Below are 72,089 nucleotides of genomic sequence, written 5' to 3'. Positions count from 1 at the left end.
CAGTGAGACTGCCTCTAAGACTGCCTCCCGGGGGGGGGGCATTGATCCTGGCCCCCCTGGACTGCCTGCCTGCTTGATTGCTCGGTGAAGGCCAATTCCCTTTCTGGCCACCTCCATGCCCTCCCGGGGGGCATTGGGCATTGACCCCCCCCCAGGAGTGTCTGCAATCATCTTTCACAGCATATCAGCCATCCTCCAGTGAGACTGCCTCTAAGCCCTCCCGGGGAGACATTGATCATGGCCCCCCGGGAATGCCTGCTTGCCTCTAAGCCCTCCCGGGGGGGGGGGGCATTGATCCTGGCCCCCCCAGGACTGCCTGGCTGCCTGCTGTGTGAAGGCCAATTCCTTTTTTGGCCACCTCCATGCCCTCCCAGGGGGCGGTAAGTCTATAAACCCCCCGGGAGTGTCTGTATGCAATCTACTTTCACTGCATATCAGCCGTCCTCCAGTGAGACAGCCTCTAAGCCCTCCCGGGGAGGGCATTGATCCTGCCCCCCTCCCAGGACTGCCTGCTTGATTGCTGGGTGAAGGCCAATACCTTTCCCAGCCTTCTCCAAGTCCTCCCGGGGGGGGGGGGGCATTGGGCATTGACCTTCCGGGAGTGTCTGCAATCATCTTTCACAGCATATCAGCCATCCTCCAGTGAGACTGCCTCTAAGCCCTCCCGGGGATACATTGATCATGGCCCACCCCGGGAATGCCTGCTTGCCTCTAAGCCCTCCCGGGAGGCAGTAAGTCCATTAACCCCCCCGGGAGTGTCTGTCTGCAATCATCTTTCACTGCATATCAGCCGTCCTCCAGTGACAGTCTCTAAGCCCTCCCAGGGGGGGGGATTGATCCTGCCCCCCCCCCCCCAGGACTGCCTGCCTGCCTGCTGTGTGAATGCCAATTCCCTTTCTGGCCACCTCCATGCCCTCCCAGGGGGCGGAAAGTCCATTCACCCCCCGGGAGTGTCTGTCTGCAATCATCTTTCACTGCATATCAGCCATCCTCCAGTGAGACAGTCTCTAAGCCCTTCCGGGGGGGGGGGGGGGGCATTGATCCTGCACACCGGTTGTGTACAACCGTCACTCTTTCCATTCCCTCAGGAATGACCGCTTGCCATTTACGTTGCTACATGCTTTCTTTGTCTCTGACTGACTGCTCCTCTGCATCAATGGTGTCTGTTTTCTTTCTCTTCCCTTTGACAACCAATGCCGTCTTGGAAGAAAAGGGATCCTTTGCACACCCAGTGACACCAAGGGAAAGTTCAAAATACTCCAAGAAAGAAACAGCTGCCGGCAATGCCAGATTCAAGGTGATCCACCATGCAGTAGTGCGGCAATACACAGTAGTGAAGCAGACACCCCAGAGAATCTCTGGGTCTAGAGAAGGTCAGGGTATGAATACTCAAAGTAAAATTCACTGTATAGAAAAATTAAATTAACCAACATTGCAAATTTTTATTTCATCTGATAAAATTAATGAAACTAAAAGACTAAATTGGGAGATTGATTACAATTATTTAAAATAAATATGAATAAGTATCACCATGAATGAGGAAGACAAGGAAGCCTTTAAGTGAATTTATGCAGCAGACCTTATATCGGGTTCCACAAAAAAGCAGACAAAAAGATAGCTCTCCAAGGGACGGAGAACAGAACTCAGATTGATAGAATGCAATCAGTTTGCAGACTCTGAACAAGTAAGAACCAGTAGCACCCATCCAGCATAGGATGATGGTTATTCAGGAGGAAAATCTGGGATAAAACAAGAGTTTCTCCCCAAAGGGCCTTACGACTCTTCTCACAGATTCATTCGAGAAAAGAGATGGTACATACTCCGCGGGGTACTCTTAAAGATTCAAAGTCACGCAGCAATCAAGCAGTAGCTCCGTGCATACAAAGGAGGTATAGAGGAAAGTGTGCCCGGGATGGGAAAAAAGAATACAGTGACAGTATAGGTCAGGGATGGGGATGTAAAGCTGGCATGAGAAATAATGTCTGGGGTTAATGGCACTCCATCAAACTGCAGAGGAACGTTCATAAATTGCGGTAAGTTCTGGGTGGGATGGACATACCAAGCCGCCTTGTCTCTCTCCTGGGGAGCCTAAACAAATATTTCAAAGAGGGGAACATGGCCCAGGTAAGAACCAAGCAGGATAAAGTCTCCGTTCCTCATAGATTCATTCGAGAAATGTGACAGATGTCTTTCGCTGATAGATCCAAACGATCCATACTCACCGAGTAATCAAGCAGTAGCTCCGCGTATACAAAGGAGATAAAGAGAGAAGTTTGTTATGGATGGATAGCAGACAGATTGGGGTTCCAGGAGCAGGGAGGGTGGGAAGGGTGCCAGAGTAATTGCAGTGTTTGTTTTTGGGATGGAGATTTGCTTTGCAACACGGTGTAAAGAGTTGGGGTGGGTAGGTAATAGGTAGGTAGGTAAAATATATTGATTAAAGATGAGAGCAAGAGAATAACACAATAAAGAGTACAGAAATAATGTAGCAGCCGTTCTCTGATAAATGCAAGTCCCTCCCTTTTTTAATGGGTTTTCTTTAGGGTTTTTTTGGTGGTTTTTTTTTTGAAAAAATATTATGAGGTAGTTTATGTAAGTTGCTTTGAAGGTATTTCAGGGTTTTTCATTGACCACTCCTTTGTATGAATGCAAAGAGCAGTTGTGGGGATGACAAAAGTATTGAGAGGTGCACCATCCCTCATGAAGAATAATACTATTGTTCCATTTCCAAAAGGAAACGAGTTGGTCTTGAGGAAGTTTGCGGAAACAGTATGGGATCATTCCCCCAGTGCGACTATCTCTAAGCCCTCGGGGGTGGCATCATGCCTTAGCCCCCCCCATGAGTTTCTGCTGGAATTCTTGCCTGCACTTAAGGACAGCGCACCTTTCTGGTCACCTCAATGCCCTAGAAGGGGTGCATATACCCTACAGTGATCTTGCTCTACGGATGCTGCGGGGATCCATATGAGGAGAAAGCCAAAACTGCTTTGGATGTCAAAGGGAAGAGGAAGAAACCTGATGCCAGCGATGCAGAGAAAATGTCATTTAAAGACAAAGGTTACGTCAGTCCATATCCCAGGGAACACCAAGGAATGGAATGTGGCTGGGAGATTCCAAGGAAGTGGATTTCAACTAAAAGGGTGCACATCAGGCCTTGGAAGTGAAGCGCGGGACAAGCTGTATCCTCCCTTCTCTCCTCCCATTCCCTAAGTCTGTACGGTCGCTACCCACGTTAACAGTAGCAGTGGACCACATGAAAGCAAGGGAAAGTTAGAAATACCTCAAGGACAGAACTGCTTCCAGCGCAAAGTGAAGAAAGGAATATGAGCAACGAGGCATACAAGGAGCCCTTCGCAACAAAAACTTGAGACCAGAATGGCCCACCAACACACAGCAGACAACCTGGTAACCCCGTGACTCAACACTAAGGTAAAAGATAGCTGGGAAAGGGCAGCTCACATGTGGAAGAACAAAAGGGTTCAAAGTCACCTTAAGAAGGAAGCAGTTGCACACATAGAGCAGAGAGTTGTGGTTATTCCCGAGGATAGTTTGGGATGAAGTACTGACCTACACTCAGCAGCCAGGCAGACAGTTCCAACCAGACAATTTGTACATCTGTAGAAGACGTCTCACTGAAGATGTCATCCTTCGATGCCACTCAGGAGCACATTACTCACCAGACAAGCTCAGTGATACGTCTGCAAGGAGCAGCAAAACTGCATTTGGGATATTCACACCACAAACAACAGAGAGAGGGAGGAAAAAGTGAATGGTAAGGCACCCCACAAGGACAGCTGTTTTGTAGTGGTGTTTGAGTAATGTGACGCCACAATGTGTGGTAAAAGGGGGCACCCATCCCTCCGAAACGGAAAGAGAAGACTCACAGAACTGCCCTGTAAGAAATCATGAATGAGAACAATTGACTATGTATGCCAGTATTACAGCAAATCTAAATCTCTCTAAATCTCTTCCTCTATGAACGATAGCTGTCCACCTCAGAGCAGACAAACTGACACTCCCACATTACTAAAATACTGGATTGATACCATGGAAAAAGGATAGGGAGGTTTATATGATTCCAACCTACCCACCCCAACACCCGCGCAACCCTTGTAATTGCAAAAAGCTACCCAAATATGCCTAGAACGAAACTCCTGCTGGCCAAGGGAAAGTAAATTGGATCCACCATGGAGGAATGCACGAATACATAAAGCAGTAAAACAGACACACCTCTTATTCCCCCTTGTGTGTTGAGAAGGACAGGGTTTTAAAATTTTTAGCAGAAATCAATTTATGGAAAAACGATATGAACCAACGTTGTGATTATGAATATCAGATAATAACATTAAATAAGCCAATGGTTTAAAGACAGGAGAACATTAGGCGGTTGAAATCGTTCCAGAGAAAGCATAAAGTAACAGGAGGAACAAGGAAAATAAGCTAGCCTTTTGGGAAATGTATGCTGCAGACCTTTAATCGGCCCCAACAACACAGCAGACATACAGAGAACCCTGAAGGAGAGGAAACCTACGGTAAGCTTCAGAGGGAAGAGAGTACACAACTGAAGCACACTCTTGAAAAACTTGGCAGACTCAAAACAAGCAAGAAGCAATAGCACCCATTGAGCAGAGGGTACTGTTTATTCCAGAAGAAACTCTGTGAAAAAAGAACTGGCCTACACAAAGCAGCCAGGCAGACATAACCCTCAGGATATACCATATTACTAACGTGTTAGGAACATAAATTTCACATGAATACTCCTTATTTGTAAAATAAAGAAATTAGGAGGCTACCCAGGTGTTGCACGCATAAGTTGATCTGAGGCAAGCAGAGTAATACCAGATCACAGCATGCGTAACACAGAACTTAGGAATGTACCAAAAGATGGGGAAGAGGATTTAAGATTCCCGAACCAACGATCACCTACTGGTACGGGGGGGGGGGGGGTGCAAATGCATACGTCACTTCTCCCAAGAACTACGGAGACGTTGCCTGCAAAGCTCAATACTGAACTTCTGAATGTACCCAAAGATGGGTTAGAGGATTAAAAAATCCTGAACCAACAAACACCTACTGGTTCTCAGGGGTTGCTGGAGGAATACTATGGGTTCGTTCCTCTAGTGAGACTGTCTCTAAGCCATCCTGGGTGGTATCGAGCCTCAACCACCCCTGAGTTTATGTCTGAATACACCACCTCTCCCGGGCACCACAGAGATGTTGCCTGATAGGCTGAAAAGTGAACCTCTGACTCTACCCAAAGATACAGGGAACAAGGATTACAAACCTCCAAACCAACGAACACCTACTGGTTCACGGGGGGTTGGAGGGGGACGGCAGAGATGCAGTGAAAGAGAAATGCACACATGACAACTGGAAGGGGCCCTGGGAATGACGGCTCCCTTGTTATGAAAGCCCAACGCATACGCCACCTCTCCCGGGCACCGCAGAGACGTTGCCTGCCAGGCTGAAAAGTGAACTTCTGACTCTACCCAAAGATAGGAAACAAGGTTTAGAAACCTCCGAACCAACGAACACCTACTGGTTCACGGGGGGTCGGAGGGGGACAGCACAGATGCAGTGAAAGAGAAATGCACACATGACAACCGGAAGCCGCCCCTGGAATGACGGCTCCCCTGTTATGAAAGCCCAACGCATATGCCATCTCTCCCGGGCACCGCAGAGATGTTGCCTGCCAGGCGGGAAAGTGAACTTCTGACTCTACTCAAAGATAGGGAACAAGGATTAGAAACCTGCGAACCAACAAACACCTACTGGTTCACGGGGGGTTGGAGGGGGACGGCAGAGATGCAGTGAAAGATAAATGCACACATGACAACCGGAAGGGGCCCTGGTTTTTGCAGAAGGCAAATTATCCCTCAGTCAGCAGGTGTAAGCACTTTGAGGTAACATAAAGCAAAGCACACTGGTTTTTGCAGAAGGGCTCGACCCCAAAGAGCCAATTAGCCCGCAGTCAGCAGGTGTAACTACTTTGAGATTAAAAGAAAGCAAAGTTTTGAACGTTTCTGATTGTAAGTAACAGCACTCAAAGGGGAAACCTAATCAACATACGGTGTAGTTTAACCGCAGTAGGAGTGAGGGGTACAGGCCAAAATACCAACTAAAAGGGAACTTAAGGCAAGGCAAGGTAAGGCTAATTTAAGGACCAAAAAAAGGAGGAAAATTGGATTGACCCCAACGGCCAATTAGCCCGCAGTCAGCAGGTGTAACTACTCTGAGATTAAAAGAAAGCAAAGTTTTGAACGTTTCTGATTGTAAGCAACAGCACTCAAAGGGGAAACCTAATCAACATACGGTGTACTTTAACCACAGTAGGAGTGAGGGGCACAGGCCAAAATACCAACTAAAAGGGAACGTAAGGCAAGGCAAGGCTAATTTAAGGACAAAAAAAGGAGGAAAATTGGATTGACCCCAACGGCCAATTAGCCCACAGTCAGCAGGTGTAGCTACTTTGAGATTAAAAGAAAGCAGTCTTTGAACGTTTCTGATTGTAAGTAACAGCACTCAAAGGGGAAACGTAATCAACATACGGAGTACTTTAACCACAGTAGGAGTGAGGGGTACAGGCCAAAATATCAACTAAAAGGGAACATAAGGCAAGGCAAGGCTAATTTAAGGACCAAAAAAAGGAGGAAAATTGGATTGACCCCAACAGCCAATTAGCCCACAGTCAGCAGGTGTAACTACTTTGAGATTAAAAGAAAGCAAAGTCTTTGAACGTTTCTGATTGTAAGTAACAGCACTCAAAGGGGAAACCTAATCAACATACGGTGTACTTTAACCGCAGTAGGAGTGAGGGGTACAGGCCAAAATACCAACTAAAAGGGAACTTAAGGCAAGGCAAGGTAAGGCTAATTTAAGGACCAAAAAAAGGAGGAAAATTGGATTGACCCCAACGGCCAATTAGCCCGCAGTCAGCAGGTGTAACTACTTTGAGATTAAAAGAAAGCAAATCTTTGAACGTTTCTGATTGTAAGCAACAGCACTCAAAGGGGAAACCTAATCAACATACGGTGTACTTTAACCACAGTAGGAGTAAGGGTCACAAGCCAAAATACCAACTAAAAGGGAACGTAAGGCAAGGCAAGGCTAATTTAAGGACAAAAAAAGGAGGAAAATTGGATTGACCCCAACAGCCAATTAGCCCACAGTCAGCAGGTGTAAATACTTTGAGATTAAAAGAAAGCAAAGTCTTTGAACGTTTCTGATTGTAAGTAACAGCACTCAAAGGGGAAACGTAATCAACATATGGAGTACTTTAACCGCAGTAGGAGTGAGGGGTACAGGCCAAAATACCAACTAAAAGGGAACGTAAGGCAAGGCAAGGCTAATTTAAGGACCAAAAAAAGGAGGAAAATTGGATTGACCCCAACGGCCGATTAGCCCGCAGTCAGCAGGTGTAACTACTTAGAGGTAACTGAAAAGCAAAGTACACTTGTTTTTGCAGAAGGGCTGGACCTCAAAGGGCCAATTAGCATGCAGCAAGCAGGTGTAACTACTTTGAGGTAAAAGAAAAGCAAAACACACTGAAATTTGCGGAAGGACTTGTTCCCTTGGGCCAATTAGCCCGCAGTCAGCAGGTGTAACTACTTTGAGGTAAAAGAAAATCAAAGCACACTGGTTTTTGCAGAAGAGCTCGACCCCTAGGGCCAAGTAGCCCGCAGTCAGCAGACTTTATTTTTGGGATGTGGATTTTGATTGTACCTTTGAATATAGTGCCATATGGGGTGAGTTAGTTGTAGTGGGTAGGGTGGTGTTAATCATTGGTGTGGTTGTTGTGTAGGAGATTTGGATTGCACACTGTTGTAAAATGTGTGTGTGTGTGTGGGGGGGGGGAGAGGTAGTTGAAGTGGATTGATTAAAGATGAGATCAATAGTTGTTACTGTGAGAACTCTAAATAGATCCAAAGTAGAGTAGCAGCAGTTTTCAGGTAAATTCAATGACCTCCCTTTTTAAAGGGTTTACTATTTATTTATTTTTTTAAAATTACTTTAAAATTGTTTTTAAGGTAAATTTGGTTCATTGATTGACCGTTCCTTGGATTGCAAGCGAAGTCTGTAAGTTGGGATCCTCGACGTATTGTGTGCTCCACCTTCCCTCAGGAAGGATCCTAATACCACCCGTTTTCTAAATGAACCAATTTGGTGTACAGGAAGACTACTGATGAAGAAATATTCAGCGGGACACAGCTGATAACAGGGCAGTGTAGGTATTTCAAAGGAACTCATTTCCGGTTTTCGAAAACAGAAGGCTATAGTGATCTACGGGACGGTGCTCTCAAAATCAATCTCTGGATAGCCCAAAAGTGGCAGGTTGGCCTTCAGAAAGACCAGCTTTTCCATCACAAGGGGGTCGAGCAAGCTACGTTGGAGAGTGACAACATCTCCTGCCAGGCTGAAGACCCTCTCACTCTACACGCTAGTAGGTGGACAGCTGAGAAACTTGCGTGCGACGTTTGAGAAGTCAGGCCATGCCTTGCTTCGGGAGGACCAGTAAGTCAATTGATCGGTGGAGAAACTCTCCTGAGGCTCCTCAAAGTAATGGTTTACGGAGTACTCGGCCAAGTCTATCTTTGCTGCCTGGGTCGACAAAGATGTTCCTTCCTCTGAAAGAAAAGTGATGCTCTCCTGTATGAAATTTTCCTTGCACCTCCTTTTCTGCCGCACTGCCCTGCCGTCATTCCTTGTTGGTGGCAAGGTGGGGCTATTGGAATCGGCGCTGTCATAACCGTTGGGGTTCTGGGGAGTAACGGCATCAACGATATGCTCTGAGTGTTCCCCCACCCTCTGAGAGTATTCTCCTCTCACAAGCGAGATAAGTTCGGCCTTCCACCTCGGCAAATCTTTGGGGCAGATGGTGTCCTTGATGCAAGGGTCGCAGAGTTCTGCCAAAACATGAGTCTCACTCTCCATCAGCGGGAGGAGACGTTTACGGAGGGCAAAAGTCAACTTTCTGACCACCTCCCGGGCCTGTGGAGTCAGTGGCCCAGTCATAGAATGCAATGTACTGTGTCCACCCAGCATCTCCAAATGCCTCTTCAACCGTAAGATGACAGGGAGCACCTGGCTGAGTAGAGCTTTCTGGCCTGAAAGGGTCTCGGTGGCTATTTTAAATGGTTGTAGGATCTCGATCAGCTGAACGATGGTCATCCACTCCTGGTTGTTGGGGACCAGCTTGTTTATCGGAGCCGCGATTGACAGTGAGATGGCGCAGACTGCCCTCTGTTGCTCCACCATGCGCTCCAACATCTTGGAGGTAGAGTTCCAGTGGGTGGAGACATCCTGCAGTAACCGGTGTTGTGGGAGGCACTCCAGGGTCTGCCTGTCACGCAGCATTTTTGCGGACTTTGTGCTACGGTGGAAGAAGCCCGCGATTCTGCTGCAGCAGTCCATGAGGAGAGTGACGGCGGTGGTGGTGTTGTCTTTGGACCCCTTGAAGCCATCTTTTACACAATTATGCAGCAAGTGCGCCATGCATGTGACGTTTGTGAAGCCCACACTTTCAACCGCCCGGATCATGTTCCTTCCTGCTTCTGTGACCATGAATCCCGAGTTACCACTGGAATGAGTATGCCGCATCCAATCTCTCATCATGTCTCTCAAATACTCAGAGATGGTGTCAGCCCTGTGATCCGTATCTATAACCTCCAGGGACAGGAGGGCCCATCAATGACCCGAGGCGAGGCAACCCTCCGTCTCCCACCAGTGAGCGGTGAGGGACAGATAGGAATGCCCTCCTCCCGTGCTGGACCAAATGTCCGAGGTAAAATGTACATAGATGGGTCGTGTTTTGTTCAGCAGGGTTCTGAGGCATTGCTTGCATCCCTCAAACAAAGTTGGAATGACAGTTCGAGATAAAGTTTTGTGAGTCAGGATGTGGTACTATGGTGCCAGGAGGTGAACAAATCGGTGAAAACCTTCCCGTTCCACCATATGGAAGGGCTGGTGGTCTAGAGCCATCATCTCTACCAGGCGACATGTTATTTCCTTCATGGATGGCGGCTTCAATCCAGATCTCACCCTTGTAACTGGCAGGCCCCAAGCATCGATGGTTTTCTGCATGGGGTCTGTTGGTGAGGTTGGAGTGCTCTGTGTACTGCTGCATGTGCTGCCGCCTTCCACTGCGTCTAACTTTACATTTGGGTGGTGTCTCTTCATGTGCATCCTTAGCCCTGTTGTGGCAAGATGCCTCACATCTTTTCCTCTGCTGAAGCTCACACCACAATGCCTACAAACTGCCAAAGTGGCCTTCTGAGCATGGACATCATAATGATCCCAGAGGAGCGATCTCAGCTTACCCACATGCACTACAGGTATAATGCTTGTGTTTGGAGTGATGGTTTGTGGAAGGGAGTGGGGTTGGTGGTGGTTCCTCTACCTCGCCCTTCAGCATGCAATCCTCCTCTGGATCACTAAGTCCCGAGGTGGAAGCAGAATCCATGTTGTCTTCCTCCCATCCCTCTGACACATCCTCCTCCTCCTCTTCACAACCAGTGGTAGTTTGATCAGAGGTACTTTTTAGAACATCTCGAGCGCAACATTGAGACTTTTGAACAGTTGAAGAAGTTTCTGCCATCTCACAGTTTGAGAAAGCATTTGTGTCTGTTTCAGTAGCCATGTCATTGGTTGAATGTTCCCTCCTTCTCGAGGTGTTCATCATCATTCCCCTGCCTTTCTTATATGGTCGTGATACTCACACTGGGCCCTTGCATCCCGAAGAGCCCGCAGTCAGTGGTTGTAACTGCTTTGAGGTAACAGAAATACAAAGGATACTGTTTTTTGCAGAAGGGATTGACCCCTAGGGCCAATGAGCCCGCAGTCAGTGGTTGTAACTGTTTTGAGGTGACAGAAAAGCAAAGGACACTGTTTTTTGCAGAAGGGCTTGACCCCTAGGGCCAATGAGCCCACAGTCACTGGTTGTAACTGCTTTGAGGTAACAGAAAAGCAAAGGACACTGTTTTTTGCAGAAGGGCTTGAACCCTAGGGCCAATGAGCCCGCAGTCAGTGGTTGTAACTACTTTGAGGTAACAGAAAAGCAAAGGACACTGTTTTTTGCAGAAGGGATTGACCCCTAGGGCCAATGAGCCCGCAGTCAGTGGTTGTAACTTCTTTGAGGTAACAGAAAAGCAAAGGACACTTTTGCAGAAGGGTTTGAACCCTAGGGCCAATGAGCCCGCAGTCACTGGTTGTAACTGCTTTGATGTAACAGAAAACCAAAGCATACTGGTGCTTAAAGAAGGAATTCACCTTCTTGTATTCAAATACAGAGTGTATTCTTGATGATTGCCAGGAAGAAATCCCCTTGGCACAAAAAAGAAAGAATAATAAGTTATAACAATAATAAATAAATAAATAAATAAATAAATAAATAATAAAAGCTATTATTTATTAATAATAAAAGAAAAATAATTCTTTATAAATAATAATAAAAGAAAATATTACTAATTAAAGAAAAACGAATTTAACTAAAAATTCTTTCCCTCCCCACACCCAGACAGGCACAAGCCACAGCCACAGCAAGGGACTTGAAGGCAGACTACAAGCTCCCTGCCCCCAGCCCCCAGCACTCCAAAGCCAGAACAAGAAAACTCCCAGTCGCAAGAAAAGCCCTCCTTCCACCCTTGCTTCCCCGGCTACAATGCTGCCACGCGGAACGCACAGCTGCTTTTAAAGGGCAATGGCCACCCTTAGCTAACCACGCCCCACTACCTGTGTACTCTTGATTGGCTCCCTGCGCTCCCAGCATCCTACCATATTTGACATCACTTCCAAAACTGGCAGAAGTCGTTTCAAAGATGGCGGATGCCGCTTTGATATTGGCAAAACACTTCCTGGTTCTAGAAAGGCCTCAAAATCACTTCTAATTTTTTTAAAAAAATGAATAACAAAATACAAAATTAACAAACGAAACCGCCCAAGCCTAATATATACATGTGTTATAAGGGTTGTTTATTTGTTTGATTGTTTTTCACAATTTTCTCGCTTTCTTCTTCCTCTTCTTTCCTTCTCTCTTTTGGGTACTTTTTCTTTCCTTTCCTTTCCTTTCCTTCCTATTCTCACTATAAGGTCTTCAGGTCCTTTGCTTTTTTGTAGTTGGTGGTTCTCCTTTCCTTTTTCCTCCTTCCCCCTTTGTGGTATTATAAGGTATTTAAGATATTTTATTTTTATATCTTATCCTTCGTGTGTCTTCATGTGTCTTCCTTCTCGATATTTCCCCCCCTTTTCTCGCTTTATATTTCCCCCTGCTTGCTTCACCTTGCGTAGCGTCTATTGCGTCCGTTTCTTCCTGTACTTTCTTTAGCTCTATGCAGCTTTATTTTACCTTAATGGTGTCTTCTTTGTCTTCCCTCTTCTGCCTCAGCCCCTTTTACTGTTTTCTAGCTCTGTGTAGCTTTTCCCCTGTATGCTTTCGCTTTCTCTTTTGTTTTGTCCCGCCTCTCTCTTTCCTTTCCATCCCGTTCTTTCACTGCCTTCCCTTCCCTTCACTTCTGCTTTACTTTCTTTACTTTCTGTGCTGTATTTTGTTTAAGACGCCCGTCTTCATTATTTTGTACCTTATTTTTATATTCTTGGTCTTAATTTAATCTCTGGGCGCTGGACACCGGGGAGGGGGCGCTTCCTCTCTCCTTCACTCCTTCCCCCTTCTCCTCTTCTCTCTCTCTCTCTCTCTCTGCCTCCTCCTCCACCTCCTCCTCTATTCCGTCTCACAATGCTACTATGGTAGCTTTATTTATGTTATCCCTCCGAGTCCCACACAGGTAAGAGTACCTTTACTTACATTTTTTCCTTCTTTTCCATTCTTGGGTTTAAAAATGTGGGTGGCTGACAGTATTTCTGCAGCCCGAAGGCTGCAGCGCGCACACTCTGAGGACTCGCCTTCCTATGGGTGGGGGGGTTTGCCGGGTCTCCAGCTTTCCCTCCCTTGAGGGGGGGGACCACATTCGGACTGTTGGCTTTAATCCCCTACGGATTTGCGGGTACTCCGGCCTCAGCCGGGGTTTTCGGGGGCCCAATGCCCTCCAAGTCCTCGGGAGCTTTGACTAGTGAGAGGGAGCTCTCGCCACCGCCATCCTGCTGCCATTCCTCCCACACCAGAAGTCCTGCAGTGAGTCCTGTTTTGCATCTGTGTGATCTGGTAACCTCAATTCCGCTATGCATAGACCCCACAGGTCTCACTCTGACAACATAGAGGTCACTGTAGCTGGACATTGTCTAGTCACCCTAGACAATATCAAGCAGAGGACCAAGGGGTAGGGCCGATGGTGTTGGGAGACCCACCACGGGAATAAATCGAGGTGAAGTTGGGGGTAGGCTGGCTGGTAGGAAAGCTGTGTGGCCCACACAACTCAGTGGGACAAAGGCGAGGGTAGACAAAATCCCTGGGCTCTATATGCTCTTTTTTTGTGAGCCCAATAGTATAGAAAGCGGCGCCCTCCTAACGTATAGGAAGGGAAGCCGCTTCCATCATGGTGAGGCAGATAGCTGGAAAAGGAGCCAGAAATAGAAAGACCTGGCTGACCTGGCTGAAAGACGAATAACAATGTAAGGTTCATCACTCCAGTGCACCGTCAGCTGCGAAGAGGACGAGCAGAGGTGGTGGGGCTGGGGGGAGGGGTCATCTGTTATGACAGGAACTGAAGGTCCAACTTGGCCAGGGGTTCAAGGGAGCCAACCGGAGGCTGAGACAGGGCGAGATCGAGATTCTTGCATGGGACAGAGGGTCGAGTGATGAAGTTGGTTAATGGAGGGCTTTGGAGTGTCCCGACACAAAAATCGGAGAGGGGAATGGCTGGCCTCGTTGTCATCAGGACTGTGACGTAGGTTCCCGACAATATTTTATAGAGGAAGGGGAAAGCCCTTCCAGCCATAGTGAGCAGAGAGTTGAAGCCATTTGACTGTAGGAGGATCATCAAGAGACCAGATGAAAATACATCAACAACCAGACACTGGAATACATATAGGAGTAAAAACTCCGCATGGATGGGTTGTGTGCCGCCCTCAGGATGGGTCGGAGGGCCGGATGTAGGAGAATCACGGTATTTTTCTTTTCTCCTATTCTTCTTCTTCTTCTTCTTCTTCTTCTTTTTGAGGAGAAGCGTCCCAGAGAAGTATCAGGTATACCTTTAGTCTGGGGATAAGGCAGGCGGTTGTAAAACCTGGCCAGCATATTCTCAAGGTGCGGTAAGTTGATACCGAAGCCTTCAAGAGGAACTTGTAGCTCCAAGGTACATTAAAGGAAAGAAACCGAATGGGAAAAAACTGTCGTAGCCCAGGCGGTGGTCCCACACTGCAGTTTGTTGGGGCCACCCTTGATGTGGAAAAAAATGTCTTTATGAAAGGAAAAGAGCGGATGTGCAGGCATCCAGACATAGCTGATGTGTAGGAATCCAGGCATCAACCAGGAAGATAATATGGTGAGAAGGCCATGACACTCGAGTTATAATCATGCATAGTCCTCGATGGACTGTCACCTTGTCGTGGTGAGGGGGCTTGCGTGTTCCGATGAACCTGTGGGCACAACTGGAGTCGCGCACTCCCAGGAGTGGCCGCGGGGGAGGTTCCAGACCAAGCACAGTCTGAAGACCCAAAGACCTCAACGGCGGAGCAGGTGGAGGATAACATGGTACATGTTACAATGGCTGTGAAGGCGGAAGAAGGCTGCGACAGACTGAGAAGCCACAGACATTGTGTTAAACAACACCACCAGTGGAACCTCACTATGTGAAGATTGTATGTTGTGCACTGACCTCCACACATTAAAAAAAATTCACACAGGTGTCTTCCAAAGAAAAGAAAAGAAAAACAAACCAACAAAAGTCCCATGGGGATCAGTGAGTGGTGACGGGGGCAGGACTGTGAAATCTGGAAGCCCCTAGTCACAGACTGGCACATGGGTGGTAGGTACGGACTCAGTCATTCTACTTCAAGGTCTGAGGCAGTTGAGTAGTTTGGCAGCTGTATCCACGACTGAGCAGCCTTTTGAGGATCCACTCTGCTCACCCTACACGGGGAGAGGGCTAGAAAAGGTGCCCTAAACATAGTCTACCTCTCTTATCCCTGACTGGACTGCCACGTCCAGTGGGGTCACCACCCTGTGGCCAAAAAGGAAAAATGAACTTTGGTACATGGTACTGATAGACAACACTGACAGTGAATGCCCCGAACGCAGAACTGCTATCATTGCAAGGGAGTTGGGATGCTTTAACATCAACATAGCAGCCCTTCAGGAGACCCAGAGAGCAGGAGAGGGACAGCTGAAGGAAGAAAAAGGAGGCTACACCTTCTTCTAGGAGGGACTGCCTGAAGAAGACCAAAGAAAGCACCCACTGGCATCAATGAATGACTCTCAACCCTCTGAATTGGCCTTGCTAAAAACCAAAAGGCAACCATCATAAGCGCCTATGGACCAACACTAGATGCTGATGAAGACATCAAGGAAAATTTTTACTGTCAGCTGGACACCGTCCTATCGGGGATACCTAAGGAGGACAAAATCATTCTCCTGGGGGACTTTAATGCAAGAGTCGGGTGAGACTTCGACCTGTGGCCAGGGACCACAGGAAAAGATGGGGTTGGAAACAACAACTCAAATAGCATCCTGCTTCTCACCAAATGTGCGGAACACAACCTTGTCATCACCAACACACAATTCTGAAAGAAAAACAAGTTCAAGACATCATGGAAGCACCCCCGGTCAAAGCATTGGCACCTCTTAGACTACGTCACATGTGCCAGAGACCGCTGTGATGTGCTCCTCACAAGAGCCATGACAGGTGCTGATGACTGCTGGACAGACCATAGCCTAATCCGATCCATGATTGCTATCAAGATCGCCCTCAAGCGCAAACTCCAAGGAAGAAAGACAATGCACAAAATGAACACCCAAGCCCTTCAGGAGCCCTCCAGATGAGTCCTTCTCCAAACAGCACTCAAGGATCATCTATCCACAGAACACCCAGAAAATGTTGAGGAACATTGGAACAAACTGAAGACCTCCATCATCACAGCCTGCGAAGAAACTATTGGATATCAAATCAAGAAACATCAAGACTGGTTTGATGAAAATGACGAGGTCCGACAGCTAATTGACAAGAAAAGGAAAGCCTTCCAAACATGGCAGAGAGACATCAACTGTGCTGCTAAGAAAAAGATCTACGCCAGTGCAAAAGCTGAGGTCCAAAGAAAGACAAGAGAACTCAAGAACATCTGGTGGACAAAGAAGGCTGGAGAAATCCAACACCTGGCAGATACCCATGATGCTCAGGGATTTTTCAAAGCCACAAAGGTCATCTATGGACCAAGAAACCATGGCATACAACGTCTCCACTCATCAGATGGAACCAAACTCCTGAAGGACCAAAAATCAATTACACTACGTTGGAAAGAACACTACCAAAGTCTCCTGAACCACAGCTCCGAAGAGGTTCTCTCACAAATCCCACAACACTAAACCAGGGATGAGCTTGCAGCACTGCCTAGTTTGGAAGAAGTCAGCAATGCTATCAGTCAACAAAAAAATAAAAAAGCCAGCGGACCTGATGGGATCCCTGCTGAAATCTTTAAAGAGAGAGGACCTGAGCTGACACAACAACTCCACCAGCTCATAGAAAAAGTGTGGGTGACCGAGAAAATCCCAGCAGATTTTCAAGGATGCCACCATCATCACCCTCTTCAAATAGGGGGGGGGGGGAAACAGACTGTGGAAACTATCAAGATATCTCCCTTCTAACCTCCACTGGGAAAATCCTCACAAGAATCCTTGCAAATCACCTTCTACCCCTCTCAGAGGACACCCACCCAGAATCCCAGAATGGCTTCTGCCCCTCCAAAGTAACAGTGGACATGATCTTCACTGCACATCAGCTCCAAGAAAAATGCAGGGAACAAAATCAACCTTTGTACATTAGACCTGGGTAACAATGCAAAAATTTGTTTCTAAAATCGATTTGTATTTGGGGTTTTTTTTTGTTTCGATATTTAAAATAATTACAAAATTTCCCTTTTAAAAAGTTCGATATTTACGAAATTTCGTAAATGGTAAAAAATTGACGAATCGATTTCCGAAACAATAACGAATCGATTCGTTAATGGCGGACGCGACCGCGAAATACGCTAAAAAACCTCCAAAAACTTCTGAAGCTTCCCTCTCCCTCTGTTCTTGACTGTTGGTGTGATATTATAATTTTTTTTTCACTAATTAAACCATAAAACTGGCCCAGACATGTGGAAATAATAACGAAACGACCTCAGAACAATAACGAAATGAATACAATAACAAAATACGAAGCATTTACAAAACGTGTTTAAAAATTCGTTTTTTTAATGATTGCTCCAGAATGGTTCGTTATTGTTTTGTAATTGGAAAAATTAACGAATTATTAACGAATTACGAATTAACGAAACCGCCCAGGCCTACTGTACATATCATTCATAGACCTTGCAAAGGCATTCGACACAGTGAATCGCAGAGCTCTGAGGACCATCCTCAAAAAATTGGGTTCCCAAACAAATTTGTGAACATCCTGAAGCTCCTCCATGATGACATGATGGCAACAGTTTTGGACAACAATGGCTCCCAAAGTGAACCATTTAAGGTGGAATCAGTTGTCAAACAGGGATATGTTATTGCCCCAACTTTATTATCCATCTTCATCTCTATGATACTTCACCTTGTTGATGGGAAGCTTCCCAGTGCAGTGAAATCATCTATCAGACAGATCGCAAGCTGTTTAACCTCAGCAGACTGAAAGCCAAAACCAAGGTTACCACAACATCTGTTATAGAATTCCAGTATGCTGATGACAATGTCGTCTGTGTGCATTCAGAAGAAGCTCTACAAGCCACTCTAAACACCTTCACAGAAGCATAAGAGAAGCTCGGCCTGTCATTGAACATCGAGAAAACCAAAGTACTGTTCCAGCAGACACGAGCCAACCCCTCTCCAATGCCAGCAATACAACTTAATGGTCTAACATTAGAAAATGGTGATCGAGGGACTTCCAGTTAGCAACCATGGCAGCAGGACACGGTTAGCCAGAGCTCCGGCTTCTGGTTACCAACTCGTGTTTTTTTTTTTGAGCCATTGGGTAGAGCCTCCAGCTCCCCTCCCCAGGTGGATTGATACCGGGGGGAATGCATGGGCCCAGTTGGCACCCCACCGAAGGCTCTAAGAATACAGAGAGTTCAAGGCAGCTGGGGTGACCAAGAGTGCATGAACGGCTCCGTGAGAAACAGGCCTTGGCCTGTATTTACTGCCAACCATCGCTAACAAAAATACAAAAGAAGAAGATAACAGAAGAAAGAAGTGTCGTGAAGAGGAACAGTAAGTTCCCAAGGGGAAAATTTAGTTTCCGAAATGGGCAAGGACATGTATACCCGTAGAGAGAAGAAATAAACCCAAGGAAAAAATTAAATATGCAAGACTTAATGTTGTAAAAGAAGGGAAGGCTCCAAGGGTGGTTCTTGGGAAAGTAGTCTCCCCTAAAGAAAAACAAAACAATTAATATAAAACAAACAACAGACCTTCAGTATTCGCTGAAAGGAGGCGGCTCGTGAGAAGTATTACTCCCAAGAAGCAGAAGCAGAAGTTCTACTCCCAAGAAGACTCCCGGGGCGAGCAAGGAGGGAGGAGCCAAGAGAGTGGGAAGAGACGAGTTGAACATCCGGGTCACCCAGAGCAGGATATGATGAGGGAGGAAGAAGGAAAGAGCCAGAGGGCAAACCAGCGGGCAAGAGGCAACGAGGAGAAAAGAGGAGCGGGTAGCATCGGGCGCGGAGCTGTGGCACACCCCCAGGAAGTCAGGCGAGGGCAAGTGCGGTGCCGGGTGCCTGATTGCCTGCGGGGCTGCTGGGCTGTGTCAGCCACCACCCCCAGTTCCAAGCAAGGAGCTGCTCCACCCTCAGGAGAACCCCTCTGACGCCCACCACTGCGCCCGGTTAGCACGGTCAGCCTCATCGAGGGCAAGGCTCTAGCTTTGATGTCTTTGCCGGACTTCCACCCCCCCCCCCCCACCTCCTCCGCCTGCCTTAACGATCCTCCCGATGTGGTGCCCTCTTCGTGGAGGAAAAGAAGAACTGGACGCAACAAGGACCTGGATTAGAAGAGGACAGGAGACGGAGGGAGAGAAACAGGAAGCGACAGGATGGTACGGAAGGCGACGATTGAGATGGGAGAACCAGGGGTGACAGGGAAAAAACTGAAATAATAATAATAAAATAAAATATAAGATATAATTAAATATATATATACAAGCTAAGGGAAAAAGGATAAGGCCAGAAGGGCAAAAGGAGGGCTTAGTAAATAGACATATATTTAGACATATAGACATATATTTTCAAATATACATCTTTACATAGTCACACTACAATCAACAAGTCAGAGCTTACTGAAAATTAAGCTAGATCAAAGAGCTGAGAGAGTAAGTGAGAGTAAGAAAGGATAACATAGGATACTAAGACAAAGATAAAGATATTTTAAGCCCTAAGCAATCCCAAGCCACTCTAAGATATCTAAAGGCCCTACTAGACAGAGATACCTGGAAATAGTATAACAAAATAAATAAGGACAACAAATAACATTAGATAACAATAACAAAACAGAATAATGGCGACACCAAAAACGAAGATAGAGAAGGAGATAAAAGACCCAAAAAGTGTGGGAAGAAGAGGATTGGGACAAGAGGACGTCAACATGAAGGACATTTGGAAAGAGTTACAAAAAATCACAGAAAAAAAATAGAAAACCAGGAAGAAAATAAAAAAGAATTAAAAACAATAAACTAGAGTCAAATTAAACATCAGGCCCAATTGGAATTAATTAGGAACGAACTCAAGGAAGATATAAACCATATAAAAAGTGACCTAACAAAAGCTTTTACAGAAATCAAAGAAATTAAGATTGAAAATAAGAACCTAGGGAAAACGCCAAAAAAATACAAAATAATTTGGAGGAATTAACTAATAAAAATGAAAAACTAGAAAAGGAAATGGAGAGGATCCAAAAAGGTGAACTAGGGTATCTACTAAGGTTAAGAAATTTGCAGGAAGAAACTCAGGAAAATTTAAGAGCAAAGATAATTACTATATTAGCTGTGCAATTAGAGAAACAAGAGGACCTTATGGAAAAAGAAGTAGACTGAACATATATTCAGTCTAATTATGCAAAACAAAACAAAGCGGCTAGAGATGTGATTGTCCGCTTTACGTGAAAATGCATAAGGGATGAAGTACTTAAACAAACTAATAAGAAACCAATAATATATGAAGGAAAAAAATTATAGTCCTAAAAGAAATACTGAAATTAAAATAATTAATACTGGATTAAAAACGAGGACAGAGCCAAAGAATTTTATAAGATGATAAAGAAAGAGAACAACAACGGACACCAAGTACCAACTCCTAAAAAAGGCAAAATGAGGAAACAACCCCAACTAGCCTCTCCTGACAAATAAGAAAATAAAGTGGACCAGGCAATGGCAATGACTGAGGAAACAAATGAAGGAGAAATTGGAGAGGAGGAGGCAGAGGAAGTAAACAAACTAGACAATGAGTGAACAACAATTGAATATCTACTCATTAAACATTAATGGACTTAATTCGCTTGTGACATTAAAAAGAATAAAGAAATAATAAAGGACTTCTTCAGTTTGAATGACACAACTGAGGTAACACCACAAATAATATTGGACACTCTCAAGGTAGTAATGAGAGGATATCTCATTCAACAAAACGCGATAAAGAACAGGCAGAGAAATAAAGAAATTATGGAGATTGAAAAACAGCAGAAAATGAGCAGGTCCTAAAGAGAAATCCAGATAGGCAAACAATAGGGAGAAAGCTAAGCTGGCTGAAAAAAAAGGAAACACCATCTAGAAATAGAGACATTAGAAAAGAAATATAAACAACAGGAGTTTGAAAATGCCAACAAGCCAGGTAAGTGGTTGGCGAGAAAGGTGAGGAAAAAAAAAAGCAGGCACAGCATATAACCAAAATAAAAAAGGAGAAAGGCTCTTAACTAATGATAAGGAGATCAAGGAAGAATTCCAAGAATACTATAAAGTTCTATATACCAAGGATGCCACCCAAGAGAATGAAATAATATAGTATCTAGCACAGCTCAATCTACAAGAAATTACTGAAGCACAAAGAGAGGACTTAAATAGAGAAATCTCAGAGCAGGAAATAGCAGAGGCTATTTCGAGTCTGGCCTCAAACAAAGCCCCAGGACCAGACGGCTATTCTGCGATTTTTTATAAAACAATGAAAGAGGAATTATTACCCTACCTCAAAAAAGTAATGAACTTGGCACTGAATACAGGTATTATACCGGACTCTTGGAAGGAGGCTGAAATTGTGTTGATCAAAAAAGAAAACTCAGACCCGGTAGAAAAACAAAATTACAGACCTATATCTTTATTAAACTCAGATTATAAAATTTATGCAATCATATTGGCAAAAAGATTAAAAAGATTCCTAATGGTCTGGATCGGGGAGGAGCAAGCGGGATTTCTGCCAGGTAGAAGCATCAAAGACAATTTAAGAACAGTAATAGACACCATTGAATATTATGATATTAACATACAAAAGGCTTTGCTTTCTCTCGACGCCGAGAAAGCATTTGACAATTTAAGCTGGAAGTTCATGAAATTTCTACTAGATTAAATAGACATAGGATATTCATTCAAGAATTATAGGTTGCTTACCTGTAACCGTAGTTTCCTGAGTAGTCACCTGTGAATTCGCATATATGGTATCTCTGCGCCTGCACAGTACAGCTTTCGGAACCTTCTAGAAGATAAAATAGACATTTTCGTCCCCGGCTAGCCCTGCCCCCGCCCCCCCCCCTGAGTATATATAGCCCATGGGCGGGGCTAGCCACCAGTTCTCTTCCGCCGCAAAGCAGCAGGAAGGCGGGGCATGACACTCGAGGGGAGGTCGGGCGGGGATGTGCGAATTCACAGGTGATTACTCAGGAAACTACGGTTACAGGTAAGCAACCTATAATTTCCTGTCGTAGTCAACTGTGAATACGCACATATGGTAGACTAGCGAGCTATTAACCCTGGCTGGTGGGCGTCATGCCACCGCAGAGAAGAGGACTGCCCTTCCAAATGAAACATCCCTCTTGGAGGAGACGTCCACTTTGTAGTGGGACACAAAGCTAAGCGGCGTGGACCATGTGGCAGTATGGCAAACTGGGTCCAGCTGCAAGCCCTCATGAAAGCCATAGAAGTGGATAACGACTTCGTGGAATGACCCTTCACAGAAGAGAAAAAGATGGCCCTGCCAAAGAAGTACACCTTTACAACAGTGGGCATCAACCTTGGTGTGCAACATGAAAGCCATAGAAGTGGATGACGCCTTCGTGGAATGACCCTTCACAGAAAAGAAAAAGATGGCCCTGCCAAAGGGTACACCTTTACAACAGTGGGCATCAACCTTGTTGTGCAACATGAAGGCATATGGACTAGGTGAAGCATCTGTTCAACAGAGGTCTTCAGAAAAAAAAACCCTGAGAAGGGCAGTGGAAGTTACCACAGATCCAGCGGGGTGATTCTGAACCTACCCAGGTGAATTGCAACCATTCAACTGGTAAACTGGATAAACCACGACATGATCCAAAGACCATTTTGCAGGAGCACCAGGAGGCCACTGGCATCCTCCTGGTACCTTAGAAACAGCCTAGGACATTTAAAAGAGTCCTGTTGAACTATATAAAAAGGCACAGAGTGTAATGACCGAACCAAAAGGGACGATCTTAGAGAAAACTAGGAATGGAAGGCTATCTTGGGCAGAAAGTCGCATCATAAGACTAACTGTGCCGTCTAACCTTCGCAGGGGTGGTGGACCCATTAGAATGGTCCGCCTCAGGAGACTTATGGATCCAAATGGTTTCCTGATGGCTCTTGGGGATTTTTCCACCTCCTTGGCTAGCGACACTGTCGACGCCCCGGTCTCTGGCTGGAGTAGTGAATTGACCAAGGCAATCGACACCATCGCTCCGGAACGCCCCCTCTCGAGTAACCGAGCTAAACCAGCTTCTTGGTTCACTGAGGAGCTGGCAGCGATGAAGCGAAAGAAGAGGAGGTTAGAATGCGTGTGGCGCCAGAACCCCACCAATCCAGCCCAAACACACCTGAAGGCATTTTTAAGGTCCTACGGTGTGGCAATAGCGGCGGCCCAGAAAACATTCATCACAGCCAATATTGCATCAGCGAAGAATCGTCCAGCGGAGCTTTTCCAAGTTGTCAGAGGCCTGTTAAATCCGCCAAAAAGCGAGGCCTCGGATAACTCGGTGGCTCGCTGTGAAGCATTTGCTCGATCCTTCGCGGATAAAATTGAGCGGATTCGATCAGGTTTTGACGTCACGTTAACGGCAGTCTCTGGGAATGTAACGAGAGCATCTGCTTGTCCAGTTTTATTGGATTCGTTTCAATTGGTTCAGCTTGAGGATGTGGACAGGATCCTTGGAGAGGTGCGACCCACCACATGCATCCTAGACCCCTGCCCTTCCTGGCTGGTCAAGGAAGCCAGAGGGGGTTTGGCAGGGTGGGTGAAGGTGATGGTTAATACCTCCTTACAGGAAGGAAAATTTCCAGCGAGCTTAAAACAAGCTATTATAAAACCGCTGTTGAAGAAACCATCACTGGATCCCACTCAATTCGACAACTGTCGGCCAGTTTCCAATCTCCCCTATTTGGGCAAAATCATGGAATGTGTGGTGGCAACACAACTCCAGGGGTTTCTGGTAGACACTGATTATCTAGACGGGGCACAGTCTGGCTTTAGGCCGGGACATGGAACGGAAACAGCCTTGGTCGCCTTGGTAGATGATCTATGCAGGGAGCTAGACGGGGGAGTGTGTCCCTGTTAGTTCTGCTGGACCTCTCAGCGGCCTTCGATACCGTCGATCACGGTATCCTTCTGGGGCGCCTCATGGACATGGGGCTCGCAGGTACTGCTCTGCAGTGGCTCCGATCCTTCCTTGAGGGACGGACCCAGAAGGTGTCATTGGGTGACACCTGTTCGGCTCCGCAGCCGTTGTTGTGTGGAGTCCCACAGGGTTCAATTCTGTCCCCGATGTTATTTAACATCTACATGAAGCCGCTGGGAGAGATCATTCGGAGTTTTGGACTAAGATGTTATCTCTATGCAAATGACGTCCAAATCTGTCACTCCTTCGCACCTGTCACCAAGGAGGCTGTCCAGACCTTGAACCGGTGTTTAGCTGCTGTATCGGACTGGATGAGAGCTAACAAATTGAAATTGAATCCAGACAAGAAAGAGGTCCTACTGGTCAGTCGTAAGGCCGAACAGGGTATAGGGTTACAGCCTGTGTTAGACAGGGTTACACTCCCCCTGAAGACGCAGGTTCGTAGCTTGGGAGTGATTCTGGACTCATCGCTGAGCCTGGAACCCCAGGTCTCAGCGGTGGCCGGGAGAGCTTTCGCACAATTAAAACTTGTGTGCCAGCTGCGCCCGTACCTTGGGAAGTCAGATCTGGCCACAGTGGTCCATGCTCTTGTCACATCCCGGTTGGATTACTGCAACGCACTCTACGTGGGGTTGCCTTTGAAGACTGCTCAGAAACTTCAACTAGTCCAGCGAGAAGCAGCCAGATTGCTCATCGGAGCGCCGTATAGGGAGCATACCACCCCCCTACTGCGTCAGCTCCACTGGCTGCCGATCCAATTCCGAGCACAATTCACAGTGCTGTTTTTGACCTACAAAACCCTATACGGTTCTGGCCCAGTGTATTTGTCCGAACGGATCTCCCTCTACATCCCACCTCGAAGTTTAAGATCTTCTGGGGAGGCCCTGCTCTCAACCCCGTCACTGTCACAAGTGAGGTTGGCGGGGACGAGGAGCAGGGCCTTCTCGGTGGTGGCCCCCACCTGTGGAACTCACTCCCCGGGGAGATTAGATCGGCGACTTCCCTTCTGGCGTTCAGGAAAAAACTGAAGACCTGGGTTTGGGACCAAGCCTTTGGTCACTCTGGCAACTAAATTAAGGATCTGATGATAGACAAGGACAAATGGAATGGAATGTATATATGGACTCTGAAACCGAGCACGAGATTGTTTTAATATTTTATTATGTACTGATGTTTTAATTTAACTGTTCAATTGCTTTTTGTACTCTGTATTGCTGTCAATTGATTTAGGCATCTAATTGTGCCTCCTCTGTAAGCCGCCCTGAGTCCCCCCCCCCCCCCGGGGTGAGAAGGGCAGGGTATAAGTAAGTGAAATAAATAAATAAATATGCGGCATGATTTTGTCATAGTAAATCGTAATAGGACTCATCTGCCCAAAGCTCACTCATATTACATGCCAAGATAGCATGGAAAACTCCTTCATAAGACACAGCAAAACAATGGTACCAGTAAGCCATTCCCATGAGATAGGACATATCAGTAAGGTCAGGAACCCCAAATTGAAATTGAAAGCACTATCTCCAATCTCGAAGATGGGGCCAAAAGGGCAACAGAACATTCCTATTCCTCAGCTCTCGATGAAATGGACTAACAGAGGTCCAAGAACATGACAGGAGAATCTAGTTTCCTCTTAAAAAGGGCCATGGCCACAATGTAGCATTGAAAGAGGAAGGGTAGATACAACAACTTTGTTGTTTATTTGGTCAGTCGCCTCCAATTCCTTGTGAAACAGAATCAGAAAAAATCAAGGTCGAAACTAGATCAAACTCACTAGGAAGGCAAAAGGCTGAAACCAGGTCCAATTTAAGTGACAGAGCTTAGAAGGCTCTTTGGGCTGTCTCTAAGATAGTCCTCAATGGCTGTGCCAAGGGTAGATGGGTTCAGCCTCCCTGATCAGCCATATCCTTCAAACTGTAATCTAGACGATGTACCTTGGAATGGGGACCTCAACCCTCCTGGGGCATGAGGAGATCTGAGTGATTGGAGAGGTGCATCCGCTCATCCTGGAGCATCTCAGGGAGGAAAGAAGCATGGCTAGCGCAACGAGGATTCAACCTACATTATCCACTTGCAATTTGGGCACCACCCAACTGCGAAGAGAACCAATAGAGACGCAACAGGGAATGGAGGGAATAGGCAAAGAGGAACGCCTCCCTTAAATGGCCCCATGTTTGGTTGTGGGGCTGACTCACACAGAACAAAGGGGATGCACGACCAGATATATCTCCAGATTGTCTTATGGTCTGAAATGGGAGAATGATGCCCAGCCTACATGGTCAGCTAATGTATTCATGGCTTCAGGAGGATATACTAGCACAAGGTGGATCCTTCTGTCGATGCACCAGTTCCTTAGATGAAAGGTAAATATTATAAGCAGAGAGTGTATTTCATCTTACTTGCTTATCAGAATGTGGTGGTGATGTTACCTGTGAGGGCTTGGAATATGTGCCCCGACAGCGATGGTTCGAGTAACATTACGCCCTGTTCACCTCGTAGCTTTTCAAAGGAATTCAATTGTCTGGTGGCCTTCATCCTGGGCCAGGTCCCCTGGGCATCAAGGCCCTTCGAATGTGTACCCCCAAATCCAAAAGAAGGAATCCACAGTTAGAATTCTAGGGATATTCCATGGTCCGAAGGACAAACTGCACAGATGTTGCTTGATGGTCTGACCATCAAAGTGGTTGTGAGGATCATAACCGAGGTAATAAAACAAAGAGAAAAACAGAATAGGGCCCTGCATGAAGTATTGCGGTCATAGTTAAAGTCATATGAGGAAAAACCACATAGACCAGATATGAGAAGGGAGTAGAAGCTTTGATTTAGTTGCCAGTAGTCAGCTATGAATACACAGGTAGCTGTAATGTCACTGAGGTGACTTGGGGAAAGCATGAAAAACCAGTCATGAGACCAAACTGCCGTGCATAAAACACAGTACTGGTCCCCTATGGTGAAGGAAGGAACCTACTGACAAACATCCCTCAAATCAGTTTTGGCAAATGAAGCATCATTAGAGACAGAGAAAGAAGAGTAGAAGCGATATCATCCAAGGCTTGGGAAAAACGGATGTATCAGCTGATGTTTCTTAGGTTCAGGATGGCACATTAGCCACCCTCCCTCTAGGCAGTCAGAAGTAGCTGAAGAAAGTGCAAGAGAAGTGCACTAATTGATACTGGTGGCCAATCAGCCGTCAGTAACAAGGCCTGGGTCTCTCCCCAACAGGTAAAGAAGGCAGGTGACATGAGCTGATAGTCCTTAGCACCAGGCCTCTGGGGTTAACCTCCGCCAGACTGAGGTAAAGGCTGACAGCCCAGATCCAACAACCTGGTCTGCACAGGAGGTTGTCAAAGGAGTGCTCAAAAGCCCAACATGAGAAAGAATATACTAACCCAAGTGAAACACAAGCGGCTAAATAATTTTAGAGCAAAAACGGGCAACAGTGAATGCATTGTCTGTAGATTTAAACAATTCTTCTTCTTCTTCTGCGCATGAGGTAGGACATGGCAGGCAATGCTATCAAACTGGAAATGTAAAGAATGCTGTATGGTACTACTTTGGCAAGCTGCCAGGCCAATGTGGCATCCATTTACAGAATACATAAGGGTAAGACAGCAAAAACCATAATAGAAGAAGCCAATGATTGAGTGCTGAAGATATGGCATATCTAGCTTGAGAAACAACAATAGTAACAGAGGAGATGAGTAAATATATCATTATTCCAATACCCTTGTATACTTTCCAGGGTACTGGAGACTGAGATATCACGGGCAAAATCAACAGCCTGGGAACAATGTCATGTGACATCTCAGGAAGGAAGAGTGCTGTTAATAGCATAAAACAGAATATACTCAGCAGCAATAGCGTTTGAATATATCATGCCTCTTAACAACGGACAGAATAAGAGAAAAGATATATAGTCATATGTATACATTTGAAGACAGTCTTCCCATCCTAAATTTAGGATTGGAGAAAGGTGGTCATGATTAAAGGACCATATTGTCTGCAAGCCTTCTCTAAGTAGAAGAGAAAAACAAGTGGGCTAAGTCCAGCTGCTAGCCTTAACCAGAGAGAGCCCATTACATGATATGAGCACAATGACGACACATATTAACTTTATTTGAACCCTGCCCCCATCTCCTCAAAGGGGCTCAGGCCGGTTCACAGAAGCATTCCAATAAATCTTCAGTTGGCCATCCATGTGTATGGCCTCTGTATCCATGCATAATTGGCCTTCCACACCTCTGAGTCTTGCCAGTATCCAAAAATTGTAGATATGTGGTGCTGCTACTTACCATGGCCCTGAATTCATATCGGATTCTTTAACCGGTGAGGAAAGATGAGCTGGTGCAGTACCGTAAGTGCCCACTAGATGGCCACAGGCGCACGGTATCGAAGGACACTTCCCTGAAAAGCCTGGAGGGAGAATGGTCTAGCACGCACCGGGCTGATGGCAGGGGTGGAAAGGACTCAAAAGCCGGTAGCGAGAGCTCAGTGGCCACCAGGAGGGCCAAGATTGGCGCCCTCCCCTCTCCAGCTGGTGGTGGGCCACTTAATTGCAGGAGCAATTAATTGCAAACTAATTCTACTCAATCCTCGATCCTATGCAACAGCAAATGCCTTCCCCCTGGAGGAAGGCAGAGGAGTCGAGGGAGGCATCTGCACAGACACCAAAAGGAGGATAGTAGCTTGATTGGAGGTAGAAACCCCTGCAGAAGCTGAAAACGAAGAGGCTTCCTGAGCTGCCGCCGTGCTCATCAGTTTAGCAGGCAGATAAAACGCCCTTTGCATCTTCCCCACACGTGGAAGGCATGTAGAGAATTAGGCAGCCCCTGAGAAGGCATCAAGGGAGGAGCGTGGGGAGAAGCGTAGATCTATTGGCCTTGTGGGGATAATTGCCAATAACCCTGCTGCATCGGTCCCAGGCAAATACTCCCCATTTGGAGGAGGAGGAGGAGGAGCGGTGCGAATGTGCAAAACCTTTCCCCCGTGATTTCTCTGGAGAAAAGGAGGGAGAGGAGGGGGCTGACCTGCTCCCTGAAGCTGACCGGTATCGACATGACGTTTTGACGCCCAGCTAGGGCGCTGCAGAAAGGGACTCCCACGCCAACAGCGCAATGATCCCGGGGAGGCGGAGCCAGGAGGGAGGAAAGGCCCCGATACCAGGAGCAGGGCCATCGGCCCTGCATCCATTAGTTATGCTCAATACCGGCAGCTGAAAAATTCATAAGAGAGGGCACGGTAAGTGCCGGTATCGATTATATCCTCGGCGCCTCTTGCAGCCCCGGGGTAGGCTGCGCATGCGAGGGGGGGCGCTCCCCCGGCGTGCTGAGTCTGCAGCTCGAGGGCAGCAGCGTGGGCAGGCTCACTCTCTCCCTCCGAAGCCGATACGGCATACTGCACAGAAATAGAGGCCATAACAGAAGCAGTTCCCGCCCTTTTTGTTGGGTCGACTGCTCCAGAAGCATTTGGCGGCCATTTTGGCGGTCCCTCGCCTTGGCCTTTTCATGGCCCATTTGGTGGTCCCTCGCCTTGGCCTTTTTGCAGCCATGCTGGCGGCCTTTTCACAGTCATTTTGGCAATTTTTGCCTCGGCCTTTTCACAGCCATTTTGGTAGTCCTCCGCCATAGGCTTTTTGCGGACATTTTGTCAGACTTTTGCCTTGGCCCTTTTCACAGCCATTTTGGCAGTTTTTCACCTTGGCTTTTTTGCGGTCATTTTGGCGGTCCTCCGCCTTGGCCTTTATGCTGCCATTTAGGTAGCCTTTCGCCATGGTTTTTTCTTTTGTGGCACTGCCACTTAGCTCTCAGAAAGCACAAAGGATAAGCATTGTCCCCACAGGGAAAAGAAGATGCCAGCTAGCACTTCAGGGGGTCTGAAGGCAAAAGGGCTCCTTGATAGAGAGTGGCTTCGAGCCTAGGCTCATGATCCTTCTTCGTTAGAGGAGTAAACACCTCACACACCAAACAAGGCCACAATAAATGTCCCTCTCAAAGACATATAAATAAACAAACAAATAAATAAATAAACAATAAATTAAAAATATGAGATACTTAGGCAGTTAGCAGTCAGATACAAAAGAAGGCAGTCCAATAAGAGCTAGTCAAGAGCGAAGGTTCAAGAGCTGCTGCTAAAGCGGCGGAAAAGAGAAAAACTGGTGGCTAGCCCTGCCCATGGGCTATATATATATTCGAGGGGGGGCGGGGCTAGCCGGGGACGAAAATGTCTATTTTATCTTCTAGAAGGTTCCAAAAGCTGTACTGCGCAGGTGCAGAGATACCATATGTGCGTATTTACAGTTGACTACGACAGGAAATGCTATATCTACTCAAATCAGACGGCTAGACTGCTAATTAATGACCAACTAACAGAAAAAATAGCGATCATGAAAGGCACTAGGCAGGGGTGTCCCCTCTCCCCATTGTTGTTTATTATGGCATTGGAGACTTTATTAAGATCGATCAGAGAGGATAAAGAGGTCATAGGAATGAAAATTGCAAAACAGGAATTTAAGACAAGGGCATATGGCGATGATGTCATCTGTATTATAGAAGATCCCACTAAAAATATACAAAAGTGGCTAGATAAACTAGATGACTACAATATAGTAGTGGGGTTTAAATTAAATAAAAATAAGACAACAATTCCGAATTTATTTTCTTTAATGTTTCTCAGTAGTATTTCTACTTTCAGCCAATTTGAACAGTATTCTCTTGGATCTTCCATTATGCATATCAGATTGTCTGCGTATGCCCTGTATTTATACCTTTGTCTTCCAACGTGGTGGGTTTTAAAATGAATAAAACGAAGACGAAGATATTAACGAAAAATATGTCAAAAGAAAACCAAAAGATACTGGAAGAAATGTCAGGAATTCAAATCTGTACAAAAATAAAGTACTTAGGAGTCTGGATAATTGCAAAAAACTCTCAATTATTAAAGAATAATTATGAAGCTAAATGGACAGAGATAAAGAAAAAATTGAATAATTGGAAACATTTAAATTTATCAATTTTGGGGAAAATTGCCACAATAAAAATGAATGTCTTACCGAAAATGTTATATCTCTTTCAGAATATACCTATAATTAGAAATAAAAAACTATTCGATAATTGGAACAAGGAAATTTCAAAATTTATCTGGAATGGTAAGAAACCAAGGATCAAATATACAAACATGATAGATCAAAGGAGTAGAGGAAGAATGGGTTTACCTGATTTAAAATTATACTATGAGGCATGTGGACTCTCCTGGGTGAAAGATTGGATTTCACTTAAAAAAGAAAGAATACTAACAATTGAAGGTTTTGACCTGAGATTCGGGTGGCACTTGTACCTGTGGTACAAACAAACATTAATAGAAAAAAAATTAACAACCACTTTATTAGGGCAGCATTAATAAAAATTTGGAATAAATACGAAACGAGAATGTATCTAAAAACTCCACAATGGGCGTCACCACTAGAAGCGAAACAAAGAAGACTGCTAGGATGGACCAATTGGCCGACATATAAAGACGTATTAAGGAAAAAAGATAATGAACTACAATTAAAGACAAGAGAAGAGATAAATACCCAATTCGCAAACTTTCAATACTTACAACTCAAAGAATACTACAACTCAGATAAAAAATTAGGCTTCACGACAAAGGAAGACATATGGGAGCAAATTTTAGGAAAGAAGAAAAATATATAACAATAATCTATACTAGAATGGGCTACCGAAAAAGAAGTAATAAAAGAATGTATGATCAAGTGGGCGAAAAACAAAAAAGATTAGATATACTTATTTGACTGACATGCAAGAAAATTGGTTAAAAAAAATTTATAGGTGGTATATAACGCCACAAAAATTAGGTATAATGTATGATAATGCTAGAAACAAATGCTCGAAGTGCGAACTACAAGTTGGAACTTTTTATCATGCATGGTGGACGTGCCCCATAATCAGCATATATTGGAAAATGATAAAACAAGAATGTGAGAAAATCTTAAAAACAAAGATTCAAATAAAACCAGAATATTTTTTACTGGAAATAATAGACGAAGAACTGGAACTAGATCAGAATAAGGATATCTTGTTTAACTATTGTGTCACAGCGGCAAGAATACTCTTGGCAAAAAAATGGAAGCAGAAAGAAGTAGCCACAAAGGAGGAATGGATAAGCAAGGTGAAGGAAATCAAAGACATGGATAAACTGACCTTCGCATTAAAAGACTCATATGGAAAACCAATGAGAAAAACAGACTGGAAGCCATTTGAGGAATACCTATCAGATGACCAAAACAGGGAAGACAAATAAGAAGAGGAAGGAGTTTTCAGAAAAAGGAAGAAAATAACAAAAAGACGGAACCAGAGAGAAGGAGATTAAGGAAGTTAGAAGACCCTCACCACATCCCCCCCTCCCCTACCGCAGATTCCTTTCCACCCCAGACTCCATATACTCTCCATACCCCATCATTCCAACCAAGTCACACCCCCTTTCCCAACCCAACCTTTCCCTCCAGCCGCTCTCCTCCCCTTAACCCCAACATCCCTCCCAACCTCCCATCCCTTTTTTCTTTTATCTATATATCTGTAAGAATATACATCAATAAAAATTATTTTAAAAAAAATAATAACAACAATTCTTGGAAACTAAAACCTCAGGAGGAACTGGTCCAGAAATATGAAAATCTAACATGGTTAAAATACTTCCAACTATGAAAAATATAAGAAATATAAGAAGACGCTTACTTCTTGGGAGGAGAGCAATGTCCAATCTCGATAAAATAGTAAAGAGTAGAGACATCAGACTGGCAACAAAGATCCGCCTAGTCAAAGCCATGGTATTCCCTGTAGTAACCTACGGATGTGAGAGCTGGACCTTAGGGAAGGCTGAGCGAAGGAAGATCGATGCTTTTGAGCTGTGGTGTTGGAGGAAAGTTCTGAGAGTGCCTTGGACTGCGAGAAGATCCAACCAGTCCATCCTCCAGGAAATAAAGCCCGACTGCTCACTGGAGGGAAAGATACTAGAGACAAAGTTGAAGTACTTTGGCCACATCATGAGGAGACAGGAAAGCCTAGAGAAGACAATGATGCTGGGGAAAGTGGAAGGCAAAAGGAAGAGGGGCCGACCAAGGGCAAGATGGATGGATGGCATCCTTGAAGTGACTGGACTGACCTTGAGGGAGCTGGGGGTGGTAACGGCCGACAGGGAGCTCTGGCGTAGGCTGGTCCATGAGTTCACGAAGAGTCGGAGACGACTGAACGAATGAACAACAAATGAGAAATATTTGAACAAGATGGAAAGATTTGATTTGAAGATAGAGACAACATGGGACAAACTGTTGAAAATAGAAAAGGAAACCATAATAAAGTTATATAATCAATTGTTGATGTGGGAAACGGAAACAGAAGAAATCAAAAACTGCATGGTGCTCTGGGCAAAAAATATGGGGAGAAAGGTAAAAATTTGGAGAAAAAAGCTAAAATATACATACTCAGCAGCTCTTAAGGAGAACTGGCTGAAGACTTTTCATAGATGGTATATAACACCTCAAAAGTTGAGCCTGATGTATAAAAAATGCCAAAACTTATGCTGGAAATGTAAAAAAAACAAGTAGGAACTTATTACCATATGTGGTGGTTGTGCCTCGAGGTGGATAAATACTGGCGAGCCATACAAGGAGAGGCTCCAAAAATACTAAAGAAAAAGATCCCACAGAAGTCGGAATACTTCCTATTAGGCTTGATGGACAAAGATCTAAAGTTGAATAGTAATGAAGACCTGCTTACATATATCTCCACTGCTGCACAGATAACTTTGGCGAAACACTGGAAGGATGAGCACATCCCAAAAATTAAAGAATGGTTAGACAAATTACTAGAAATAAGGGGCATGGATAAGCTAACGTTCTTCCTGAGAAACAGCTCTGGAAGACCAGTGAAGCAGACGGATTGGACTGATTTTACGAAATATGAAAAAAGTAAATTTGAATGTTAAAATGATTGAGACTTAAAAAGGTGAGATACAAATAGGTATGTTATCGGTATGGACGGGTGAAAACTAAAATAGGATATCCCCATGAGGGACACCCTGGAACATTGGATGATGCACTGTTTGGAAACTAAATGGAAGTCTTATGTTTTTAATCTGTGTAGGTATGTGTGTTGCGGTGTGTCTTTTTTTTTTTTTTTTGCTCTTTCTTCCCTCTACTACTTCTCCTTAGTATAGGTATGTAGGGGGACATACTGTGTGTGCTCGTATATGTATGCTTGTAATTTTATAAACGTAATGTACCCCCCAACCTTTCTCCCGATACCCCCCCCCCAACCCTGGCCAACCCCCCCCCCATTGTAATTTATTATAAACCTAATAAAGACTTAAAAACAAAAAGAAAATGTTGATCATTTCCGCTACCTTCGCAGCCACCTCTCCACCAAAGTCAACATTGATACCGAAATACAGCACCGCCTGAGCTCTGCAAGTGCAGCATTTTTTCGAATGAAACAGAGAGTGTTTGAGGACCGGGACATCCGTAGGGATACCAAGGTGCTTGTTTATAAAGCTATTGTCCTCCCAACCCTGCTATATGCCTGTGAAATGCGGACTGTCTACAGGCGTCACATGCAACTCCTGGAACGATTCCATCAGCGCTGCCTCCGGAAAATCCTGCAAATCTCTTGGGAAGACAGGTGGACAAACGTCAGCGTGCTGGAAGAAGCAAAGACCACCAGCATCGAAGCAATGGTCCTCCGCCATCAACTCCACTGGACTGGCCACGTTGTCCGGATGCCCGACCACCGTCTACCAAAGCAGTTACTGTACTCCGAACTCAAGAATGGAAAATGGAATGTTGGTGGACAGGAAAAGAGATTTAAAGATGGGTTCAAAGCCAACCTTAAAAACTCTGGCATAGACACTGAGATCTGGGAAGCCCTGGCCCTTGAGCGCTCCAGCTGGAGGTCAGCTATGACCAGCAGTGCTGCAGAATTTGAAGAGGCACAAATGGAGACTGAAAGAGAGAAACGTGCCAAGAGGAAGGCACATCAAGCCAACCCCGACCGAGACCGCCTCCCACCTGGAAACCAATGCCCTCACTGTGGGAGAAGATGCAGGTCAAGAATAGGGCTCCACAGCCACCTACGAACCCAACCCCAGAACACCGAACTTGGAGTACCATCATCCTTGGACTATGAGGGATCACCTAAGTAAGTAAGTACGCAAATCATGCAATGAGGGATCCGACAGAAAGTAAGCAGGCCAATATATATATATCCCGCATCGGTCAAAAGACCAGAAGGTTGTGTGTAAAAACAGATAAAGATAAGACACTGAGTATTGTCAGAGCAAAAAGAGCACTTGTGAGGCAGTCATGAAGTGCACGTGAAAAAGCCAAAATCCATACCAGGGGAGGTAAGGAAGATAGGACCGTTAATATCCAACATACAGTATTTTAGCAAGGATATAACAGTGCTGCATGCAGTCATGCCAGCCACATGACTCATGAGGTGTCAACGGGCAACGCCGGCTCCTCGACCCAATAATGGAGATGAGCACCACAAACGACTGGACTTGGTATCATGGGAAACCCTTTATCTTTATCCATGATGGGTGTAATCGGACCCAATCATCCATCTATAGGATGAGGTTGTCCCAATCAGGGAAAAACCAATGCCATTATATTGCCCCAGAAGGGGTGGAACCACCAGGGCCACCAAATGGTTGGTGGGCCAGCGTTGTAGCCACAACTAAAGTTGTAGGACTTTGTTCGATCCCACGCTATCCTGTCTGATAGTATACCATACTGCCATGGCATTGCATCTGAAGAGCCAGATGACCATGTGATGAGTCATTGCATTGAGCCCGTGGAGGCCGCGAGAAGCTCAAGGTGGGCCATATGATGGCCTGTTACCCTACTTTACCACCGGTTTGGGATGATCAAGTCCCGGATATGGTATGTGTATCACATTAAAGGTGGAAAGGTCGATCGTTACTGCGATCGATGGTTGATGGGAATGGAACTGGAGACTTCTGAAAGTATCCATCTGTGTCATCCACCAAGACAGAGGTTTGAGTAACAGATCCGGGATCGAGAGGAAAGTCAGTTGTGGCATTGTGCTGTATAGTGACCTGTGACCCTCATTTGGAGTGGTCACAGGCGGGGCCCAGTAGAGGGCGCAACCGTCAACATCAAGGGCAGAAAAGACCCTGATATCATCAGAACTGTCAAGGGTCAAACCCGAAGATGGGTCTAACAGAATGATATCTCATCCTATAGGTTTATAAAAAAAAGTTTTCTGGGGGAAGTGATCTGGGCAAGAGTGATGACCAATAGTCCGAAGAGTTTTATGCCGTTGGAGCCAGATGTGACCTTTGAAGGCAGGGATATGGTTTAGAGGTACCACCGGCGGTACTGAAGGAAGCCTGGTTGACTTAAAGAGGAAAAATACGTTGACCCTTGCGGAAGACCACCACAGTGGTCATGGAGTGTGCCATTGAGATAGCAGCCTGATGGAAGGCCACTGAAGTGGAAACAATAGCCATTGGGGGGGGGGGGGGGAGGTCTGCTTTGAGAGTGAGAGGCACTGAAATCACCATTGAAGTAGGAAGAATAGGCCAAAAATAGTATTTCCCTTGGGAAAAAAGAGTGGTAAAGCCTCATGTGATGTAGAGGAAGGTAAGGATGGACCCCTCTGAACTGTCTTCATGGTGGGAGGGAGAGACCCTCTAGTGTATTGTAGTAGTGCAGGAGTAGGATCAGGTCCCTTCTTTCAATACCTCACAGTATTGAAAGAAGGGACCAAGGAACGTCCCGAGTCGTGAGAGAGACACCCCTTTTAAGCGGACTAGCTCGTCAACTCTTTCATTTGAAAGAAGACAGAGTCAAACAATCAGGACTAACTAACACCTCTCAACAAAGGGTTTTTTTGGGCAGGAAGCAGGCAGGCTTAGAAGCTGCAGGGCTAACCAATGCTAATAAAGGTGGCCAACTGCACCTTTATCGAGCCCTCAGAGGTGTAGGGTGGGGGCGATAGTAGCAGATCCCTAGTGATCGGGTATGACAATGCCTGGTTGGGTGGCCGATACGGACAGGTTAGCACAGTGTCAAGGAAGTGGATAAGACTTGGCCGGTACCAAAAAGGTCAGGCTAGGAATCTGCCCCTTGGGTTCGATGAGGGTTTCTCCTTCGGCTCCTTGGAGAATCCGGTGATTTGACTTGGCTCTTCCTGGTGGCCCGTGATAAAAATCTCCATGTCCTGGAATCAACATGCTAGGCTCTACCAGGGGCAATGTGACTGGCCAGGGAGCAATAATCAAGACAGAGTTTTGATCGAATCCAAATTCCTTTGGTAAGATTGGATTATTAAGGCTGGTGACGGGGCCGAGCTCTGTAGCAAGGTTGTTGTTGTTTTTTTACCAGGAGAAACAATATGCACTGGCAGGGGCCCTGTAGAGGTATTCAATTCTAAGGCCTTTTGAAATCGTGGCTGAAGGAGAGGCAAAGTTAAGGCTGTTAATCTCTCAGCATGTGGAAGTGTGGCAGAAATGAGGAGAGCTGCCATTGGGGTCTGCTGCCAAGTCATCAGGAGCAGTATTGCGGCATTAAACAACCACCAGGAGGTGGTGTAGTGTCAAGAGGTGGCTCAGCCTATCTGTTTAACTTTGCAGGGCGTTTTAGCTCTCCTTTGAGGCAACTTGCCTTTGAGACACCATTTTGTTGAAACCATGTTATATAGGGTTTCAAACTGACAAAAAGGGCCACTCGTAGCACCAGAGAGAAAGAATACTCTCTCGGGAAAAGGTAAGTGAATCGTTGACGGCAGCGTCCCTCTCACAGGAGGTGGGCCGAACATTATTGTCCTCGAGGGAAAAACAGTCCCCTTGAAGGGATGAAGTAGTCTGCCAGGAAGGAAGGCGCTAGAGACAAACAGAGGTGATCAAGAGCATAAGAGGTAACAAAGACATTGGATGAATGGCCATGGCCCTGACCCGGGTGGTTTAGGTTAATAGAGTGGGCGTCGACATCTAATGGGTCTTTTGCTGATTTTTTGAAGGGCAGGTGGACTGAGAGTGGATCATAGCCTCACTCATGCCGTGTTATCAGGCCCCGAAGGGTGAAACTCTTTTTGTCCCCTTCATTATTAGTCATACGCCCTAGTGCCAGAGAATGGAACCCTTCCATGGTCGAGGAGGGCGACTGGAGGATCTCACCGTTTGGGAGGTGGTGGAGCTGGCTTTCACCCGTCTGATAGCCAATGCGGGCAGTAAATGGGAGATGTCTACCGTGCCAATGGCTGGCAATCCCCAGAAATGGAGGCTTGGGCCATTAGAGCTTTTTAAACTCTAATTAGAAGGTACCTCTTTTAGGTTTAAAAGCTTGTTAGATTCAGCCGGGTGCCGATTGAATATCGGGGCGGCAGCGGTCTTCAGCAACAGCCCCTCCCAAGGCAGAGGGGAGGCTGGGATAGGGCACAGTTGTTTGACGAGTCTCCAGCCGGCTAAGCTGAATGGCACCAATTCCGTGAAAGGGACAAAAGATTGCTGGTAAAGCCACCACGTTGATACGAGATGTTGTCTTTATCTTGAAAAAATATGGGTCCTAATCCAACGGACACCATGGCATGACTTGTACGAAGTTCCAAAGTCGCTGCTGCGGCAGAAAAAAGCGCACTGGGGAGCGTACTGCCAGGGGGCCCTTTATATCCTTGGGAGGAGTGGGCAGGCATACCGCCAAAATTCAAAAGTATAGCTTGAGAAGATTCCATTCAGTCCTGCGCAGGCGCAGTAACTCCATATGTGTGTATTCACAGACACCACGAAGAAAAAAATAGATAGAACCATAAACAACCAGTAAAGGGGGCAATAAATTGGCCCATAATTTCTTCTTCTTCTTTGTCAAAAAGAGTCTTTTTTTCCTTTCTTGGGAAAAAAGGGGAGGAACTTCCTTAGTCCCGCCTTCTTTCAAAAAAGGAAGTCCCTTAGCAGGAAACAGGAAGTTACTCGTCACTGGCGGCGCTCATCCCCCGCACTTCCCCCTGATTCTGCAGCTGAGAAGAAGGAAGAAATTAAAAGGAAATGTATTAATATAATATGAATGGATATAATATTAATTAATAGAACAGAAAGAAAATGCGGGGGGGGGGGGGGTGGATCAGATGAAAATAAGCAGGAAATAAATGGGGAAAAATAACAAATAATATAATAAATTGTCTTCACAAATATAACTGGAAAATTGGGGGGGGGGGGAAATAAATAATATACTTAGATGTCGGGAAAAATAAGAAAAATTAAAATAGATAAAATAAAGGGGGGAAACAAATTAAATATAACAAAATAAAGAGGCAACTAACAGAAAATAACCAATAAAATAAAAGAGAAAATAAGAAATATAATAAAATAAATGGGAAAGAAAAACAAAATTAAAAAATAACTAAGAATAAATAACAAAATACAAGGGAAATAAATAAAATGAGGGGGGAAATAACAAAAATGCCAAATATAATAAAATACAGGGGAAAATTACAAATAACAAAATAAGAAAAATAACAAAGATATCAAAAAAGTAAAATTATATTTTCCTTAATTTTGTTATTTTTGGAAAATATTGAAAAATAATTAATATGATAAAATAAAGGTGACATAATAACAAATAAAATAAAAAGAAGGAAAAATAACAAAGGGGAAAAATAAGAATTAAAAAAACACCCAATGAATCTATTATAATAAAATCAAAGGATAAACAACCAATAAAATGAAATGAATAATATCAAAGAATAACGAATAAAATATTAGGAAAAATAATGAAATTATTATTATTTAACTCAACATACAGAGGACTCTGTCTGGAGTTTTGCAAAGGATCTATGAAGATTTTCCTTCTTTAGACATCACTTGCGGAAGTCCCTCGGACTGGACCCTTCTGGCGGATCTAGAACACGCAGAATGAAGGACATGTGTCAAAAGAGGAAGGAAGGAAGGAAGGAGGACCTGATGGCCTTTGAGGAAAATGCAGAATTTAATGAGAAAATATTAGAATTTAATTAGGAAGTGTATTAGAAAGACGAGATAGATGACCTGATAGTCTTTGAGGAAAATATAGAATTTAATCAGGAAAATATTAGAATTTAATTTAAAATTTTAGAATGGAAAAGAAATGAGAAAGAAGAGATAGATGACCTGATAGTTTTTGAGAAAACATAGAATTTAATAAGGAAAAATATTAGAATATATTACATTATAATACTGTAATATTATAGTATCTATATTATATTAATATATTATTGTATTATATTAAAATATATGGTATTAAACTATTAATTTGTGTATTTTTGTGCATTTTGGTGATTTTCCTTTATTTTTCCTCTATTTATTTGCACATTTTATTGCAAATTTTTCTGTATTTATTTCTGTATTTCTTCTCTATTTTCTGTAATTTTTGCATACATTTTCTCTATTTTTCCTTGTGGAATTTTTGGATGTTTTTCTGTATTTATGTCTGTATTATATATATATGACCAATTTCTATATTTTCCCTACTTACAATTTCATATTTTTCTAAATTATTTTTTTCCTAATTTAATTCCCATATTTTTTCCAAATAATCTATATTTTCCCCAAATTTTGTATATTTTTCCTAATTTTCCATATTTTTCCAACTAATGCATATGTGACGATGTGTAATTTTTATTCTTATGGTTATGTGTTGTTTAAACAGTAGGTAATAAATAGTAAGTATGTAGAATTATATTTTGTTAGAGATGGTGGCTGGCTTGACCTGAGTTGCCATAGCAACAGGGGTGGAGCCAACTGTCACCTAGCTGCACGGCTGTTTGGAATAGGCAGTCTGTGACCGTTAGTTACAGAGAAGACTGAAATCTCTGGGTGGAGATTCAGGGAACTAATTTGTGACCAAAAGGGTTACAGGAAAGGATCCGGTAGTGATAAAGCTACAGGGGGTTTTTGATTCTGGGTTAAGAATCAAGGTTTGGCTGGGAGCCAATTCTGTTAAATAAGCCTTTTAGCTTATTTGTTTTATTAGGACAGTTGTCCAGGAAAGATACATCTGCTTACAGAAACCTCTTAAAGTCTGTACCTAAAGTTACTCATGAAACCTTACTATTGTAACCAACTAAGTTTGTGCTTCTAGTGAAGAAATATTGAATCGGTTATATTCTAATAAAACTTCTTTCTGTTCTTTTTACAAGCCTTGCCTCTGTTACCTTTACTTCCCCCTCAATGGACTGTCACTTTGTCGTGGTGAGGGAGCTTGCGTGTTCCGATGAACCTGTAGGCACAACAACTGGAGTTGTGCACTTCCAGGAGTGGCCGCGGGGAAGGTCCCAGACCAAGCACAGACATCAATGGCGGAGCACGCGGAGGACAACATGGTACATGTTACAATGGCTGTGAAGGCGGAAGAAGGCTGCAACAGACTGAGAAGCCACGGTTATTTGTTAAACTACACCACCAGTTGAACCTCACTCTGTGAAGACTGTGTGTTGATCAGTTGTGCACTGACCTCCACACATTAAAAAAACTCACGCACAGGCGTCTGCCAAAGAAAATAAAAACAAACCAACCAAAGTCCCATGGCGATCAGCGAGTGGCGACGGGGGCAGGACTGTGTCACAGACTGACACATGGGCGGTGGGTACAGACTCAGTCATTCTACCTCAAGGTCCAAGGCAGTTGAGTAGTTCGGCAGCTGTATCCGCAACTGAGAAGCCCTTTTGAGGACCCACTCTGCTCACCCCACATCGTGAGGGGGCTAGAAAAGGTGCCCTAAACATAGTCTGCCTCTCTTATCCCTGACTGGACTGCCGCGTCCAGTGGGGTCACCACCCTGCGGCCAAAAAAGAAAAATGAACTTTGGTACATGGAATGTACGGACACTGATGGACAACACTGACAGTGAGTGCCCCGAACGCAGAACTGCCATCATTGCAAGGGAGCTGGGATGCTTTAACATCGACACAGAAGCCCTTCAGGAGACCTTGAAAGCAGGAGAGGGACAGCTGAAGGAAGACAAAGGAGGCTACACCTTCTTCTGGAAGGGACTGCCCGAAGAAGACCAAAGAATGCACAGAGTTGGCTTTGCTATCAGAAATGATCTGGTGAAACATCTGACTGAAGCACCCACTGGCATCAATGAACGACTCTCAACCCTCCGAATTGATCTTGCCAAAAACCAACGGGCAACCATCATAAGTGCCTATGCATCAACTCTAGATGCTGATGAAGACATCAAGGAGAAACTCTACTGTCAGCTGGACACCGTCCTATCGAGGATACCTAAGGAGGACAAAATCATCCTCCTGGGGGACTTTAATGCAAGAGTCGGGCGAGACTTCAACCTGTGGCCAGGGACCATTGGAAAAGACGGGGTTGGAAACAGCAACTCAAACGGCATCCTGCTTCTCACCAAATGTGCGGAACACAACCTTGTCATCACCAACACACTCTTCCGCCAGAAAAACAAGTTCAAGACATCATGGAAGCACCCCCGGTCAAAGGATTGGCACTTCTTAGACTATGTAATCACATGTGCCAGAGACCGCCATGACGTGCTCCTCACAAGAGCCATGACAGGTGCTGATGACTGCTGGACTGATCAAAGGGTGATCCAATCCACGATGGCTATCAAGATCGCCCCCAAGCGCAGACTCCAAGGAAGAAAGACAAGGCGCAAAATGAACACCCAAGTCCTTCAGGAGCCCTCCAAACAAGCCCATCTCCAAACATCACTCAAGAACCATCTACCCACAGAACACCCGAAGGAACACTGGAACAATCTGAAGACCTCCACCATCACAGCCTGCGAAGAAAGTATTGGATATCAAACCAAGAAACATCAAGACTGGTTTGACGAAAATGACATCAAGATCCAACAGCTAATTGACAAGAAAAGGAAAGCCTTTGAAACATGGCAGAGAAACATCAACTGTGCTGCTAAGAAAAATATCTACGCCAGCGCAAAAGCTGAGGTCCAAAGAAGGACAAGAGAACTCAAGAACATCTGGTGGACAAAGAAGGCTGAAGAAATCCAACACCTGGCAGATATCCATGATGCTCAGGGATTCTTCAAAGCCACAAAGGTCATCTATGGACAAAGAAACCATGGCATACAGCCTCTACGCTCATCAGATGGAACCAAACTCCTGAAGGACCAAAGATCAATTGCACTAAGTTGGAAAGAACACTACCAAAGCCTCCTGAACCACAGCTCCAATGTGGCCGAAGAGGTTCTCTCACAAATCCCGCAACAACAAACCAGGGATGAGCTTGCAGCACTGCCTAGTTTGGAAGAAGTTAGCAATGCCATCAGCCAACAAAAAAATAAGAAAGCCAGCGGACCTGATGGGATCCCTGCTGAAATCTTTAAAGAGGGAGGTCCTGAGCTGACATACCAACTCCACCAGCTCAAAGAAAAAATGTGGGTGACCGAGAAAATCCCACCAGATTTCAAGGATGCCACCATCATCACCCTCTTCAAAAAAGGGGAAAGAACAGACTGCGGAAACTATCGAGGTATCTCCCTTCTAACATCAGCTGGGAAAATCCTCGCAAGAATCCTTGCAAACCGCCTTCTGCCCCTCTCAGAAGATATCCTTCCAGAATCCCAGAACAGCTTCCACCCCTCCAGAAGAACCATGGACATGATTTTCACTGCACGACAGCTCCAAGAAAAATGCAGGGAACAAAATCAACCTCTGTACCTGGCATTCATTGACCTTGCAAAGGTATTCGACACAGTGAATCGCAGCACTCTCTGGACCATCCTCCAAAAAATCGGTGCCCTAACAAATTTGTGAACATCCTGCGGCTCCTCCATGATGACATGATGGCAACAGTTTTGGACAGCAGTGGCTCCCAAAGTGACCCATTTAAAGAGGAATCCAGTGTCAAATAGGGATGTGTTATTGCCCCAACTCTATTCTCCATCTTCATTGCTATGATACTTCATTTTGTTGATGGGAAGCTTCCCACCGGAGTGGAAATCATCTATCGGATAGATGGCAAGCTATTCAACCTCAGCAGACTGAAAGCGAAAACCAAGGTTACCACAACATCTGTTAGAGAATTCCAGTATGCTGATGACGACGTCGTCTGTGCGCATTCAGAAGAAGATCTACAAGCCACTCTAAACACCTTTGCAGAAGCATATGAGAAGCTCGGCCTGTCATTGAACATTGAAAAAACCAAGGTCCTGTTCCAGCAGACACCAACCAACCCCTCTCCAATGCCAGTGATACAGCTTAATGGTGTAACATTAGAAAATGTTGATCATTTCCGCTACCTTGGCAGTCACCTCTCCACCAAAGTCAACATCGACACAGAAATAAACACCGCCTGAGCTCTGCGAGTGCAGCATTTTTCCGAATGAAGCAGAGAGTGTTTGAGGACCGGGACATCCGTAGGGATACCAAGGTGCTTGTTTATAGAGCTATTGTCCTCCCAACCCTGCTATATGCCTGTGAGACGTGGATTGTCTACAGACATCACATGCAACTCCTGGAACGATTCCATCAGCGCTGCAAATCTCTTGGGAAGACAGGTGGACAAACGTCTGTGTGCTGGAAGAAGCAAAGACCACCAGCATTGAAGCGATGGTCCTCCGCCATCAACTCCACTGGACCGGCCACATTGTCCGGATGCCCGACCACCATCTCCCAAAGCAGTTGCTCTACTCCGAACTCAAGAACGGAAAACGGAATGTTGGTCGACAGGAAAAGAGATTTAAAGATGGGCTCAAAGCCAACCTTAAAAACTCGGGCATAGACACTGAGAACTGGGAAGCCCTGTCCCTTGACCGCTCCTGCTTGGAGGTCAGCTGTGATCAGCAGTGCTGCAGAATTTGAAGAGGCACGAATGGAGGGCGAAAGGGAGAAGCGTGCCAAGAGGAAGGCACATCAAGCCAACCCCAATCGAGACCGCCTTCCACCTGGAAACCAATGCCCTCACTGCGGAAGAAGATGTAGAGCAAGAATAGGGCTCCACAGCCACAAGAACACTGGAAGACAATCATCCTCGGAAAGTGAGGGATCGCCTAAGTAAGTACCTTTACTTCTAAGCCAAGCAGCCTGCATAAGAAGTAAAACCAAACCAGGGACATTAAACGCTACGCTATCAAATAAATAAATCCTTCTGTAATTAATAGTCCCTTTATAAACCAACTCTTAAGCTGATATTGATCATTGCCCGGCTTTCCTCACAAATTTGGTGGCAGTAATTTTACGCTCCTTCACAGAATATCTCTCAATTTCTTCTACAATATTTTTTGAAATAATTATCCATATTTTTCTAAGTAAATTTTCCACATTTTCCCCAAATTAATTTTCTACATATTTTTGGACTTAATCCTTTCCCCCCAAATAATTCATTTTCCCCATATTTTTCCTAATTAATATTCAATATTTTTCCTAAATTATTTTTGATATATTTCTCTAATTTTCCATATTTTTAATTTTCATATTTCTTTCCAATTCACTTTCCACATTTTAAAAATAACCTTTATTTTACATATTCATATATTTTCAATTAATTTTTCCAAATAATCCATACTTTTCTAATTTATTTTCCAAATAATCCATATTTCTTCCTAATCAATTTCCCATATTTTTCCTAATTATTTCCCCATTTTTCTGAATTTATTTCCTATATTTCTTCCTATTTTTTATATTTGTTCTGAATTACTTTCCAAAATTCTCAATTTTTTCTTCAGTATTTTTCCTACTTTTCCCCATATTTTTCTGAATACATTTTCTATTTTTTCAAAGTAATCTTCCTTATTTTTCCCCAAATAATCCCTATTTCTTTATATATTTTCTTCCAAATTTGTGTGTTTTTTGGACTATATGCCCATGTTCTAGAAGCATTATCTCCTCACATTTCACCTGCATCCTCAGAGGTTGTGAGGATTAAAAATGCATTTCAAAACTGAAAATATTCAACAAAAACTGAATGTAAAAAATGGATGAAAATATTTGATTAAAAAAATCAAATGAAAGTATTCAATAAAAATAGCTAAATATAAAAATTGAAAATATTCAGTGAAAAAGTACTAAATAAAAAATCAACTGAAAATAATCAATAAAAATTGAATGTCAAAAAATCGGTTAAAATTGGATGAAAATATTCAATAAAAATATAATAATAGTAATTCCATAATTACTATTTTTAGTAATTAAAAATAGTAATTATGGGGGGGGGGGAGAGAAAAAATTGAATGAAAATATTCAATAAAATTATAATAATAGTAATTCCATAATACTAATACATCCAGATTATTTATTATTATTACAATTATTTTTATGAATGGAAGCATTTTTAGGGGAGAAAAATGAATGAAAATATTCAATTAATAATAATAATATTTATTAAAAATAAATCCAGATTTATGTAACCCCCCAAAACAGTATTATCTGAAATAATGATATAATTGTGTGCAAAAATTATTAAAATATAATAAGTTGCGCAAAAATATTAAAATATAATAATAATAATAATAATAATGTTTTTCCCCAAATTATTTGTTGACCATTTGGTCCATTTTGGACCTTTAAATCTTAAATTTTCAGATGAACTGACCACTCTGAAAAAAATTATTAAAATATAAGTTGTGCAAAAATATTAAATAATAATAATAATAATAATAAGTCTTTTTTCCCCAAATTATTTGCTAACCATTGTCCCACTTTGGACTTTTAAATCTTAATGACCAAATGAACTGACTACTCTGAAAAAAATATTAAAATAATCATCCCCTAATTAAAGAGCTGATTATTCAGAATCTGAATAATCCAAAGAGTTGACCATTAAGACCCAATCATCTGACTTCATCAAATAACCTCTCATTGTTGTCCAATTCCTCTTTAAGGTCCGAATAATCTGAATAGATGAACATAAAACCCAATCATCTGATCCGTTGAACTCATGATTGACCTCTTGACCTTAACTGAAATGACCTCTTGAACTTAATGTCTATCAGAGCCCAAATAATCCATAGAGATGACCTGAAGACCCCATAATACAACCCCTTGACCAGTTGACCATACGACCCAATTGTCTGACTCTGTGATTGACCTCATAGGGTCGTCGAATGACTTTTCACTGTCCACTCCTTCCTTCCAGTCCAAATAATCTGAAGAGATGACCTCTTGACCTCATGACTGACCTCTTCACATTACGAGGGGTGACCTCTTGACCTTAACTGAATTGACCTACTGATTGCAATGTCCTTCAGAATCTGAATAATCCGTAGAGATATTCCTAAGATTCAATCATCTGATCCCTTGACTGACCCTTTAACTTTACTGGTGGTCACCAAATGACCTCTTGACCTTACATGAACTCAATCTCCACCAGGGTCTGAATAATCCAAAGAGATAACCTGATCCTCTGACTCTCCTTATGGTCCAAATACCCCGACCCCTGGTTGACCCCTTAACAAGGCCCCCAGTTGAGTGACTGCCAGCAGGTTCAGCACTTGGGGGAAGAGGCACCGTCCAGCGGGGGACTGGAAGAAGCAGCTGTTTTGCCCATTGAGATGCATGGACTGTACAGCGGTGGTCAAGCTGTCAGCCCCATGCCTAGGGGAGAGGTTGAGCAACACTTGGAGGCCCCTCTCAGGGATTGCGAGGTTGCGATTTGAAACTAGGCATCGGAAGACGCTTCCCTTGGACAATCGCCACTCTGCCTTCTCCGCGTTTGAACTGCCACCTTCTAGAACCTTCTTGACCTTCTGAAAGGGGGAGTTGGGGCTGGGGGCAAAGGTCACGGCCTCGCTGGTGACAATGGAGAAGCCACCGTAGTCGTCTTCCTCGTCCTCTTCATCCTCCTCGTCGCCTTTGGTCCTTCTGGCCGATGAAGCGATGGAGTTGAGGCTGTAAAGGGACAGGGCGTCCGACGAAGGGCCAAGTGGCCATCTAGGCAGAGGGATGGAGCTGAGGCAAAAGGTACCTCCGCCCAGTCTGAACACAGAAATATATATATATATATACTAAAAATATTAGGAGCCCCCGGTGGCGCAGTGGGTTAAAACTCTGAGCTGCTGAACTTGTTGATCGAAAGGTCGCAGGTTCGATTCCGGGGAGCGGCGTGAGCTTCCGCTGTCAGCCCTAGTTTCTGCCAACCTAGCAGTTCGAAAACATGCAAATGTGAGTAGATCAATTGGTACCGCTCCGGCGGGAAGGTAACGGCGCTCCATGCAGTCATGCCGGCCACATGACCTTGGAGGTGTCTAAGGACAACGCTGGCTCTTCGGCTTAGAAATGGGGATGAGCACCACACCCCAGAGTCAGACATGACTGGACTTAATGTCAGGGGACTACCTTTACCTTTACCTTTACTAAAATATTAGAATTTAATCAGAAAAAAAATATTACAATTTAATGTTAGAGATAAATGACCTGATGTCCTACATAGAATATAGGAATTTAATAAGGAAAAATAACAGAATTTAATGAGGTTTTAAATATTAAAAATGAGATAGATGAGCCAATGCCCTTTAAGGAAAACATAGAATTTAATCAGGAAAAATATTACAATTTAATGTGTTAAAATATTAGAATTTAATTTTAATAATATTAGAAAGGAGAGATAGATGACCCGATGTCCTTTGAGGAAAATGTAGAATTTAATCAAGAAAAATATTAGAATTTAATGAGGAAAAATATCAGAAAGAAGAGATAAATGAGCCGATGCCCTGTGAGGAAAATTTAGAATTTAGTCAAGAAAAATAATAAAATTAATGAGGGGGAATATTAGAAAGAAGAGATAGATGAGCTGATGCCCTTTAAGGAAAACAGAATTAAAAAATATTAGAATTTAATACGGGAAAACATTAGAGAGAAGAGACAGATGACTCAATAGCCTTTAAGGAAAACGTTGAATTTAATCAGGAAAAATATCAAAATTTAATTTTTAAAATATTAGAAAGAAGAGATAAATGAACCAATGAATGGCCTTTGAGGAAAATGTAGAATTTAATCAGGAAAAATTATTATAATTTAATGTAGAAAAACAATATAACTTAATTTTAATAATATTAGAAAGAAGAGATGGGTGACCCAATGGCCTTTGAGGAAAACATAGAAATTAATCGGGGAAAATATTACAATTTAATGTAGAAAAATATTATAATTTCATTTAAAAAATATTAGAAAGAAGAGATAGATGAGCCAACGACCTTTGAGGAAAACATAGAATTTAATCGGGAAAAATATTACAATTTCATGTGGAAAAATATTAGAATTGAATTGAGATAAATATTTATCCTCTTTACCAAAGAGGGTCATGAGGGCCTGGAGGGCGAAGGTCAAGGGGCGTTGCCCAGCCTGCTTCCCCATCTTCAAGATGACCTCTTCCTGACCTACTTTGCACAAGTCGAAGCCTGGAAAAATAATGTTTAAAAAATCATAATCATAATATATAAATAATATAATAATATATATCATTTAATAATATTGTAATAATATATAATAATATGTAAAATGAATTTTTATTATATACTGGTCATTCCCAGCCACGCATTGCTGTGGCCCACTCTGGTGGTCATGGGGGTTCTGTGTGGGAGGTTTGGCCCAATTCTGTCGTTTGTGGGATTCAGAATGCTCTTTGCTTGTAGGTGAACTATAAATTCCAGTAACTACAAATCCCAAATGTCAAGGTGTATTTCCCCCAAGCTCCATCTGTGTTCATATTTGGGCATATGGAATATTTGTGCCAAGTTTGGTCCAGTTTCATCATTGTTTGAGTCCACAGTGCTCTCTTGATATAGGTGAACAACAACTCCGAAACTCAAGGTCAATGCCCACCAAACCCTTCTAGTGTTCTTTGTTGGTCATGAGAGTCCTGTATGACACATTTGGTTCAATTTATTATTTATCTACAATTTTTATATTCCGCCCTTCTCACCCCACAGGGGACTCAGGGCAGATTACAGTATACAAATATAAGCAAAACATTCAATGCCAGTTTGACAGACAACAAATACAGACAATACACAGAGGCTATTTAACTTTTTCAGGCCGCCAGGGGAGCTGCTGCTTTCATCATCGATCAGTGACACCGATGAAGTTTTTCCGCATTCCACATCCCGGAGTTTTCTTTATGGCCTCATAAATTAGTTAATTTAGCCTCCCACACAAGGTGGTACCTTATTTTCCTACTTGACAGATGCAACTGTCTTTCGGGTTGCAAAGGTCAACAACAGTGGGATAGACACCCACTCCAGCCCGGGCTGACTTCGAACTCATGACCTTTTGGTCAGAGTGATCTTAATGTAGCTGAAACTCAGCCAGCTGCGCCACAATCCCGGTGCTCAATGCCATAATTGGTGGAGTTCAGAATGCTCTTTGATTGTAAGTTAACTATAAATCCCAGCAACTACAACTTCCAAATGAAAAAAATCATTTTTTTGAGTGAAGGAAATAGATTGGGTTGTTAGATGTCTTGTGTCCAAATTTGGTGTCAATTCGTCCAGTGGTTTCTGAGTACTTTTAATCCCACAAACAAACATTACATTTTTATTTATATAGATAATATAATTCATATAATTTAATATAATCATATATTATAATATAATGTAATATATGATATAAAATTATACTATATTATAATATAATCTAGATCTATATCTACTCTATCTCTATCTCTATCTATCTATTAATACTGTATAATAAAAGTCAAAGTTTGTATGCGGCGGACATGTGGCGATGCGACCGGGTATGTGCCTGCTTTCTGATTGGCTGTTGCTGTGGTGCTATTGGCATATGGTCTCTGATTGGCCAACTTCAACAGGAGCCCCTGGTGAAGAAAAGGGTTCATGACAGAAACGGACACATGAGAGAAGGAAATTTGCATATGGTCTCTGATTGGCCAGCCACATTACAAGTTTTTGAGATGACAAAGAGAGGAAAGGAAAAGGCCAGGGGCTGGGTCAGAAAATTACCAATACAGACCAAACTTGGCACACAGAGCCTGCAAGACCTACTCGACATCCTACTGCAGTTTGGAGGAGAATGAACCATGAATGATGGGACTTGCAGTACCATCACTCTCATTCTGAGACCACCGTTAACCTCATCCAATGACTGATGAAGACCAAACTTAGCACACAGACCTCTCATGACCCACTTTACGTCCTGGTGTGGTTTGGCCAGGGATGGACCATGGATTATGGGACTTGCAGTATATTTGCTCAATTCTTGAGAACACTGCAACCCTCATCCAATTACCGATAAAGACCAAACTTGGCACACTGAGTTTCTATGACGCACTCTACATCCTGGTGCAGTTTGGAGGAGGATGCACCATGGACGATGGGACTTGCAATACCTGCACTTCCTTCCTAAGACCATTACAACTGCCAACAATGATGGATCAGGACCACAATTTACACAGAGCCCGCATGACCCACTCTACATCTTGGCGTGGCTTGGAAGAATTTGACAATGAATGATGGGACTTGCAGTCACTTCACTCACTTCTTGAGACCACTGAGACCCTCGCCAATGACTGATCAAGACCAAACATGGCACACAGAGTCCCCATGACCCACTCTACATCCTGGTGCACTTTCGAGGAGGACAGACCATGGATGATGGGACTTCAAGTACCTCCACTCCCTTCCCAAGACTGCTGCAACCCTCATATAATGTCCAATCAAGACCAAACTTGGCACATAGAGCCCCCATGACCCACTCTACATCCCGATGCTATTTGGAAGAGGAAGGACGATGGATGATGGGACTTCCAGTACCTTCAATCTCATCCTGAAACCACAGCGACACTTATCCAAAAACCAAGAAAGACCAAACTTGGCACAGAGAGTCCCCTTGGTCAACTCAACATTCTGGTGAGGTTTGGGGGAGAACAGACTATGGAGGATGGGACTTGCAGTACCTAAACTCACTTTCTGAGACCACTGTGACCCTCATCCAATGATTGATCAAGAACAAAACTTGGCGCACAAAGCCCCCACGACCCACTCTCCATTCTGGTGCAATTTGGAGGATGGACCACGGATGATGGGACTTTCAGTACCTTCACTAACTTCCTGAGACCACTGCGAGTCATATAAATAACTGATAAAGACCAGCCTTGATACACAATGCCTTTCTTAAATAACCCGGGCAGCTAGACTATATCTATATCTATATATCTATCAATATATACATAGATAAGATAGATGTATATAATAAAAGTCAAAGTTTGTATGCGGCGGACAGAGATGTGGCAGTGTGGCGGTGTATGCGCCAACATTCTGATTGGCCAGCTTCCAAGATTCTGATTGGATGCTGCTGTGGTGCTATTTTATAATGGTCTCTGATTGGCCTATCTGATTGGCCAATATTGCATATGGTCTCTGATTGGCCAGCTTTACAGGAGCCCTTGGTGGAGAAAAGGGTTCATGACAGAAACGGAGACATGAGAGAATGAAATTTGCATATGGTCTCTGATTGGCCAGCCTCAATTCCAAGATTCCAAGATGACAAAGAGAGGAAAGTAAAAGGCCAGGGGCTGGGTCAGAAAAATTCATTGCCCGACTTACCGGGCAAGGCCTGTTGTGGTGGGGGTGCCCTTCCCTCTGGCCATGTTGTTAGCAGGGGCTTCTCTTTCCCAGAAGCCCCTGCATGGCGGGAAGTTTCCCGCCACTGGGTCAGCTGGCCAACCAGCGGCCAGCCCCACCCAGCACCTGACATTTGCCAGGGGCTGGTTGCACCTTGTGCCCAGCAGCCTTAAATAGGTACCAGGCCTGCTTCGAGTTGTGCGGAGAAGAGAAGGCGAATTTGGCGGCGGCGGCAGCAGCAGCAGCAACAGCAGCAGTAACATTGTGTCTTTGCACCACTCCATCAGAATGGCCCCACGGACAACGGCATGCAAGGAGGCAGCTTCACCAGAGCAAGTTTTAGAGATACCAGCTCAGCCGGCAAAAGGGAGAGGAGATGCGGAGCAGGGGAGATCCCGGCAGCCAGCGACAAAACCAGGTCCAACCAGTGCCCCCAGCGGGTGCTTTACCGAGTAGGGCGACAACATTCTGGAGGGGATCTCCCAAGAATACTGAAAAACTAGTAGACAGGATGGGTAAGTTGGAGTCCAAGGTTTTCTCCGAGAATGGACCAGGAACCTCCTCACCCAAAGAGAAGGAGTACCCTGGCAAGAAACACAGGCGGCCCAGGGAAACACCTGAACCCATGTCCAGCGAGACTGAGCACAGCGAATCCGCATCCAGTGAGGAAGAAGCGGAGGTTCAGCGTGATCACTGTACCAGCAGCACTCGTAGGAAGAAGCATCGGTCTTCCAGGCGCTACCACAACTACACATCAGATAGTGACTCCTCAGAGAGTGAGTATGCTCTTGATCCAGTAGACAGGGATAATTACTGGAGGACAGCAGCCCTAGTGCCTGGGCTACCTCAGTGAGCCATCAGGAGCAGAGCTGACTCAGGCAGCACCAACACCTCCAGCGGGATGAGAGGAGGTAAGTCTCCCTCTCAGTTACTTCCACCCCCCCTTTTTAGACAATGAGGACCCCCTGGGACGCACCCTTCCCCCGCCTCAGGAGTAAGATCCTTAGAGGCTATTATGTGGACATTTTCTCCCCCCTAAAACCTCGAGGAGGGCCGGGAACCCCCCACAAAGAGAAGGCACAAGAAAAGGGATAGTGCTAGGCCCATGGAGCATTCCTTTGTCAATTGGATGTCCGACTACACAGTTTACTGGGGGGGGGGGGGTAGCAGCTTTCCCTGAGCGTGGTTGGCACCTAGTCAATCATCAGGCTCATGTCATGAGGGCCAGGCAGCTAGCGGGGGAGGCAGCAACCATAGCATACGATACCACATTTTGCAAAAGGGCATCCCAAAGTGCTCGAGCCAGGTGGGACCTCATCAACCGTGACATCTGGCTCACAGAGGTTGGGCCCAGCATCAGGGGCAAGCCTGAGACAGGGAGGTATGAGCGAGGTTGGGATAACAGAGACGCCAGGTGGGCGATCTGTTGGGAGTTCAACATGGGCAAGTGTCAAAGGGCCCGTTGCCACTTCGACCACGCATGTGAGTACTGCGTGGGGAGTCACATGAAGGTGTCGTGCAGCAAGCAAGGCGTTTCACAGCCCTTTCGGGCAGGCTGGCCTGGCCCCCAGCCCAGTATCAGAAAGGAAGTGGGACAAACCAGCGGAGCCATTGGTGGGCAAAGTAAGTGAGTCTTCCTATGACTTTCTTGCACTTGCTCCTTCCCCCGTAAAACTCCCTCCCATGGTCCCTTGGCTCAAAGCATACCCCCTCAGGTCAGCAGCCACCTTCCTTTGGGGTTTCTCGGCTGGATTCCGTATCCCAGCAGTCGGCCCCCGCAAGGCTTTCACATCAGGCAATTTAAAATCAACAGCCCTGTTCCCTTGCAAAAGAGCTGGCAGCTGGGAGGATTGACAGAATCACCATCCAAGGCAGCGGAAACATCCCCAAGAGCCATCAGGAGTCCTTCTGGATCCATAAGCCTCCTGGGGCGGACCATCTTAATAGGTCCACCACCCCTGCGGAGATTAGAAGTTGCAGCAAATCTAAACTTGATCAGGTGGTGGTCTGTCCAAAGGAGAGATTGACAGCTCCTCCGCACCACCACCTTCTTGCCAGCCCTGACAGAAGACCAAGTCAAGTGTGTGTCCAGCACAGTGGGTAGGGCCAGATATTAGCTGGGACAGCCCCATAGTTGCCATGGTGGTCATGAAGTCCTGAGCCGTTCCTGAAAGAGTGGTCTCTGCATGGACATTGAAGTCCCCCAGCACTACAAGCCGCCGGGACTCCAATGCCAGGCCCGAGACCAACTCTGCAAACTCAGATAGGGCGGTCGTGGTGCAGCGGGGTGGTCGGTACACCAACAACAGCCCTATTCTGTCCCGGTCTCCTAACCTCAAGTGGACACATTCAAACAAGGTCGACTGTAAAGCCAGGCCCCTGATCAAGGAGATGGAATCTTTATAGACTATTGCAACTCCACCTCCCCGCCCCCCGGATCTCGGTTGGTGCTGCACGGCATAACCTGGTGGGCAGAGCTGAGTGAGATTAACCCCTCCAGCCTCGTCCAACCAGGTCTCTGTAATGCACGCCAGATCTGCCTTTTCATCAAGTATTAGATCCTGAAAGATTGTTGTTTTGCCATTGACAGACCTGGCGTTCAACAGCACCACCTTCTATCCAGGAGGGCCGTCTACCTTGGAACCCATGTTTACCAAGTCAGGAGAACATTTTGGAATTTTCTTCAGGGTGTTCACGAATTGGCCGAATTAAGCCTGCTATAAGCTTGCCTGAAATATCAGCTGTATGCTTTGCTAGATCTTTTTGTGGGCGTGATAGGAGTAAAGCTTCTTGTTTAAAAGCTTTTTTTTTTTTTTTAGGTTTCGGCGGTGACCAGGGGAGCATTTGCACAGCTAAAGCTTGTGCGCCAGCTGCGCCCGTACCTTGGGAAGTCTGACTTGGCCACGGTAGTCCACGCTCTGGTTACATCCCGTTTAGACTACTGCAACGCTCTCTACGTGGGGTTGCCTTTGAAGACAGCTCAGAAGCTCCAACTAGTCCAACGCTCGGCAGCCATGATTTTAACAGGAGCGGAGCGCAGGGAGCATACAACCCCCCTGTTGCGCCAACTCCACTGGCTACCGATCTGCTACTGGGCTGAACTCAAAGTGCTGGCGTTGGCCTTTAAAGCCCTAAACGGTTCCGGCCCAAGCTACCTATCTGACCGCATCTCTGCCTATGAACCCACCAGGAGTTTGAGATCTTCCGGGGAGACCCTGCTCTCGATCCCGCCTGCTTCTCAAGCTCGGCTGGTGGGGACGATAGGGCCTTCTCGGTGGTGGCTCCTCGGCTGTGGAACGCCCTTCCTACGGACATTAGACTAGCACCATCTCTAATGGTATTCCGCAAAAAGGTGAAGACCTGGATGTTTGTGCAGGCGTTTGAGTAATTTAGTACAATCTGGTAATGGAACATAGGAATGGAACAATGGACGACGAATCTGGACTACGCTTGGATGATGAGAAGATTGGGTACGGTTGTTTTTTGTAATAATTGTGCATTGTAATTGCTTATTGGTAATGTATGGATAATGTGTTAAGTCAATTGTTATATGTTGTATGGAACCAATGCTGTTTCTACTGTTTCTACTGTTTGTGAACCGCTGTGAGTCGCCTTCGGGCTTGAGATACAGCGGTATATAAGCAAAGTAAATAAATAATAATAAATAATAAATAGGGGGTTGTTCAGATGGAGGTAGTAAGTCCAAATAGGGAGAAATTTTGTCCCATAAGAAGGTTTGGTAAACACTCATATAAACTCCATGAGCCATGCGTGCAAAAAGGCATGCTGAGGAATAAAATTTCCTTGCCATGGCATCCAATTTTTTCCCTTCTTTGTCAGAGGGGGAAGACTGGTTCCTTTGTACAGGTTTTGGTTAGGCATCAGTTACTACAGAGTTTGCTTTAGGCATCTTAGATAGCCATGAAGCCGAGGAAAGATTAATATGGTATACGTTTTCTGCGCTTTTGGAGGTTGCTGGAACCATAGCTGGAGCAACTCCTGTATTTTTAAGAATTTTAAGTAAATAAGGCAAAGTGGGCAATACAGTGGATGCAGCTGCTTGTTTTTCTACTGATGTGAAACATGGGTCTCAAACTTTATCTGTAGGCTCAGGTGTAGAGAGATTCAAGGCTCTGGAGAGTCGTATTAAGAGGGCTGAGAATTTTTTGAAGTCTTCTGATTGCTGAGGGGAAGGGTCAGGGTCTGGGTGAGGGTCCTGAGGGATAGGAGTATCATCTGTGGATTCCAAATTAATAGTTTCTGAGTCTGGTTGAGGAAGGAGGGGTGGTTCCAAGGGGAGTGGTTGGGGATTTGGATCAGTATGTTGTTCTGGGGGCTGAGGCAGTGTAGCAGTGGGAGGTGCAAGGGGTGGCTGCGGGTATCTAGGGTCAGGTGGGTGGGGGGTGTTGAATCCTCTGGTATGATCAGGAGGAGGAGGGTAAAAATAAGGGTACATGGGGGGGGGGATAAAGATGGTAAGGATATTCTTGGTAAGGGTAGTAGTGCTCTGGGGAAAGAGAGTGGGTCCTTTTGGTGGGGTGAGGGGAAGGACTTGGAGGGTCATCCTGCTCAGGGGATGGGGAGTGATGGCACTGTCGGGAAGACTGCGCTGGAGGCCTGGGTTGAGCAGGGGAAGGAGTCTCCTGCGGTACTAGGGACTCAGGCATGTCTGGAAAAGGAGGTAGGGAGGATTGGGAGGGGGGAAGGGGAGGAGAGACTGAAGGATCAGCCGTAGAATGGGCTTCCAACATAATATGAGGGTCAAGGAGTTCGAGCGGGGGGAGTTGAGGGGGATCCTCCATTTCAAATAAGGTAGGCAGAGGCTCCTGGAGCTTGAGTGTGGAACCGTGAGGTTGGGGCATCGGTTCCAGTGCAGGGGGGCTGAAGGGCTGACCGCCAGTGAGTTGCCGTTCCTTTTCTGTTTATTGGATTTTTCTTTAGATTTTGAAGACCTTGTGGTCTGTTTGGAGGTTTTTTGTTTCTTTTTTGGTGGCTCTATTGGGGAAGCGCTTGCCAAGGGAGAGTCACGCCTATCCCCAACACATGGGGAGGGAGGCTGAGGAGATTGTTGTAAGGGAGAGGATTGGCTGGGAACGGGAGCTGGATGGGGAGCTAAAGCGCGCTCATATAGGAGGGCTTTTAGTCTGGCTTCCTTGCCTTTTCGAGCTCTGGTAGTGAAGCTCAGGCATATTTCACAGGTTTGTAAATTATGGGACTCTTGCAAACAAAGGAGGCATTTAGTATGCCTATCAGCTTCTGGAAGGTTAACTCCACAGGCTGAGCAGTTTTTTAAAATAAAGGGAAGACATTCTAGCTCGTCTGAAAGAAAAAGAATCATCAGCCGGTCCGTGGTCAGGATTGGAGAAGGTAGGTAATCGATATGGGGAATCCGAAGTCCAACAGGCACAAGAGAGAGAAATTCTTAGATGCTGCTAGTTTGGCACGGAAAAAGGAAAATCTGGCCAAGCCATGCCTCCGGCCTATATACCAGGGGGGCGGGGCCTATATTGTCTCAAAAAAATCATTAAAAATTCATTAAATCTTTAGAATGTTCCGGATTGCTGTGCAGGCACACAGGAAAACCCATAGGTGCGCATTTCACAGAGGACACAAACAATAAAGATTTCACCTGAACATTAGGAAGAACTTCCTAACAGTGAGAGCTGTTCAGCAGTGGAACTCTGCCTCGGAGTGTGGTGGAGGCTCCTTCTTTGGAGGCTTTTAAACATAGGCTGGATGGCCATCTGTCAGGGGTGGTTTGAATGCTATGTTGCTGCTTCTTGGCAGGAAGGGGTTGGACTGGATGACACAAGAGGTCTCTTCCTACTCAAGGAACCTATGATTTATAGGGTTTTTTGTTTAAAAAGAGGAGAAACATAACAATGCAGACAGACGGGCCCAGCCATCTAAGAAGAGAACCAGTACAAAACACACGACAGCAAATTATTGGAACAGTGGAAAAAGTTTATTGGCTCTTTTTGAATAGAGGAAACCATTTATTTACCAGGAAGGATGATGCCATCATACTGCAAGAGAAGAAAGGTACCAGAGGTAAGTAATAAAAGTGTGATCTTCATATCATTTCCCTATCAACAGCAGAAATGGAAAAGTAGTTGGAAGAATAATCTTTTTTGCATAGAACGGGAAGGTGGGAAGCACAGATGTAGTTTTTCTAGCTCGATTTTTTTTTGTGCCTTCCAAAGCAAGAGGGCATAAGTTTGTTGATAGAAGATTGTTAAAGAAGAGATGTTGATAAATGCCACTCTAATGTGCTGTGTGACCTTTTAAGTATTATTTGCATCTCATGAGACTTCACAACAAAAGTTTGTGTGAATTTAGCCCCAAAAGAAGCTAAATTCACACTTTACTTCAACACAAACCTAGGAAATTTGGGCTCTCCGGGTCTTTTGGACTTCAACTCCCACAATTCCTAACAGCCTACCGGCTGTTAGGAATTGTAGGAGTTGAAGTCCAAAACACCTGGAGGGCCCAAGCTTGCCCATTCCTAGTTTAAACAACCAGGAATGGGGGAAATTTATCCCAAAAACCAACCAATACAGTCATACATCAGATAGGTAGCTAGGTAGTCCAAAAACACGTGGAAGGCAACTAGAAACACACTTCTGTTTTATGGACAATTTCAGGAATTCCTTGCTATTTTTACTGGAATTCTAACACACTTAATTAAGATGTTTCTGATTGATCACAGCATCGCTGGAGATGTGAACAGTTCATCTTTAGATATGCTTTACTAAGAAGAACAGCTCAACAAAGCTGAGCAAAAACCTTCCTTTCCGTCAACAGGACTTACCTTCTGCTGAAACCACCGCATAGCTTCCTCTTTGCCGATTCTGTGCTTGGCCCCAATGCTCCCAGTTCGGCGCTTTTTGTCAGCAATGCTGAAACCGGGCCTGCCCAGAACCTACAGAAGTTAACAATAACTCTTATTTACTCCCAAAAGTCAATTTTTACAAACCTTTCCAGCTAAATTCTCATTATGTCAGAGTGGTAATTGAGAAGGCACTAGAAGAGATTAAAAGAGAACTGAGTGCTTGATATGGTAGATGACAAGCAGTAGATGATACTATTAAATTTAGATGCAGTGCAAGTCCAAGACGAAATAATTTGGTTGATATTCTTTACTGAAATTCTCTAGAATTTGTCATCTATGACTGGTCTGTATACACAGATCCTATGGAATCACAGGCCACCTTAACAGCCAGCACCTTCCCTCCACCCCAAATCTTCTTTTAAGAGCCAGCCTCTGGATCAGGTGAAGGAGGTCCATTTAGCTTCTGGCTGAGGCAAAAAGCGGATGCTTCTACCTCCTCCTTCAGGAGGAAGCTGGTGCAACCATCAGAACATCCATTGCAACTCCTTGCCTATCAGATGGATAACACATAAGCAAGAGAAGCCAAAGACACATTCTCCATATTGTGTTGTTGAAGGTTTTTATGTCTGAAATAACTGGGCTGCAGTGAGTTTTCCGGGCTGTGCAGCCATGTTCCAGAAGCATTCTCTCCTGACATTTCGCCCACATCTATAGCACGAATCCTCAGGTTGTGAGGTCTCTTGGAAACTAGGAGGGTGGGGTTTATATATCTGTGGAATGTCTAGTGTGGGAGAAAGAACTCTTGTCTGTTTGAGACAAGTGTGAATGTTGCAAGTGGCTATCCTGATTAGCATTAAATAGCCTTTCAACTTAAAAACCTGGCTGCTCCTTGCCTGGGAGAATCCTTTGCTGGGAGGTGATTCGCTGGCCCTGATTGTTTATCTGGAATCCCCCTACTTTTTGAGTGTTGCTTTTTATTTACTCTCCTGACTTTAGATTTTAATACTGGTAGCCAGATTTTGTTCATTTTCATGGTTTCCCCCTTTCTGCTGAATTGTCCACAAGCTTGTGGATTTCAATGGTTTCTCTGTGTAGTCTGATATGGTGGTGGTTAGAATGGTCCAGCATTTTTGTGTTCTCAAATAATATGTTGTGTCTAGGTTGGTTCATCAGGTGGTCTGCTATGTTTCATCATTGCCTCACCACAAACTAATTCTAGTAGGACAATAAATTCTATAAACAGAAAAATTGAGTAGCCATGGGGAGAACTCTCAGCTCGGTCATAGCAAGTTTCTACATGTAACACTTGGAAAAACCATCCCTGGAAACAGCAACAAAAATACCCACTATATGGTTCAGATATGTGGATAATAGGACTGGACAATGCAAGGTTCTAAATGGTTCTAAAGTACTTACAAAACTATAGTTCTGGTGGTGAAAATTTCAAAACTCTAACAAAACTCTCAAAATTTCATTATAAATGGCAGTTCCTAATTGGTTCTGTCATAAAAAATTGCCAATAATTAAATAATAATTAAATTTTGAAAGTTTTGTTAGAGTTCTGCAATTTTCACCACCAGAGCTTTAGTTTTGTAAGTACTCTAGAACAATTTAGAACCATGGATTTCCCAGGCCTAGTGGATAACACAGTCACCATTTGGAGCTATGGAGAAGAACTGAACAACTTCCTGGGCCACCTCAACATCCACCCAAACATCCAATTCACCATGGAGAAAGAAAGTGAAGGAAAACTGCCTTTTCTAGATATCCTAGTCTTCTGCAAACCCAATCAACAATTGGACCACACTGTTTACAAAAAAACCTACACAACCTGATAAGATTCCTACATAAAAACTCTGACCATCACCCAAGTCAGAAATGAAGCATAATTAAAGTCCTGGCAGACCGTGTAAAAAGAATCTGCAAACCCCACCTCCTCCAAGGTGAATTGAACCACCTAAACTGGGCTCTACACGCCAATTGAGACTCCACTACAGAATCAGAAGAGCTGCATGACCAAAAACTAGACAGGAAAAGAAAGACAAAGATCCACCCAGAGGAAAAGTGTTCTTGGCATACATCAAGGGAACCACTGACCGCATAGGGAAGCTGATGAAAAAACACAACCTACAGACTATTTATAGACCAACGAAGAAAATCCAACAAATGCTATGTTCAGCAAAGGACAAGAGGGATCCTCTCACCTCTGCAGGAGTCCATCTACCATGCAGTTGTGGACCAGTCTACATAGAGACCACCACACAAATGTAGCATTGCTCAGATACAAATCAAGGAACATGAAAGGCACTGCAGATTACTTCAACCAGAAAAGTTAGCCATAGCAGAGCACCAGGTGAACCAACCCGGACACAGTATATTATTTAAGAACACAGAAGTGCTGGACCACTCCAACCACTATTTCAGATTACACAGAGAAGCCATTGAAATCCACAAGAATGTGGACAGTTTCAACACAAAGGAGGAAACCATGAAAATGAACAAATTCTGGCTACCAGTATTTAAAATCAGGACAGTAAATGAAGAACACTTTCAAAACAGGGGAATTCCAGACAGAAAACAATAAGGGCCACTTATTCACATCCCAGCAAAAGATTCCCCCAAGCAGGAAGCAGCCAAGTCTTGAAGCTGCAAGGTTATCAATTGCAACATTCACATTAGCCTCAAACAGACAATAATTCTCCCACCCTGGACATTCCACAGATATATAAACCCCACTTGACTTGTTTCCAACAAACCTCACAAACTCTGAGGACGTCTACCTTAGGTATAGCCAGGAGCGAATGCTTCTGGAACATGTTAACACCCCAGAAAACTCAAAGCAACCCATTCCCCATATTGTATGTAAAAATCTACTGACAATAATTAATACATTTTATTTATTATCTGCCTCTCCTAAAGGATTGGGATTGGGAGGGGGGGTACAACAAAGTCAAGGCATAGCAACATAATAAAACTTATACAATTAAATAAAATACATAAAAATAACAGACTTTATGCCTGATGAATCCCAAGAAGAGATATTAGTTTTTAGTATTAAAAAAGAAGACTGAAAAACCAATTTTACCGAAAATCAAACTAAACAGGCTATGGCAAGGAAACTAACAACAAAGGGGTGGGGGGGGGGGATAGAAATTGGACTGGGAATATGGAGAGGCTGAGGAGTGCAAAAAGGGCTTTAGGGGACCAGGCCGGTACTCTGCCCACGTCTGCTATAACAACGTAAAACCTCGGATTACTGTTACCAATGCAAAAAGGTAAACTGAGAATACAAACCACATAGAAGTCCAAGCCATAGATACCAATACTAGGATCATATTTTATGCCCAAATCAATGTGCTCCTGAATTCCAAAACCAAAGTTGCCGGTGTCGGAGAAGTTATTCTTCCTCAGCTCATATTCACGCACCTGAAACAGAGGCATCGGCTTTACTGCTTGCCCTCCTTTCAAATGATGGCAAGTTCAGTGAGAAACTTGTCCAGAAGGGATGAGAACTCACCTTCAAGCCTTTCTCCAAGATCTCTTCGGCTTTGGCCCCACGTACAGTGCAGTGGACGGCAATCTTTTCGTTTCTCCTGATCCCAAAGGAGCGGACGGTGTATCGAGCTGCAGAATATACCAATTTTTAGTCAGTTTGAGTGAAGTTGTAGGAAGAGGATTACATTGTAGTATACTGAAACGGGAAAAAGTCTTCCTAACAAGTCAGCCCAAGGCAAGAGACAAGCAGCGTGCAAAGAGAAGATCTATGTTTGGATAGAAATCATATGCAGACAAAATAACACACAACTAAAAACATAAATTGTTCTGCTTAAAATCTACTGTTTCTTTGAAGGTCACAAACACTGGAAAGCAATATGAAACACCTGAAACATAACATGGAAGTTGAGGTAGAGTGGACTCTGAGGAACTTTAATGAAACTCTTGCATTTCTACTACTGAAACCCACTAAAAGCTTTTGTGACAGTTTCCTATCAAGTTTACCTTTGGAGAACACTGGGGTCTGCCCCGTGAGCTGCTCCAGGACTTTGGCAGCTCGGGTAAGCCTGTCCCCACTCTCACCAACACAGATATTCAGGCAGAGTTTGCGGATGCGCAGCTCCCGCATGGGGTTTTCCTTCTCAACCTGCTCTTGTTGCTGCAAAAAAAAAAAATGAAACAAGAAAGTACTGTTGCTACAGAGATAGCATAACATTGTACACAGTCTATGTCATTGAGAAACTACGTATTGGGCTAGTCCCTCACTATCACCTGTTTGAAAGTCACATCATTTCAACATCGATCTTCATACCTTAAAGCAGGCCTGCATAACCTGTGGCTCTTCAGGTGTTTTGGACTTCATTTCCCAGAATTCCTGACCACTGGAAAAGCTGGCTATGGCTTTTGGGAGTTGGAGGCCCAAATACCTGGATGGCCACAGATTGTACAGTTCTGCTTTAAAGAGGTCATTCTATACATTCACTCCCTCCCCAGTGATATTATAGCAGCTCCCTCCCTCCTGGCCTTCAGAAGGAAAGTGAAAACTTGGCTCTGGGGTCAAGCCTTTGGAGATTAATCTATAGTGCGATGATAGCATCTAAATATGTGCAATTGATCTTTGGAACGACCCCGGATTAAGATTGAGGATGGCATGATTTTAAGCATGAATTCAATGTTTTATATGTTTTAATGTGCATTTAATTTTAATTCTTAACTTGTGTATTCTAACTGTTTTTTGTCCAAAGTCATTGGATAGTTGCAATGTAAAGCTGCCTTGAGACTCCTTCAGGGTAGAGAAAGACAGGACACAAATAGAATATATTAATATATTGTGTGAGATCTTCATGCTCAGTTCTCATTATCAGAATCCTGATTTACACTACAAATATACTGCCTTACTGTCACTATCTACTTCTCCCCTTGGTGAGTTTGATATGGCTGAGAGAAAGTGACATTCTTTCTGCTGCTCTGGATACAAGGATTCAATTGAGTAATGGGTTCAAACTACAAGAAAGTAGATTCTACCTGAATATTAGGAAGAACTTCCTGACAGTGAGAGCTGTTCAACAGTGCAACTCTTTGCCTCAGAGTGTGGTGGAAGCTCCTTCTTTGAAGGATTTTAAACAAAGGCTCAATGGTCATATGTGCGTTGGTAGTGCTTTTTAACGTGTTAAAAGGGCTCACTCCTTCCTCATGTTGATTTTTGGAAAGATACTCTGGACCATTCCACACAGCTGAATAAAATCCAACATTATCTGCTTTGAACTGGAATATATGGCAGTGTGGACTCAGATAACCCAGTTCAAAACAAATACTGTGGGATTTTTGGCCTTGATGTTTTGTGTTATGTGGCTGTGTAGAGGGGCCCTCTGTTATAATTGTTGTCGTGTTAGCCGGAGCTTTTTGTATTTGGGTAGCAAGAAAAGGTCAACATGCCCCATTGTTGATTGAATATGTTGATTACTGTAAAACCTTTTTTTTTTAAACCAAGCAGTAAAGTATCACTAAACCAACTCAATGAGCTAAACAATTAGTATCTCTGCTTCAGAGATTGTATTGATGTTTTTACTTCACTGATCGCTATTCCAAACAAATTTTTAATATGGCGATCTCGCTGACTATTACAATCTAGTCTCTGACAACAAGAGAGTTGAAACACCTGATAAAAGGAAATAATTGCAGTTTGTTAAAACATAATAAGGCTGGCAGCATATTTCCAGGAGTATAAATACCAGAAGCATATCCTAATACATTTCATTAGATTGCTCCCTAAAACTATGGCACATATTCCAAAATTTGTGCAATACATCAATACGGGGAGAAGAGACTGACTGCCTTTAAAGACAAGGGAATGGAGAACCATTGTCCAGGGTAAAAACATATGCTTCACTTTACAGAAAATTTCAGGTCTACATCTTAATCTTTCCAGCACCAAAGGCCCTCCCATGTAGCCCTATATACCAGAATAGCAAGACAGAAATTTACAGTATCTGCTTTGAACTGGGTTATCTGAGTCCACACTCAAATAATGTGGGATTTTCTGCCTTGATATTCTGGAATATAGGGCTATGTGGAAGGGCCCTCAGTAAGAGGGGATAGGGAAACATCATGAGGCTGTTATGAGCCTCTGAAAGTTAAAATGGGCAACAGGATAGACTTTTAGAGCTTTTAGAGTTTAAAGCAGTGGTTCTCAACCTGGGGGTCGCGACCCCCCGGGGGGTCGTTTGGCCATTTTCTGGGGGTCGCCAAGCCGCATTGGCTAGCCACGCCCCTCCAAAATGGCGGCCGACCCACAAGCCAATGGCACTCCTGATAGGGATAGCGGCAGCCCTTTCCCAGCCCAGCAATAATCGCATGCCTTCCCGGAGCGGCGGAGGCAGCGGCGTCCTACCTCTGAACACCTCCACTGTCGAGCTGCTGCTGCAGGCCTAGAGGAGCAGCTGCAACCCAGTAGCAGCAGCAGCTCGACGGAGGCTGATGGAAGTCCTCCCCTGCCCGCGAATGGCTCCTGGAAAACTGGGAGAGGAGGCCTTTCCTCTGCTCTCTCTCTCTCGGCAGAGCAACCCAGCTAGGGAGAGAGGAAGATAAAGGGTATGCATGCAGGGAAAGGGCGAAGGAAAGAAAGGTGCCCACGGAGTGAGGGAGAAAAAAGGAAAAGCACGCACAAGATGAGAGAGAAGGAGAGAAAGGCACGCAGAGGGTGAGGGAGAAGGAAAAAAGGCACACGGGGGCAAGGGTGTGTGTGGAAAGGCACACATGGGGCGAGGGAGAAGGGGAAAAGGGTCCACGCAGGGTGAGGGAGAAGAAAGGTGAACGAGGGTCGAGGGAGGAGAAAAGGGCACGCACATGGCAAGGGAGAGGGAGAAAAACGTGCACACGGGGCGAGGAAGAAGAAAATAAACGTGTCTGGGGCAAGGGAGAAGGAGGGAAAGGTGTGCAGGCAGAAAGAGCAGAGGAAAGAAAGGGGCAAGGAAAGAGGAGGAAAAGACAGCTGGGTTGCTATGCAGAGAGTGGATGCCCTTCTTTCAGCCGCACACCTTCCTGGCATCATCCTCCGTGGAGCAGGTGCTGGGCTGCAGCCGCTTCTGTAGGCGGGCCCAGGAGCGGAGGAGAGCCATCCCCAGGCCAGCGGAGAAGCTGCGAACGGAGAAGCTCTATGCTGCAAACGGCCCCTGAGTTGCAGCAGCGTTTGCAGGCGCCTCCCAGGGGATAGCTGTGGCAGGAAGGAAAACGCAGGCTCCCAATCTCCAAGGTGTGTTTTCCCCAGAGCCCCCAGTATTCTCTTTGTGTTCATGGGTGTTCTCTGTGCCAAGTTTAGTCCAATTCCATGGCTGTTGGGGTTTCAGAATGCCCTTTGATTGCAGAGTTCCCTTCCACACAGCTGAATGAAATCCCACATTGTCTGCTTTGAACTGGATTATCTGAGTCCACACAGCCAGATAATCCACTTCTGTGTGTATTTTATGCAGCTGTATGGAAGGGGCCCCAGATAACCCAGTCCCCTTCCACACATCTGAATGAAATCCCACATTGTCTGCTTTGAACTGGATTATCTGAGTCCACACAGCCAGATAATCCACTTCTGTGTGTATTTTATGCAGCTGTATGGAAGGGGACCCAGATAACCCAGTCCCCTTCCACACATCTGAATGAAATCCCACATTGTCTGCTTTGAACTGGATTATCTGAGTCCACACAGCCAGATAATCCACTTCTGTGTGTATTTTATGCAGCTGTATGGAAGGGGCCCCAGATAACCCAGTCCCCTTCCACACATCTGAATGAAATCCCACATTGTCTGCTTTGAACTGGATTATCTGAGTCCACACAGCCAGATAATCCACTTCAGTGTGTATTTTATGCAGCTGTATGGAAGGGGCCTCAGATAACCCAGTCCCTTTCCACACATCTGAATGAAATCCCACATTGTCTGCTTTGAACTGGATTATCTGAGTCCACACAGCCAGATAATCCACTTCTGTGTGTATTTTATGCAGCTGTATGGAAGGGGACCCAAATAACCCAGTCCCCTTCCACACATCTGAATGAAATCCCACATTGTCTGCTTTGAACTGGATTATCTGAGTCCACACAGCCAGATAATCCACTTCTGTGTGTATTTTATGCAGCTGTATGGAAGGGGCCTCAGATAACCCAGTCCCTTTCCACACATCTGAATGAAATCCCACATTGTCTGCTTTGAACTGGATTATCTGAGTCCACACAGCCAGATAATCCACTTCTGTGTGTATTTTATGCAGCTGTATGGAAGGGGACCCAAATAACCCAGTCCCCTTCCACACATCTGAATGAAATCCCACATTGTCTGCTTTGAACTGGATTATCTGAGTCCACACAGCCAGATAATCCACTTCTGTGTGTATTTTATGCAGCTGTATGGAAGGGGACCCAGATAACCCAGTCCCTTTCCACACATCTGAATGAAATCCCACATTGTCTGCTTTGAACTGGATTATCTGAGTCCACACAGCCAGATAATCCACTTCTGTGTGTATTTATGCAGCTGTATGGTAGGGGCCCCAGATAACCCAGTCCCCTTCCACACATCTGAATGAAATCCCACATTGTCTGCTTTGAACTGGATTATCTGAGTCCACACAGCCAGATAATCCACTTCTGTGTGTATTTTATGCAGCTGTATGGAAGGGGCCCCAGATAACCCAGTCCCCTTCCACACATCTGAATGAAATCCCACATTGTCTGCTTTGAACTGGATTATCTGAGTCCACACAGCCAGATAATCCACTTCTGTGTGTATTTTATGCAGCTGTATGGAAGGGGCCCCAGATAACCCAGTCCCTTTCCACACAGATGAATGAAATCCCACATTGTCTGCTTTGAACTGGATTATCTGAGTCCACACAGCCAGATAATCCACTTCTGTGTGTATTTTATGCAGCTGTATGGAAGGGGCCCCAGATAACCCAGTCCCCTTCCACACATCTGAATGAAATCCCACATTGTCTGCTTTGAACTGGATTATCTGAGTCCACACAGCCAGATAATCCACTTCTGTGTGTATTTTATGCAGCTGTATGGAAGGGGCCCCAGATAACCCAGTCCCCTTCCACACATCTGAATGAAATCCCACATTGTCTGCTTTGAACTGGATTATCTGAGTCCACACAGCCAGATAATCCACTTCTGTGTGTATTTTATGCAGCTGTATGGAAGGGGACCCAGATAACCCAGTCCCCTTCCACACATCTGAATGAAATCCCACATTGTCTGCTTTGAACTGGATTATCTGAGTCCACACAGCCAGATAATCCACTTCTGTGTGTATTTTATGCAGCTGTATGGAAGGGGCCCCAGATAACCCAGTCCCCTTCCACACATCTGAATGAAATCCCACATTGTCTGCTTTGAACTGGATTATCTGAGTCCACACAGCCAGATAATCCACTTCTGTGTGTATTTTATGCAGCTGTATGGAAGGGGCCCCAGATAACCCAGTCCCTTTCCACACATCTGAATGAAATCCCACATTGTCTGCTTTGAACTGGATTATCTGAGTCCACACAGCCAGATAATCCACTTCAGTGTGTATTTTATGCAGCTGTATGGAAGGGGCCCCAGATAACCCAGTCCCCTTCCACACATCTGAATGAAATCCCACATTGTCTGCTTTGAACTGGATTATCTGAGTCCACACAGCCAGATAATCCACTTCAGTGTGTATTTTATGCAGCTGTATGGAAGGGGACCCAGATAACCCAGTCCCCTTCCACACAGCTCAAGTTTGGTCCAATTTAATTGTGGTTGGATTTCAGAATGCTCTTTGATGGCTGGGGAACTAAACACCCCAAGAAGTCCCAAATGCCAAGGTCTATTTTCCCCAAACTCCACCAGTTTTCAGATTTGGGCATACTGAGTATTTGTGCCAAGTTCTGTCCAGATCCATAGTAATTTGGGTTCACTGTGCTCTCTGGATGTAGGTGGACTATCTCTCCCATAATTCACTATCAATTGCCCCCAACCCCCTCCAGTATTTTCTATTGGCCATTAGGGTTCTGTGTGCCAAGTTTGGTCCAGGTCTGTATTTGGGGGGGGGGGGGGTGTCTCTGTGGTCTCTGGAAGTCAGAGCTGCATTGGTTGAAGGTACTTCACATCCTATCATCCGTTGCCCACACTCCCCCAAACATATTGTTTTTGTGATTAATCACTATGCTTTAATTATGTTCAATTTGTAACAATGGAAATACATCCTTCATATCAGACATCTACATTACATTTCATAACAGTAGCAAAATTTCTGTTATGAAGTAGCAACGAAAATGTGGTTGGGGGTCACCACAACATGACGAACTTTATTTAGGGGTCACGGCATTAGAAAGGTTGAGAACCACTGGTTTAAAGACTTTTAGAGACTTTTGTATAACATTTTAGAACCCAGAGCAAATTATTCTTATAGTTTTAAGCTGTCCTCTTAAAACTATATGCCTTGCTATGGAGGGTGCCAACCTCTCAGTCTCCATTTTCACATTATCCCTGCCTCATTTCATATTCCTGCGTTTATCTGTTATGCTGCATTTCCAAAAGCTTGTTCGAAGAGCCAGCTTTTTTCTCTTTTCCGAAAAAGCAGGAGGGGGCAGATCTAAAATCCCTAGGAATGGAGTACTACAGCCAAGGGACCACCACTAAGAAATCCCTGTTTCTCACCCCCGCCAAATGCGCCTGCGAGAAAGGCGGGATCGAGAGCAGGGCATCCCCCAACAATCTTAAGTTCCTAGATGGTTCATAAGGAGATACGTTCGGACAGGTAAATTGGAATGGAATCAGCATTGAATGGCCTTGCAGCTTCAAAGCCTGGCTTCTTCCTGCACGGGGGCCCTTTGTTGGGAGGTGTTAGCTGGCCCTGATTGAGTCTTGTATAGGATTCTAGAATAATCAAGGTGGCCATTGGCGATATTCACACTTGCCTCAAGAAGGCATGAATTCTTCCTCCTACCCTAGACATTCCATAGATACTAAAACCCCACTCACCTATTTTCCAACAGAGCCCTCAACCTCTGAGGATTGCTTGCCATAGATGTGGGCAAAACGTCTGGAGAGAATGCTTCTGGAACATGGCCATACATCCCAGAAAACTCACAGCAACCCATTTAATAATGTTGTTTCTATCTATGTTCACCTGATTATTAGAAAGCAAAGGGGTCACTCTCTCCAGGTGCATCTACACAGCGGAATTGACACACTTTGATTCCCCCCCCCCCCCCTATTTGCTATGACTGAAAGCTTTGGCATCATAGAATTTGTAGTTTCGCACGGTCTTGAGCCGTCTCTGCCAGAGGGCTTGGGCCTCATTAAGTTGCAACTCCCAGGATCCCTTAGCATTGAACCAGGGAAGTTAAAGTAGTGTCAAACTGAATACATTCTAGAGTGTAGATGTCCTCTGGGACTCCCCAAAGATACAGAACATGAGGAAGGAAATGCAAGCGTGGATCCCAATGGAAAGATTGAAGCTCAACTACTTAGCCTGGACAGCAATGGCCGAAGAGCCTCGCAAGGCCTGGGCGCTTTCCCGGTTCCATCCTTGGCCAATGTGGCTCTCCCCCAATTCTAAGATTCGCCTGCCCTTCTCCCGGGGCTTTTCTGTCCCTCCGGATGAAACCCTTCCCGGAAAAGACCCTGTGGCGACAGGATGGCGGCAGATTCTCGGCCTCCCCTCGGCGGAGCCCTTCCAAAGCCAGCTACTCACCGCCATCTTGGAGCCGTGGAAAAGGTCGTGAGAGGTCCGGAACGGGATCTTATGTGGCGAGTCGCGCCTGGCGGCCAATAGGAATATGGGAAACAAGGAGGACCAATAGAGAATACCACTGCCCCCTGGAGGCAGGATGGGCGCATTGCAAGGTGCCTTATCACTAGCCATGCTGAGATTTTCCCAAGCTCTGTCTCCCTTGCCTAGGTGCATGTTTGGGCATTTATATACCTATTTATTGATCTATTTCTGTTTTATTGACTATTCTAAAGACTTTGACTGTGTGGATCACAATACATTGTGGCAAGTTCTTGGTGGTCTGGGGATACTTGTGCACCAGCTGCGCCCGTACCTTGGGAAGTCTGACTTGGCCACGGTGGTCCATGCTCTGGTTACATCCCGCATAGATTACTGCAACGCGCTCTACGTGGGGTTGCCCTTGAAGACTGCCCGGAAACTTCAGATGGTCCAGCGCTCGGCACCCAGGTTGCTAACGGGAACGGCACTCAGGGAGCATACCACTCCTCTGCTGAGCCAGCTCCACTGGCTGCCAATCTGCTACCGGGCACAATTCAAGGTGCTGGCGTTAGCCTATAAAGCCCTAAACGGTTCCGGCCCCACTTACCTCTCCAAACGCATCTCCACCTATGAACCGACTAGGACATTAAGATCGTCTGGGGAGGCCCTACTTTCGGTCCCGCCTGCGTCACAGGCGCGTCTGGCGGGGACGAGGGACAGGCCTTCTCGGTGGTGGCCCCTCGGCTATGGAATGCCTTACCTGTAGACATCAGACAGGCCCCTTCGTTGTTGGCGTTTTGGAGGAAGGTTAAGACTTGGCTTTATGAACAAGCATTTGGCTAAACAGTGCAACTGAACACAGAAAGATGGTAAAATTGAACATAGGAATGGCAGAAGGATTATGAGAACGGATCTGATTTCATTGAGGCGTTATGACATGATTTGATAATTGTTGTTGATTTTCTTTGTTGTATATGATGTTTTTTAATCGCCTATGACATTGTTGTGATAACCTGTATTGTGT

General features: G+C 44.8%; 1 protein-coding gene across 2 annotated transcripts; it reads right to left on the bottom strand.

The window, feature by feature from the left end:
- Nucleotides 1–49,116: 49,116 nt before the first annotated feature.
- LOC137095194 (large ribosomal subunit protein uL5-like) lies at nt 49,117–71,141 on the bottom strand. 2 transcript variants are annotated; one of them, XM_067461573.1, is made up of 6 exons: nt 71,048–71,141; nt 63,331–63,484; nt 62,849–62,955; nt 62,626–62,757; nt 59,311–59,421; nt 49,117–49,319 (listed from the first exon to the last, which is right to left on the bottom strand). In XM_067461573.1, the coding sequence occupies exons 1-6, from the start codon at nt 71,051–71,053 to the stop codon at nt 49,299–49,301; spliced, it is 531 nt and encodes a 176-aa protein (XP_067317674.1). In that variant the 5' UTR covers nt 71,054–71,141; the 3' UTR covers nt 49,117–49,298. The 2 variants fall into 2 exon arrangements, with proteins under 2 accessions (XP_067317674.1, XP_067317673.1); XM_067461572.1 differs by lacking the exon at nt 49,117–49,319 and adding an exon at nt 58,443–58,525.
- Nucleotides 71,142–72,089: the final 948 nt, after the last annotated feature.

This window comes from Anolis sagrei, chromosome Y (genome assembly GCF_037176765.1).
Source record: "Anolis sagrei isolate rAnoSag1 chromosome Y, rAnoSag1.mat, whole genome shotgun sequence".
NCBI lineage: Eukaryota > Metazoa > Chordata > Lepidosauria > Squamata > Dactyloidae > Anolis > Anolis sagrei.
The sequence above is the reverse complement of the archived record's forward strand: the minus strand, read 5'-3'. Positions and strand labels throughout refer to the sequence as shown.

What these genes read in the sequence shown, in the direction of transcription:
- LOC137095194 (XM_067461572.1), bottom strand. An exon ending in TCTTGGAGAAAGGCTTGAAG is followed by an intron (nt 62,758 to 62,848) that starts GTGAGTTCTCAT and finishes CCTCTGTTTCAG; the next exon opens with GTGCGTGAATATGAGCTGAG. An exon ending in TGCGGTGGTTTCAGCAGAAG is followed by an intron (nt 58,526 to 59,310) that starts GTAAGTCCTGTT and finishes CTTCTCTTGCAG; the next exon opens with TATGATGGCATCATCCTTCC.